This window comes from Plectropomus leopardus, chromosome 7 (assembly GCF_008729295.1).
Source record: "Plectropomus leopardus isolate mb chromosome 7, YSFRI_Pleo_2.0, whole genome shotgun sequence".
Taxonomy (NCBI): domain Eukaryota; kingdom Metazoa; phylum Chordata; class Actinopteri; order Perciformes; family Serranidae; genus Plectropomus; species Plectropomus leopardus.
This window is the reverse complement of record NC_056469.1, coordinates 14549-76172: the sequence shown is the minus strand read 5'-3', so window position 1 is coordinate 76172 and position 61624 is coordinate 14549. Positions and strand designations below refer to the sequence as shown.

The 61624-nt window shown below is 40.4% G+C and overlaps 1 protein-coding gene and 1 long non-coding RNA gene across 10 annotated transcripts; one reads left to right on the top strand and one right to left on the bottom strand.

Annotated features, from left to right (window-relative positions):
- Positions 1-1417: 1417 nt before the first annotated feature.
- On the bottom strand, positions 1418-52808 carry tcaim (T cell activation inhibitor, mitochondrial). 9 transcript variants are annotated; one of them, XM_042490865.1, is made up of 11 exons: positions 52716-52808; positions 52026-52133; positions 49995-50127; positions 44027-44177; positions 43692-43947; positions 37820-37942; positions 36466-36563; positions 25783-25874; positions 25467-25699; positions 25239-25370; positions 1418-1495 (listed from the first exon to the last, which is right to left on the bottom strand). In XM_042490865.1, the coding sequence occupies exons 2-11, from the start codon at positions 52058-52060 to the stop codon at positions 1444-1446; spliced, it is 1305 nt and encodes a 434-aa protein (XP_042346799.1). In that variant the 5' UTR covers positions 52061-52133; positions 52716-52808; the 3' UTR covers positions 1418-1443. The 9 variants fall into 9 exon arrangements, with proteins under 9 accessions (XP_042346799.1, XP_042346802.1, XP_042346794.1 ...); XM_042490868.1 differs by lacking the exon at positions 1418-1495 and adding an exon at positions 2424-2454; XM_042490860.1 differs by lacking the exon at positions 1418-1495 and adding an exon at positions 14690-17407.
- Positions 22126-22907, top strand: LOC121946337. Its single transcript, XR_006106003.1, has 2 exons — positions 22126-22279; positions 22407-22907. It is a non-coding gene; the product is annotated as an uncharacterized LOC121946337 (long non-coding RNA).
- Positions 52809-61624: the final 8816 nt, after the last annotated feature.

Here is a 61624-nt window from a genome sequence, read left to right as displayed (position 1 = left end):
TGTGTGTGTGTGTGTGTGTGTAGAAATCCCTTTATTCCTGTCTCCATACATGCTTTAAACAGCATATAGTGTTATAGTGTTTAAAGCATGAATGGATGACAGTCTGTTNCACACTCAAAGCACAAACTATATGACATAAAAACATACTACAACAGACCTGTCTCCATACATGCTTTAAACAGCATATAGTGTTATAGTGTTTAAAGCATGAATGGATGACAGTCTGTTGTAGTATGTTTTTATGTCATATAGTTTGTGCTTTGAGTGTGGTTTTTTTATTGTGCTTTTTAACATTTGCTGCAACATAAATTAACCTTTGGGACACACTATCTATTGACACATTGCCAGTATCTGATTTGTGCATTTTTAGTGGTGCTGAAGATGATAAACATTGTGCCTGCACATCCACCCAAAATTAAAAAATATTTTTCCTCATTACTCTTGTCATTATTCCATGATCAATGCCTGTTTTGCATTGTACATTTTTTGTCAGACAGAGACCATTTTCTCCAACAGCAACTGGTTGGGGGAACTCAGTGACCCCACTGCAAACTGTCCTAGCCAGATAGCGATGCACAAGTACAATGCTATTAGCAACAGTGCAAGACCAGACCATATATATGGCCACTCACTTCCTCCTTCGTACAGGGCATCTACATAGAGCTTAAAAAACACTTAAAGGCACATGTTCAAAAAACATAAAGGCACATAAATTCAAAATCTTTCAGACATCAGAGAGTGCCAGTATAGTATAAAATACCTTGTGCACAGCTGTGCCTATAGAAGTATTTTTTTAACTAGGTACAAACATAGTATTTAATACAGCCTGCAACTTATTGTGTAATTACATGGTACTTCAAGGTACTTTGGAGGAAAGATGTTTAAAGTTATCCCCAAAGTGTTTTAAATGTCCTTGCGTGTATGGTTGTCTGTCTATATGTGTTGGCCCTGCGATAGTCTGGCGACCTATCCAGGGTGTACCCCGCCTTCTGCCCGATGACAGCTAGGATTGGCTCCGGCCCCCCTTGGAACCCTTATGAGGACAAGCGGTTACAGAAAATGACTGACTGACTGACAATGTCTATGCAGGTTAGGATCTGTCTGGATGTCTGTGTTCAACCGTCTTCTCTGGAGGCATCAATACTTTAGGTACACAAACTGGAAAAAAAACAAAAAAAACATTTTCACATAAGAATAAAGTATCCCCCTGGTCTTATATAAGATTTTTGTTTATATTTACGTATGTTTAAACATTTTTATTGATTTCATTAACATTGCAGGATCACATTATAAAATCGCAGACACTGATTGTGCAAGCTTGTATGTCAAATTCAACAACGTGTACAAAGTATGTTAAATGCAAACAAAAATGCAGTGCATGAGGAGTGGTAAACTTTTCTTCTCTTCTGGGCTTTGGCATCATCGATCAAGTCAACCCTGTATTCAGCTACAAAATCCCCTTTGCAGAATGAGCCTAGGGTGAATACACCACATCCTGTAAGAAAAAATGAAGACATTTTCTATCTGAACTAGAAACCAAATCATTTTATTCACTACAATGGGTATTTCATCTGTGGCCACATGTATCAAAAAACACACAGTCCAAAGAGCATTTCATTCGACTCAATGGCAGCATGACTGAGATGAGCTGCCAACTAGTAGTAAAGTAATTTAATTTTAGTAGTTTACTTTACCCTGAAGTTTTGTAATGATAACCATGGTTCCTTAGTAGAGAATAATTCTTAGTGATTGGGCACCAAAACCGCTTACTATTGATAAGCTTCTCAGTGGAAGTTACTTCATCAAAACTTTTTATTGTTTTGGTGTAAATAATTATCACACTGCAGCTTCTCCCCTGCTTTCTGTGAGGGGCTGAGCTCTTCTATACAAACTGCATATACATCATCTTCCTTATTGCAAAGGCAAATTCCATCTGGAGAGACATAAGCATAAGCAACTTCAGGGCTGCACTGGTGTCTTTCTGGATATGCCGTTTAGCCGCACAGCTGCTGCAGCAAAAGAACAGACAGGATGGACAGGACATGTCAATTATAGGATGACTGTTACCAATGGATGTCCATGTCTCCTTTTCTTTCTATACTTCACTCAGAATTGTGATGTCATAAATAGAATTTATTTTACTGACCTTTTGATTCATCTTTACTAATATATGAGTGTTTATATAGTGATGTCGCTGTAGTAAGTTTTACTGTTGCTGCTCTAGAAACAAGAAAGTTGTATTTAATTTTTTTTTTTTAAATCCAGTCTGGTTCTAAATGTATTCTTTTAAAGAGATGAATAATTAGTTAGGTTAAAAGAATTTGAGAGGAAGTCAATTTTACCTTTTACCTTTCACTACATTAATGAACTTAATCTCCGGTTTCCACATTTTGTCAATCTTCAAACCAACATGATGATATCTTTAAGAGGACTGATCCTTAGTGACATTTTGAACTGTTGAGAAATGAATAAAAATAGCTTCAGTTCTAAGAAAAATACATTTTATGCTGTGCTATGCCAACTCAATTTCTGTTATATCCAGCCTTAACTTAGATATAAAATGTTAATGTTATCTAGGGCTGCAGCTAAAGTTATTTTGATAATCAATTAATCAATTAATCCGATTTAAAGAAATAAAAATAGAAATAATAATAAAATAAGCCTTTTTTTCTCCCATCACTGCTAAAAGTGCAGCAAATAAACAGTGCTAAAGTGCAGTAAATAAACATCCATAAAATAAATAAAAATAATATTAAATCATAAATAATGAATAACTACAACATCAAAGATGAAACAATTCAAAAACTAAATGTTGAGAGTTTTTACAACATACCCTTATGTTTCCTTACTTTACAAAAAACTGAACATCGTAAGAACATATAACAACGTCGTTTTTTGTTGAGACTTTCGCTTTCGTTTTAGATGCTGCGTCATGACCGTCTTGCTTGCGTGCCTTGCCGTGTCATCTTTGCATATTTTTCTGCTAACATACTTCCTTGTTTTGCATAACTTGAAGTGCTCCAAAACTTTTGAAGTTCATGCCATTTAGATTTTTGTCTGACTTGATCCTGACTTGCTCTAATGTAATGCACACATAGGCAACAATGATTTCAGGTGGCTGCAGTTTCTGGAGCCAGGTACTGCAGTTGCTCTCAATGACTGTAAAAGCCCGGATGTCACCTGATCGAGCTGATTGGTTTACATGTTGACTTAACAATAAAAGGCTTTTTTAAAAAAAAAATATTTTTTTGAAAATGTTTCTTTTTTTGAGAATTTATGCAAATTGAAGGATGATCCTTGAACATAAATCACAGATCACTTGGAGCACTTTAATAGGCTGCATGTCATGATTAACAACAACAACAATTGAAGATTGCGTGCAAACACACATGGGTCTGATGATATTTTAATAAATCAGATATAATGGGATTTAGGTGTTTCTGTGACTTCTTGTAGCCTACAAGGTACAAGGAACAAAGTAGGTTTATTGTCATTTTTCTTAAACGTAGTTTAAGAAGAAATTAAATTTAAAGGTGATCCTAAATCCTGCTACAAACTGATGGCTGCTGGAAAACTGTCTGACTGGACTGCAGCTTTATGTCTCTGCTCTGCTGCCGCCTGTGCTCATCCGCTTACCACTCACAGTTCATCTCCTGCCTGGCTCTTAAAGCCTGTAGCTAGTGTCATACGTAGCCCACAAAAACATGGCGTCAGAGCAAGTTCTTAAATATTGTTAAAGAGAAGTGTTAAGCGAAGGTTGAATGTAGAATCCACTTCCAGCTCACTGAATTGGAAGGGTTTGTCATTTCATTAAAATGCTTTATAAATAAAGTTTGTCTGACTTACCAGCTACAGAAATTGATCCTACAACCATATATACATATATATGTGTGTGTGTGTGTGTGTGTGTGTGTGTGTGTGTGTGTGTATAGGATGCTGCTCAAAAACATATTGTGATAAAGTTATTTTTTTCTGTACTTTAATTCAAAAACTGAAACTTTCATAGATTCTAGATTCATTACACATAAATGGAAATATTTCAAGCCTGTATTGTTTTAATTAATTATTATTACAGCTTACAACTCAAGAAAAAAATAAATATATGTATATATATATATATGCTGTATGTCTGTGTGTGTGTGTATATATCCATCCATCCATCCATTTTCTTCCGGTTATCCGGGGTCGGGTTGCGGGGGCAGCAGCCCTCAGCAGGGAAACCCAAACTTCCCTCTCCCCAGCCACTTTGTCCAGCTCTTCCCGGGGGACCCCGAGGCGTTCCCAGGCCAGCTGTGAGACATAGTCTCTCCAGCGTGTCCTGGGTCTTCCACGGGGCCTCCTACTGGTGGGACGTGCCCTGAACACCTCACCAGGGAGGCATCCTGGAGGCATCCTAATTAGATGCCCGAGCCACGCGGAGGAGCAGTGGCTCTACTCCGAGCTCCTCCCGGATGACCGAGCTTCTCACCCTATCTCTAAGGGAGAGCCCAGCCACCCCCTACGGAGGAAACTCATTTCGGCCACTTGTACCCGCGATCTTGTTCTTTCGGTCACTACCCAAAGCTTGTGACCATAGGTGAGGGTAGGAACGAAGATCGACCGGTAAATTGAGAGCTTTGCCTTTCAGCTCAGCTCCCTCTTCACCACGACAGACCGGTGCAGAGTCCGCATTACTGCAGACGCTGCACCGATCCGCCTGTCGATCTCCCGTTCCATCCTTCCCTCACTCGTGAACAAGACCCCAAGGTACTTAAACTCCTCCACTTGGGGCAGGACTTCGTCCCCGATCCGGAGGGGGCACGCCAGCCTTTTCCGGCTGAGAACCATGGTCTCGGATTTGGAGGTGCTGATTCTCATCTCAGCCGCTTCACACTCGGCTGCGAACCGATCCAGTGAGAGCTGAAGGTCACGGCCCGATGAAGCCAACAGGACCACATCATCTGCAAAGAGCAGAGACCCAATCCTGAGGTCACCAAACCAGACCCCCTCAACACCCTGACTGCACCTAGAAATTCTGTCCATAAAAGTTATGAACAGAATCGGTGACAAAGAGCAGCCCTGGCGGAGTCCAACCCTCACAGGAAACGAGTTCGACTTACTGCCGGCAATGCGGACCAAGCTCTGGCACCGGTCATACAGGGAACGGACAGCCCGTATCAGGGAGTCCGAAACCCCATATTCCCGGAGAACCTCCCACAGGACTCCCCGAGGGACACGGTCGAATGCCTTCTCCAAGTCCACAAAGCACATGTGGACTGGTTGGGCAAACTCCCACACACCCTCAAGGATCCTGCCAAGGGTCCAGAGCTGGTCCACAGTTCCACGACCGGGGGCGAAAACCGCATTGCTCCTCCTGAATCCGGGGTCCGACTATCCGGCGGACCCTCCTCTCTAGTACCCCCGAATAGACCTTACCGGGGAGGCTGAGGAGTGTGATCCCCCTGTAGTTGGAACACACCCTCCGGTCCCCCTTCTTGAAAAGAGGGACCACCACCCCAGTCTGCCAGTCCAAGGGCACTGCCCCCGATGTCCACGGAATGTTGCAGAGTCGTGTCAGCCACGACAGCCCCACAACATCCAGGGCCTTGAGGAACTCCGGGCGGACCTCGTCCACCCCCGGGGCCCTGCCACCGAGGAGCTTTTTGACCACCTCGGTAACCTCAGCCCCAGAGATAGAGGAGCCCACCCCCGAGTCCCCAGGCCCTGCTTCCCCAACGGAAGGCGTGTCGGTGGGATTGAGGAGGTCTTCAAAGTATTCCTTCCACCGATCCACAACGTCCTGAGTCGAGGTCAGCAGCGCCCCGTCGCCACCATACACAGTGTTGATGGAGCACCGCTTCCCCCTCCTGAGACGCCTGATGGTGGTCCAGAACCTCTTCGAAGCCGTCCGGAAGTCGTTTTCCATGGCCTCGCCAAACTCCTCCCACGCCCGGGTTTTCGCCTCGGCGACCGCCGCCGCCACACTTGGTGTGTGTGTGTGTATATATATATATATATATATATATATATATATATATATATATATATATATATATATATATATATATATATATATATATATATATATATATAACTGCTAACTTTAAAGAGCAACCTCTTCTTCAGATCCTACTGCTGTCAGACTGTACAACCCGCACTGCTCTCAGTAGACCAAGCACACCAACTGGACTTGTACTGAAGTGTATTTTTTTCACTAGTGCAACTAACTCAATGTGCAATTGGTGTATTAATATTTTTCTCCCCGTGTCTGCGTGGGTTCTCTCTGGGGTCTCCGGCTTCTTCCCACAGTCCAAAGACATGCAGCTCAGGTTAATTGGTGACTCTAAATTGCCCTTGGGTGAGACTGTGAGTGTGTATGGTTGTTCGTCTATATGTGTCGGCCCTGCGATGGTCTGGCGAACTGTCCAGGGTGTACCCCGCCTTCCGCTCAGTGACAGCTGGGATTGGCTCCAGCCAATTTTTTTTTTGTTTTTGTTTTTTTTTTACTATTTATATTGTTCTTTTGCTACTTATCCTGCTTACTCCTGGTTGCTGTAACTATGCAAATGTCCCCACAGTGGGACTAATAAAGGGTGATCTTACCTTACCAACCATATATATATACATATATATATATATATATGTGTGTGTGTGTGTGTGTGTGTGTGTGTGTGTGAGTGTGAAGTGACTTTGTGTGTGTGTGTGTGTGTGTGTGTGTAGTGAACAGTCAACACAAACATTGCCCCAAAACACAAAACCAAAGAAGTCTTGGGGGAAAACATCTGCAACTGGCAAAGGCAATGAAGTTACTGCTCTTCCATACATGACTGCATGACACAAATCAATGCCAGTGCTGGAAAGCCCAACATTGTTGACTTCACAGCAACCAAGAATGAAGTGACTTTCCCCCATCCCTCTTCCAGGAATATGGCAGTATGAGAACTGGTTCCAAGGCAAGCCTAGTGAAGATCCAGCAAGATGAGACCGAAGTGACTGACATCCCTGATCTGCCTCCAGATGACAAAAGACAGCAGTAGTTATTGATGCTATGTCCACTATAATACACCAGTCTTTCACACAGGTGAAAGATTTAGAACCATCACTGAGTGATACAAAAACCTACTGTTGAGTGATTACTTGCCAGCACTGACATGATTTGTCAGCAAACAAAGCAAACCTTCTGGGCTTCCTTTGTGAGAAATGTTGGGAGAATGAACAAGTGGAGCCTTTTCTTGGCCCAACTTATCTCCTCCATGTGGTGGACTCAAAGAAAAGACAAAGAGCTTGGTCTCACAGAAGGGTATGTTATGGATGTTCCTGCTCTGGAATCCACACAGCAGGAGGCTGACACTAGGATAATACTTCACAACCTCTACACTGTCCAGAATGAAGGAGCTGCCAGAGTTGTCATGCCAACATCATTATCATGTGCCTGTACTACTATACCATATAAATAAAGTTACCTTACCTTACCTTAATCTTTAGATATGACATATAACATTTAGATTGAAGATTCAACATAGAAAATTTAGATTCAACATTTAAACATTTAGATTTAACATATAACTGTGCAAGTATGTCTACGGATGCTTCTGGACACACCTTCAGTGATGTTCCTGAAATTATTGGGTTTTTGGGTCTTCCACATTATACGCCCTCCTCCAGGGCGTATAATGACCCCAGCTTGTGTCCAGATAGCAAGCTAGCTACTTTGCACCCCATGGTTCTCCTCTTCTGAGCCACAGCCATCTTGAGGCTTTCTCTGCTGCTTCGGTGGTTTTTCAGATTGCTCTTCTCCTCCTCTCCCCTTCAATGCCCAATGAGCTGAGGGCTCTGCACAGGGATCTGGCTGCAAATCCCCTGCATCCATCCTCTACCAGGTAACACTTAGCTCTCCTGCTTGTTGACAAGTGCTGATCAGTCCCTCATACTTGGCAAGTTTCCTCTCAAAGGCCCCCTTCAAGCGGTCTTTCCAAGGTACTTGCAGAACCACTTGTCTGGTGGACTCAGACATGAGAATAATGTCTGGTCTCAAGGTGGTGCTCACAAATGTGGTAATGGAATTTCAGTTGCTGTTCGAGGTCCAGCAGCAGCTTCCAGTCGCTCGCTAAGGCCAAGATGCCTGCAGATGGTTTTGCAGTGGGTCTTGCCTACTCACCAGCTCATACAAAGGTGATGGCCTGCTTGAATTGGCAGTGACGCTTGGCCTATCCTGTGCTAATGACTTCTGCAATTGCCTTCAGCCCCTGGTTGTGCCTCCATCAGTAGCATCCCTCCCCACAATGTCTTTAAACAGCTGCTCAGGATGTGTTCCAGTGTTCCATGCTTGGAGCACAGTAGGCATGCTGGTGACTCTACTTTGCCTCACAGGTAAAGGTTTGATGGACTGGGAAGCACAATGTACGCCACCTGTATAAGAAACTCGATCCGCTGGGGTTGAGCTATCCACAGCCTGGCCCACATCTCCTTCCTCCCAATCGCATTTTCCAATCTTGTCCACACCTCCTGTTGTCTCATTCCAACCATCCTGCAAGCTCCCTCTTCCTCAAAGTGCTGCTCTCACCTCCTCCTGGACTAAGCGGCACCTATCCATTTCTTTGGTGGTGTTGATGTGAGGTGTTAAAAATTATCCTAGTCGAGCTTCACCTCTTCCTCACCACTCCCACAAGCCTGTTGTGATGCAGTCTTGACTCTGCTTGCCGCACAGCGTCTGCTGCCCTTCACTTCCTCCCCATTCTGACTTCCAATATCAGCCACTTTTTGATTGCTGGAGTCTCAGTACTGCATCATCTCTTTGGCTCGCGACACTTTGAATTCTTCTTCCAAGGACTTGAGCGGCAGATGTAGTTTGTTGCGCTGCCCGTAAGTCTCCAGGGTCTCAAAGACAAGGAGTGGCAAAAAGCTCCTGGGGAAAATGCAGTGCCTTAAACTTTCCTGTGATCAGACTCTCAACCAGGTTTTCAAGACAAACTGGTGCACAGCTACCTTCTGGTAAAAAAAAAAAAAAAAAATGAATCTTGACGCAAAAGACCAATTGGCACCTACAAAAGCGACAATATTATACGCACCCAGACAATCACAACCACACCTACCAACACAAAGACTTCATTAACTGTAACACCATCCATGTGGTCCATCGCCTCACCTACCTGTGGTTGTTTCTACATGGGATGAACTAAGCGCAGACTTAAGGACCACGGTAGTGAACACCAAACAACAACAAACAAACAACATGGCATCAAAACAAATAACATTGACTACCCCATAGCACGACATTTCAACCAACATCACTCCAGCAATGAAACTCTATTAAGAGCAGAGGGAATGGAACACATCAGGCCATCCACATGAGAGGGTGATTGCATCAAAAAACTTCTTTAACAATTCCATGCAAGAGACCCCTTGCCAACTTAGTAAATCCTACACCACAGCAGAATTCCAACAGCGAAAACATTAAAAAAATGGTCCAGTTCAACAGGAGAATGCCATCACAACTATGCAAAAATCATTTACAGTTTGCTTTTGCCTATCCCTATCCCTGCTCTTTGTGCGCTGCTGCTACACCATGCAACAAGACAACCAGGCTCACCTGGCTAAAATGTTGAGCTAACTCTTTGCCATTAAGACACTGCTTGACAGTGGCCATGCAAGACAATCTAAAACTCTGGGTATAACAAACAACCAAACCAAGGATGTTCTGTATTTACTAACAATCCTGGTATTATCTGGAGATGCAGAATTGAGACCAGGACCTCACCTGCAGAATAGTGACTTTACATCTACGCGTGGCGGCCACAGCGTGATGTGCCTGCTTCGTGGCGCGTCCCCTGTGCCAGCTACCTCCTACGGCGTGGACCCAACTGACCTGCTCTTTTCACCCACGGCATCAACAATGCTCTTTCTGGCATAACACCACCAGAGCTGAGGATTGCACAGATGCAGCCAGCGACGGGCACCGGCGGCTCTGCATGGCCTTGTCGGGACGTGTGGGGCAGAGCGCCCTTGTCTGGGCTGCAGCTGCTGGAGCAGCTGGCAAGGCGGCTTCACAAAGCAGTGCAGCTCTCCAGAGCATCGAAGATTCATGTACCACCAGCCGCGGTGCCATACAGCTTTCACACGGACAATCCCAATCGAATTCCACCTTCTATGAATCGATCAAAAGACGCCAATACCGGATTATCACATTAAGTACAATACACATTAGCTCAACAGGTTACTCCGACCAACACAAACAATGGTGAGTGTGACTTTGGTGCACCCCCAGCAACAACAATAACTATGAACTTAAGCACCGCACCTAGGACTGCAGTCAATTAATCTGCTGTTAAAGAAACAACACAAAATGCACTTCTTTCAAACTCTTGACAACTCATCTGGGACTCCCGCTCCAAACCAAAGGGACTTCCACTTGGACAAATTAACATTTGTAGTATTATGAATAAAACGCAACAAATGGAACATCTACTGACTGACTCATACACTGACATTCTTGATCTATTAGAAAGTTGGCTCTCTGACTCATCACCTACAACTGCATTGAACATCTCAGGGTATAATACATTTAGAAGGGACAGAGGGGAAGGATGAGGGGGAGGTTTGTTGGTTTATGTGAACAACAGTTTTTGTGTTTTTCTGTGTGCCAACAGAAATTTATATGAATGTATTGGTCTGAATATAATCCTTTTCCTTGAAATGTCTTTCACCATCATAGGTTTATACAGCCCCCCTCTGCTAAAGAAACATTTTATGATCAATTTAATACATTCTTAAATCACTAATCTTAAAAGGGAAATTATTTTTAAAAGTGATTTTAACATAAACTGGGATAATAAAACAGACAGAAAAAAATGAAACAATTTGCAGACAGCTTCAATCTTAAGTCATATAAGTTCCAGCAGGAATAACAAAAACCTTAAAAACAATAATTGATCTTATGTTCACAAGCAAGACTGATAGGATTACCAAAACGTTTAATCTTCTATTAGGGCTGTCTGATCATAATTTTTGTGTACTAGAAAATGACACAAAAAACACCTAACTAGATCATCCAGGATTAGCAGCTTTAACATAGTACCTAAAAATGAACAACAAAATCTAAAGTATGCTATGTAACATTATGACTGGTCCAATGTATTGACAAGTAATGAAATTGAGGATGGCAGTGACATTTTCATTAACAATATCAAGGAAGTTGTCAATCTCTTCACAAAAAAGGTAGATCACAAGTAGTGTAAAAAAACACTACCTTGGCTAAATGACGGTATTTGGAAATTGATGAAAGAGAGAGAAAAAGCCTTAAAAACTTTAAAAACAGGGCTTATAAGTGGTCAACACATGTTCACCTCACCGAGAAACAAAGTGGTGAAAAAGATTGGCAAAGCCAAAGTAGACTTTTTTATTGGATTAATAGAGGGGGCAAATAGAAATGGAAAGATAATATGGGAAAACTTAAACAAACTATTAGGTCAAAACAACAACACAAAGCCCAATAATGTACAGCTCCAGGTGAATGATATGCTAACTAGCAATATGGATGTTATTGTCAATACCTTTAAAATATCTTAATAAGCTTAGTTGAGGAATTAACAAATCATTTTAAACAGCCAGTTATTTCTTTAAGTCTCTTGATGAAAGCAAGCCTGTGTTTTATATAAAAGACATAACTGTCTGTGAGGTTCTAAAAATCATTTCTTCTTTGAAAAGCTCCAAAACCAAAGATGTGTTTGGTTGTGCCAGCAGCTTCTTAAAACTTAACATAGAGGCTCATGCAAGACCAATTACACATCTGATAAATTTGTCCATAAAACAGTCAAGTGTACCAACAGTCTGAAAGACAGCCAAAGTTACCCCAGTCTTTAAGACTGGCGATAAAAACAAACCAGAAGAATATCAACCAATAAGTATTTTACCTATTGTTTCGAAGGGGGCTGAAAAATGGGTCTCCATGCAATTAATAGAACATCTTAATATACTGTATGTGATACCCCTCTCCACCCAATGCAGTTTGGATTTCACCAATATCACTTGACTGAGACAACCCCCTGCTATTCCGTTGAGAACATCGAAAGTTTATGAGACAAGGGTTGCTATGTTGGAGCCGTTTTCTTGGATTTAAAATTAACTTTTGACACAATTAATCATGATGTGCTGCTGTCAAAGCTCGATCATTTTAACTTCTCAAACAGTGCCCTCTGCTGGATGAAATCATATTTGTCTAATAGAATACAAGCTGTTCAAATTAGTGCTTCAAGTTCATCTTACCTCAGTTGCCCAGCCGGTGTCCCACAAGGCTCTATACGGGGGCCTATTTTATTAAGTCTTGATGTTAATGACTTACCAAATGTTTGTTCAACTGTGAAAGTTTAGCTATATGTGGACAACACAGTATTGTATACACATACTAAGACAAAGCAAGAAGCTGCTGTTGTACTATCTGCAGCCACGGTACCAGTGTCTCACTGGTTTCAAAGCTCATGCTGACATCTTAACACAAAAAAAATTGTATGCATGTTTTTCTCCGCATGCAATGATCTTTTCCCACATAACATATTGTTTTACAACCTTGACACATAAAACAGCAGGCACATTAAAACCCATCAAGTCTCTCTTCAAGAAGACAGTCAAATTCCTGGACAAAAAGCCTTTCCATTTCCATTACTGTAATATCATTAGTAAGTATAATATTTTAAACTTTGACAGTTACTTAATGTTCAGGGATTTGTGCCGTGTTCTTAAGGTTTTAAATGGGCTTGTCCCCCCCCACCATTAAATCTTTTTATCCGGAAAAAGCACAATAACAGGATAAATACCAAAGCTCAAACCAGACGAGACTGTAATGTGCCGAGGCACAAAACTGGACACAAGTGTGAATTTGTCTTACATTTTATGTTCTTTGTGATACCAGCCTTAGGACTACGGATGAAATTTGCTGATATGTTGATTAATGTGCATTGTTCTATATCAATAAATTTAATTTAAAAAATAAAATAAATAAAACATTCAGAATTTCAAACTGGATGACATGACTTTTCCAGGCTCGAGTAAAGAAATTGACTTTAAACCATTTTTATTAAAATAAAAAATAAAACAAATCCACTGTGTGGTATTTCCACTTATTTTTTTAAATAAGTGGAATGTTTGTGTTACACATGTCATGTGACCAGGGATGACCACTCAATGAGGAAGTAGAGGAAGTAGAGCAGTACAGCAACACCCTGAGGAAGGCCACTAGACTGATTAACGTCTGCATTTTTCTTTTTCTGTACTTTCCTTTACTACTATCCTCTCCTACACAAGAGTGCCTGTGACTGCCCAAAGACCACTCCACCACTGCTCAGAGGTAAGCTGGTCCTTGGCTCCTTGTCTGTCTTTTTTGCATACCTACCACAGTGTGCCTTGTTTTACCTAACACACAGTGAGCATTTCAGTTTCCATTTTTAAAAAAAACAATTTAAAAAGAAAAGAAAAAAAAATCATCAGCAAATCACTGAGATTCCGATTCACACAGCACAAGTATCATCCCATGACCTCTGTGTTTCATGAAATAAAGTAGGTAATTTACCATGGAACTTTACGGACATGACTGATTTGCATGGGACTAAAATCATGTGTGAATATTGCTTATTTAGTGTGTAGTTTTTAATCCATGTCTGCCACCGTTTCTTTGTGAGTTTAAAAAAAAATGTTCACCCTTACATGTCACTACTTCCAGGAATCAAAAGTAGCTCTTGTTTCTTTCCCTATTTGACTGGTTGGCACAGTAGTAAACAGCACAACAGTTTGGTTGCGGTGACGTGACGTCATGTGCAAACAACCTATTGTAACCTAAATTTCCCTCCATCACGAGCAACTCAGCATGCGCTCAGTGTACAAGCTGAGCAGGGCTAAGATGGTCACGGAGCCTGCAAATGTGTGCACCGCTGCGTCCTGCAAACCACGCCCATGCAGAAAAAAGTCCCCCTACTCAGAGTTGATTGAGTTAATTCTGATCACCTGTTCTGGAACTGAAGACTTAGTTTCCCAATTCAGGCTCAATCAACTCAGAGGTCGGGATTGGGCTCAGAGTTTTTTGAGCCTGCTTTCTGAAATAGGGCCCAGGATGTGTAACTAAGCTGCAAAACACTTGGTACAAGTTGTGAGCTGTAGTTTAGCAGTAAATAATCAGCCATGTGTGTCTGACTCTAGACCATGGAGCTGTTAAATTGATAGAATGAGTTTGTTGCAGTGGTGGCTGTTATCTGTGAGAGAAGCTATGTTGTATGTGAACAGTCTGAACTCAGAGCTGTATTTTATGACAGCTTAAAGTCTACTTTTAGACATAAACTATGTGAGAGGGCCTGAGTTTAAACCTCCTGTCTAACACACAGCAGATTTAGAAAGAATTCAGGCTCAAAATAAGTTATCTTTCTGCTTCTTCACAGTGAGATCAGTAAGCAAGGGTACAAATCCCAGTTGTCTGAAATGAGTTATTTGTCGTGTCAAGGTGTTTGAGACCATAGATAGAAAGATTTTGAGCTTTTTATAGACGATCAGTAAGTGTGCTCACAAATCCTCTCTTAAACCTGTCACTGCTGAAGAAATGCAAGTTTTTGAGAGTAGAATTTTTTTTTTTGGCTCAGAGCTGACGTGAAAGGCTTTTAATGAAAAAAAATGTTGAGTTATTGTAGAATAAAACTATTAAGGATAAAAATGACAAAATGTGACAAACTAATGAAGAAGACCTATTCTTTATTGTCACATGTACATTGTACAGCGAAATTCTAATCTGCATTTTACCTGTCCTCTATAGGACAGTCAGCAGCTGCGTGCAGCTCTCAGGAACTAAATTCAAAACTTCAACTTGGGACTTGAATCCCAGAATTTATTTGCTGTGAAGCAACAGAGCTAACCACTGCGACACCATGCAGCATTTCTGTCTAAAGACCAAGAGTAAATCTTAAATAGTATTGTTATCCTCTTTCTGACATCAGACTTTTCATTAGCGTGGTAAGACCATGATGATGTGATCTGTTTCTCTTCCTGTCTCAGTTTGGACTCTCTCCAACCTGAAAGACCTGAAAGTCCACTGTAGTCTGGTTGGACCAATCAGGGATCCACTCTGTACCTGAAAATATAGGCAGCCAATCAGGGACTGCCGTGATGACGTAGCGTTCAGGCTGCTGCTTTTAAAAAGTAAAGGCTGCTCCTGCAGCAACAAGTGTTAACTCTAACATTAGCAGAGTAAACACAGCAGTAAATGAAGTTACATCAGTAATACAATTGACAACAACAATTAAACAACAAGGGGATGCACTGGCAGAGTTTCTCACAGTATAAGACATATTTGCTGTTTTTCTGACCAGATATAACGGAAGCTTGATTTACTTACTGGCTCTGTTAGTGATTAAGATAATGTTCCCTGGTACAGATAAGCTACAATGTTTTTGTTGTTTGGCCCCTGATTGGCTGATGGAGGAGAGGCTGCAAAACTGGGGGTCACAGCCATGCAGATGTACACTGGTTCACAATGCTTCAGACAGGCAACAAGGACGCTGCCAGCTGGTATTTAGCAGTCAAGAGGCAGCTGGCTGCTGAAGGAGAAATGCTGAAATAACATCATATTTGCATTATATTTGCAACGCCAGTGTATCACATAACCCTCATAGGGTTTGTTGCCAACAGTCACCTTCACATGCAGAGTATATATAGTATAATTAACTGACAATGTATTTGTGAAGTAGAGGAGCAGACACTAATGCTAACACATCAGTATTGTCAAAGTGAGTAACTCCAGCCTACTGAAAGTGTTTGGGTTGGCAACAGAGACAGTATAAAGATGGACAACATGACAGCTCCCCCAAAGTGTAACTTTTCAATCTGGATCCCCCTCTGGTGTCTGTCTGCAGCATAGGTCTTAAAGCCTGCCCCTCCATGTTAGTAAATGGGACATAGGCCAAACTAAAAACTCAAGTACACAGCACATAAAGTTTTCCCAGACCGAAAGACAGTTTGTCACAGATGGTAGTTCACATCACCCAGATGTTTGTTCAAGTGTTTTTGTGATAAATTCGGTTTTAATTAGTTATTTAGTTCTACAAAAAGGGGATTTTCCATCATGATTGACGGCTGTGACAGCCAATCCATGTACTCACATTTAAATGGGCTGTTCGTGATTAGTCAAACAGGTGTTTTGGTGGGAACTCCCCCACTGTGGATATTGATACTGAGCAGAATCCAGCTCTCAATAACATGAACATCGCAAGATGGCAGCGCCCATATCTGGGGTATTTTAACCTCACTTAAGCATAGCTGGGGTAAGTGGGGGTCTGTCATCCATACAGTCTGTGGTTGGTGGGTCCAGACTGATATGGAGAAACACAATGTTTAGCTCATGTGATCAGGACCGTTTCGACACACTAGTTTTCATGCCTTTCAGAGTGGCCGGTCAGGACTGAGAACTAAATGTGGTCAGGCTCCAGTTTGTACATATATTTTATTGTGAGCATACTACATTTTTTCATCTGACCAGTGTCGGACTGTCAATCAGACTGATAAGTTTCAGTTCTGTAATACTTTTTGGTGGTTTGCTGACTGTTGCACATGGTGGTGCACATTCATGGCACAAATTGTGTCTTTCACAGAACTATGATTAAGATTCTTTCTCAAAACATTTAATAAAACAAAAAACCCTTGTCTGAAAAAAAAAAAAAGAAAAAAATACATATTTCACATGTGCCTTCTCAACTTCTTGGCTTCCCTTATCACAGTTCAACCAAACATTTCCTGGTTCTCAGACTTTTCATTTTCATACCTGAAGACATCAAATTCTCCAGCATTTAAGAATAAAAGCAAACATTTGATAAAAATCTGAAAAAACAACAACATAATTTTATGCAGCAGAATGGTTTTCTTCTTCTCAACCCCTGCAGTCCTCACCCTAAATTGGGAATAACTAACCTCCACTGTCAATCAAATTCCGCAATATGGCTTTTCCTGCAAGAGGATAAATTGCTTATTGGATGAGCCATCTATGGTCAGTTTGAATTAACCCCATAACAGATTATTTCTTTTTCCAAAAGTTGCCATTGAGAATCAACATATATGAAATCTGTTTTGGCCACCTGACATCTAACAAATGACCCTGTAAAATGTGTATACTTGCTGCCTGAACAACATTTAACCACTAAAAATACTTCTTTCCAACACTGGCCGTGTCCCTCTAGCTCAGCTCTTCCAGTCCCAGGGGACACACAAGTCCCCATCCTGCATGACTGAGTAGAAGTGAGAAACACAGATGTGAAGGCCCTGCATAAGGGGAGAGCGCTGCTCTACCAGCCTTTTACAACACAGGATCATCTGGCTGGAGCTGACACTAGGCTCCTTGGACAGAGTCTTCAGAGACAGATTGTGGAGACACAGCTTCACCAGAGCCTCCTCCTCTGCCTGCAGCCTGGACAAACACAAACATCAATGAGTCAGTAACAGAGCTGATGACATCTGCTTTTGTGTTCGCTGTGTTCATAGTTTGGGTTAAAAGGAAAATTTAAGAAAAAATTATATTCAGTTGAATTTTGGCAGATGTGTGAATCAATGAATAACTGAATAATTTTTAGTATGGTTAATGCAAATGAATGCAGTTTCGACTCACTGTCGTGTGTAGTAACACTGAGGTATTTGTAATTGCTAATTGAAGTCCATTGATAAGATAAGAGTAGCCTTTATTGTCTCCCTTCAGAGAAATTTGTCTTGGACACCCAAGAGACCCAGGCTACACAAATATACAGTCAGACCACACTTAACACACAGTATCTTCCTTGGATCCATACAGTAACAAGAGAACACAGGCGACACTATCCCACACAAATACAACCAAACTACAATTGACACACAGTATCCCCACCAGTCGATACACCCAAAGAGCATTTAACAGTGCCCTGAATGGCATGTATGCTCTACCTTTGATAGTTACACTAAAGTCCTATACAAGATTACTGCACAAATGCCCTACACATAATTGCACACACACTAAGCACAAGTCAATTCATCAACCTTACATCAGATATGAAACAATGCCCTATACCAAAATATTGCACATATATTAAATGCAGAACTAAAATCCATAAACACAAGTCATAAGGAATTTTCAAGATGTTTCAAAATTAGATGTGTAGTAACAGACTTGGGCATTACACGGCCCGCCTGATGTTTCTGCCCGGCCCAGGAGGAAACCACAGAATTGTGTGGGTGAAACAAATAAACTAAATAAATAAATAAAATTAAATATCATAAATTGGCTTTTATTTTGAAACGCTTGACTGTTGAGTTTGCTTCCTGTGAAGCGTCAGCTAAATTGACATCTGGCTGAGGCGGGTCAGTTTGTGTGAGCGTATACAGATGCAGGGAGCTTCAGTTTCAAGAAGCCTGCTACTAGAAATGAGTGTTAAAAAAAAGCATAAGGTCTATCCCGAACATAGTGTTTAATAAGTCATGGATTACCACGTATTTTTTCGCGGATGTTGGTAGTAAAGCAGCTTGCTTAATTTGCAGCAAACGTGTTGCCGTATTAAAAGACTATAACTTGAGCTGTTACTTTTAGACAAAACGTAGAAAAATATGGAAATATGTCGGAAGTAGCACTGATAAAAGTAAACTTTTTCAGTGCAAGTCTGTAAGAGACCAGTACAATGAAGTACACACACGTGCCCAAACTAAAGATGTCTTTAAAGATGTGTGGGATGGGGAAAATATTACTGAAAACCCAGTGCAAACAGAGTCACTTGATCCTTTATCAGGATGCATTTGAAGTGGTGAACCCATTAGGGTCTGGAAAAAAGAAGCACAAAGTACTTGCAATGTATCTCACACTGGCAGACTTATTACCACACCACAGGTCAAGTATTGACCAGATGCAACTTGTTCTGCTCTGCAAAGAACAAGATTTAGTAGTATTTTGGTCAGGATTTGGTCATGGGTCAGCTGGTCAAAGATTTGAAAGATCTTGAGAGCAATGGCGTGGCGTTACCTGATGGACAGGTCTGTAAAGGAATACTGCATGCTATTGCTGGTGACAATTTAGGGTCACATGGGATTGGAGGATTTCTTGAGAATTTCAGCTTGAGTGTTCATTTCTGCAGATACTGTGAAATAGACAGAAACACATTTCAGACAGATCCTCTCTGCAGGCACGCACAGTGCAGTCATACAGAGAACATGTACAGAGACTTGAAGGTGGTTCGGTCCAAAGTGGAGGTATCAAATATGACTCCTTGTTCAATGAACTGTCCTTCTTTCATGTATGTAAGCCTGGACTGCCTCCATGTATTGGCCATGATTTATTTGAAGGCACTGTAGCCTCTGATCTCGCGTTATACATCCAGCATCTGGTGAAGGTCAACAAAGAATTCACTTATCTTGAGTTGAACCGAAGGATTAACCAGTTTAAGTATCAAGGGAATGATGCAAATGATAGACCTTGTGAAGTCAGTCCAGGAAGTGATAAGCTGGGTGGTCATGCTGTCCAAAATTGGTGCTTGTTGAGGATGCTGCCAGTGCTAATTGGAGAGAAAATTAAATCTCCAGGTGACAATCAAACTTGGCAACTGGTTTTACAGTTAAGAGAAATTGTTTCTCTTATTTGTGCACCAGCTATTTCAGCCGGACAAATTGCATATTTGAGAGTGCTTATTGATGAGTATTTGCATCTCAGAAAGCAAGCTTTCCCTGGTCAACCACTAAAGCCCAAACATCACATTGTAAGCCACTATCCAGAGCTCATAATCCGTTTTGGGCCACTTATTGGTTTGTGGACACTCCGGTTCGAGAGTAAGCATACTTATTTCAAACAGTGTGCAAGAAAACTGCACAATTTTAAAAACTTGTGCTCAACTCTTACAGAGAGGCACCAGCTCCTCCAGGCATATCTCAATGCTGGCAATCTCCTCCCACAGGCTGTTGCAGTGAAAAAGGCAGCTGAGTTTTTCCTACAGACTTCAATCACAGCATCATGGCATCAATATCAAGCTTTGATTTTGGACCTGATAATACTTTGATTGCTCATGTAGCAACTGTGAAAGGCACAAAGTACAAAAAAAAAAAAACAGGCTAATTTTTAAAATGAAAAGTTTGGAAGGCCTTGTGATGGGAAAGATCATTGTGGTACTTATCCACAATGGTTCAGCAGTGTATTTTGTCACTAAAAAATTTCAAGCCCTGCTTCTTCATGATATAGGTGTTTATGGCTTGACACCACTGCGGGAATGCTACTGTTGTGTTAAACAAGACGACCTAGTTGATTATTACCCTTTACCAGAGTATGCATTGTGTGACATGTCAATTGTTGTTCCACACCATTCTTTCCTCTCAACAGACAGCAATGGTGACCTTGGTGGACGAGCTGAAGGAGGTAGTCCGTAGAGCCTTGCCAAATCTTTCTGAAGCTGTCCAGGAGATTTTGATCGAGAGGTTAATAAGCTCTAGTTTAGAGTCAAGAGAAGACCTCAGATATGTCAAAGAAGATGACATTGCAGATTTGCTACCTGTTATTCAACAGAGAAAACTTTTGGATGCATTCAAACTGGGTATGTTTGCTTACTTGCTATTTCATTATACATCATAATAATTCATTTAAGGAAATTAAAAACTGTGTGACCTATTTCATTTTTTTGTCAATTTTAGAGGCAGAGACAATCACCTTGGACATTGAAGTCCTGTCTTCTCCCACCACTGCTGATAGCAGTGATTCTGCATCACTTTCCAGTCATTCTGCCTCATCTGTGGCCTCCTGCTCAGCATCTAATGTAACTGAAGACAGCCAGCCCTCCTCTCAGGTAAAGAAATCATGGCCAGAATCTTTTCAGGTGCCATGGAACCTCATGCCTGCAGACATTTGTTCAGCCATATCAGATGGTAAGAGGCCTTCACCTGCTGCACGGTGGCAGATGGTAAGAGTAGTAGCAGATGAGATGAGGAAAAATGAGGCAAACCCAACACGCTCACAGTGCCTTACAGTTTGCAGAAACATTGTCCGTCAATATCCGAACAGTTTTGCTGATCAACTGGACAATGGTAAGCTTCTGGGAAGTGGATATGAATCACTCCTAATCCAAGTTAAAAATCGAATCGAAAACCTCAACCGCACAAGCAGCTTTCAGCAGCACTGGACCTCTGGCCGTGGCGAGAAGAGAGGACCAACAGACACATATGGCTGTACGAGATTCCAGCCCAGCCTACCACCAGAGGAGACTGAAACAACAGTAGAGAGCAAACATCAAAAACTCCAAGAGATGTACACTCGGGAAAGAGTAAATGGAGGTGACAGAGCTGAAATAAAGCAGCTGACGGAAGACACATATTATCTACAACGGTGCCACATTAATGTTCTGCCAGCACCAACAATCGAAGATTTAAAATCCAAATGGCCCTACCTGTTTTCCCAGAAAGGACTCTATTCTCACTTTGAGCTTCTCACAGACATCCCTGTACTGCGCACTCTGGAGCTTGCCATAGAGGAGTGTGGTAAAGCCATCATTGAATTTTTTAAGACTAAACCCACCAATGCAAAAGTGAAGGAGGTTCTCTCTGTGTGTGAAGATGTCGAGTTGCCATGTTTTGTGCTCCAGCTTCTGATGGCTCACTTTCCCGAGGACATTACAAATCTGATCCTACTTGCAGATGTAAGTTTTCTTTTTATATATACATATACTATGTCATACAATGACTCATCTTATAACAGCCCAATTTGTATTTCACTTTCTATGTCATAGGGATCTGCCACTACAGCTGACATTGAGAGGACAATCAACGTACCTGAAACTCCTCGTCTGATACTACTTGGTATGTTTAACCACTGCATATGCAAGCAACAAAATTTTCTTTTAAAGGTACCATTCCAAAACAATATTGCTTACAAAATTAGTGAGTGCAATTGGTGAGATAAACTTTATATTGCTGACTCTGTGATCAAGGCAGGTTTGTCTTCAAAAGCACCAAAAAAACACAGCTGTTTTTTTTGCTACACATCCAACCAGATGCACAATAACTACTTTGTAACAAGAAAAAAACTTAACATTTCTCCCTGTTACTGTACTATTATTGCTTTAAGATTAAGATACAGATGGGCAGAATATTCATGATGGATTAAATTCTAAGTTTCAGGTGACATGGCAGGAATTCAGCGCTGGATGGTCAGCCTTGAGGGACACATCCTGTGTGAGGGGATTCAACCCACGTTCTTGACGGGGCCTGCTGCCTTGTTTTCAACGTTCTACACCTTTAATCTACAGTACCAAGAAGAGGCAGCATGCACCCTCGAGTTCATCCAGAGGTTAGATACTTACCTGAATTTTTCTTGTGTGTTCAATCATCTATAGATTGTCTGCCTTTTATTGTGGTATTTATCAGATTGAGTTCAATAACTTGATTTTACATACTTAAACACTATCATTTTTCAGACGTTTCATTGGAATCAACCCTGAGAGAGGCAGCAAGACTGGCCGAGGCAAAGTGGTATCCAAGAAAACGGGCAAAGTTACAACCAAGAAGAGCACAACTGTCAACCCACGTGTCCACTCTGCTAAAGAGACTAATGGATTTGGAGTGGGACTTTCCCTCTTATTGTTACCCACGTTCATCCTTCATCTCTCTCCCTGTCTGAACACATCTTTTCTTGTCTCTTTCTCTGATATTTTCTATTCTCTCAATCATTCACTCATGACATCTCAGTCTTACACCTTGTATTTGTTTTGTCATTCTTTATGTGTTGTGTTCTGTTTCTGAAACTATATGATCTATTTGGATGTTAAAGGTTGGAATGTTATGGTTTGCTGAGGTGTTAGTTCATGGCTTGGGACATTTTAAAATAGGGGGAATGAGGGGCAGCAATGTTAAATTTGTATGGAAGAAGTTGCTAGTATAAGTTATTTTGGAGCTGATCCCCCCCTGTTTTTAACATGTAATTTTTATATGTAATACTGTTCACTGTTTAACATGCAATTTGTTCAGCATGTCAAGTTTTTACATGTCATGTTAACATTAAAATGAAAGTAAAGTGCAATAAGAAGCTGCTTTTTCTCTTACATTTTATTCACAGGATTGAAAAATCGAAAAGGTTAATTTTATTACGGTTTGCCTTCCATGCTTGTGGCCAGGTTTTGTAATACCTAAAGTCAGTGACAGTCTTGTAACTTGTTTTTCTTAACAAAATTGCAGCAACATAATGGCAACTCAGCTGCCACTTCTTTACTGTTTTTTTTTACAGTTCACATTGTTTTTTTTATTTACGGTACAAAACTGTAAATTTTAGTGACAGTAAATAGATGTTAATTTTACAGTAACATAATGGCAACTGAGCTGCCAGTTCTTTACTGTTTTTTTACAGGAAATGTATTACAGTGTAGGCAGGAGAAGACTGCAAGGGGTGCTAGGGCAGTGGCTTAAGCTAAGCAGGGACAATGGTTGAATTGGGAAAGTGTAGAGAGTAGGAAGTTTAGCTGGAGGGACCTGTGGAGTATGGAGGAGAGCCGCATTAGATTCCTAAAAGGAGCTTCTAATGATGTGTTGCCAACCCCCCAGAACCTGAAGCTCTGGGTAAATGGCGACCCATCATGCCCATTGTGTTCAGGTACTGCAACCTTAAGACATAATCTGTCAAGCTGCAAAATTAGTTTATCATACGTGTCGACATAATCAGGTGTTAAGAAGCTTAGCTGCAGGTATTAAAGAGAGAAGAAGACTTCAGGAGGTTTTAAAAAAGAGAGTCTATTTGTGTGTGTGTTGTGGGACTAACTAGGTGAAACACTGATGAAAGGAGGTTCCCACTAGATTACCCCAAAGATGTGTTAATTTTCACTGCTCTCTATTTAAGCCATAATATCTGATTAGTGACCTTAGGTTCTTCATTGAGAGCTTGTCCTTTTCTGGAGCACAAGTTTCTTGTGTTTTAGTTGAACTGAAGTCCTTCCTCGTTCGAGTGACGGAAAGAAGGAGGGGGTGGCAGAGCATTCAGCCTGATTGAGTCATTAGTGTAGTGCAATATGTTTTTTGCCAATTCAATATCGATTCATAAAATCCTGAAATCAATCATTTCCGTTGCAATGACCCTCGCTCCCATGGGGGCAGTGTGATTGCCGCCGGAGTGTGATTGATGTTGATCAGAGGCCCCGCTCGACCCCCAAACAACGTCTGTTATTTATTCATTAAAAGGCTGACAGTGGTATGTAGTGGTGTGTTAAAACCAGCACCAACAACATTAAAAGCCGACGTTTGGATACACAAAGTCGATAGTAGTTACATAGTGTGTGGGCCTTGTGAGTCAATGTTAAAACACTGCAACAATACGATCAACCTAGGTAACCATTTGAGTTGACAACACACAGATGTTTTGCAACCTGTTGCTAACGCTAAAGCTGTAGATCACACACACATGCAGGTTGACAAATCCTGCATAAATGTTTATTACTTTTGTTAAGTTCCGCTCAGGCAAAAATGTGCACTTTTCTGAACTTTAAATTTATTTTAGTTTTAGTTTTAATTTTTATTTAATAAGGAAATGTAATGGTAAAATACATTTTGGTGTCAGTTAGCTCTAACTCAATACAGATAATACATGCTTTATTGAACACATATCAGTGTTCTAATGAATTATCTGGGTATTTCTGACATCAACACACAAAACTGAATAAGGACAGAGGGATGTTGTATGCTGTAAAGACCTCTGATGCAATCTGTGATTTGTGATAAATAAAAGTGACTTAACTCTCCCACCATGAAGAGCTGCATGTCTTTTTGGGAGACTTTGCCGGAGGCTACATGAGGGGTTGGTCCTCATTTTACCCATGTTTTGTATTTTTCGTCCTTCAGCCAGTGCTCATTAAAAAGGTACCTTTCTGGCATGTTTTAACTTTCCACTCACTGTATCTTTAGGGGACAGAGTCACACAACAAGACAGACAAACAGATCTCAGTCACATGCAGACGCAAAGGGGCAAGCACCAATAAATTGAAACATTTACAAGGATTTCAAGCTCCTGTCAATACCCTGAGAAAACCCTTCAGTAAATCTTTTCCCCACTGCTTGTCTCCGTATCTCTTCTCTAATTCCATTAAAGTTTTGTCAATTTGGGGCAGTACTCTGTTGTAGCCTGCCACGCTATGAACAATAATGCTGCTTAAAAAAAAATAAATCAAAAAATAAAATGTGAGCTGTCTGTGGGTACTTTCAAGTAACAAATCAAATCATCTTTTGGGAGGAGGCAGCTCTAGAATAAACTATGATTTTTGACTCACTGATTTTTGCGATGGGTTCGCTGTCTGGCCTCGGGTGCGTGGCTCTGGAGGAAGACCTGCAGCTTAGGAGGATCACAGATGGTGGGGATAATGAAGTGCCCCATCTCATGAAGACTGGGGTTAGAGCAGTCACTATGATTAACACAAACAACAAATGATGTCTTACTGTGTGCTGACACAGTAGCATGTCACATGTTTGAGGTGTTCAGTGGTAATGTGAAAGCGTACTTCTCCAACAACATTGTGAGCCCCTGCAGGCTCCTGGGGTGCAGGCGAAGGTGTCGGGACATCAGACTCTTGTGGAAGGTGCTAAGGGTGCTGTAGTGCTCAATGATGGGCTGGACTGGTCCCAGCCTATCCACATGGACCACCTGAGTCCCACCCAGGAGGAAGCTGATCCTCTCTTTCAGCCAATCTGTCTGCTGTTGCAGGCTGTGATAGCTGGGCAGCTGGTCAAACATCTGAAACCACACAGGCAGAGGAGGGGTCACAAAACAAGAAGGACAAAACAGATGTGACAGCAAGAGCACTGTGGCTGCATTACTTTGGTCCACTGATGATGAACATCCATGGTTCCCAGCATAATGTCTCCAGAAGCATTCATCCCTGACTGGTCAGCAAACACCACAGTGTGTCCTGGAGGGAAGGTGGAGGGGCAGATTAATTCTACACATCTATGCAAGTGAATTTTGTTGGTCTTAAGCAGTGAAGCTAAATCAGAGAAATCAGAGGTTGAAAATGATGCTGTTTTGACACTGCATATTTAAAACACTTAAGTTTTACAACTGCCATGTCGAGTTGGGTTGAATCCCGGTCCCCGGTCTGGTCTAGTGTATAAACTTAAAACTGTTTGACTGTAAGCAAACTCACAAACAGCCATTTTCACACGTTCTGACACACTAAAACGGAGCCTAAATCAGCATGAGTTCAGACAGCGTCACAGTGCTAGGCCGAACTTTTATTGCATTAGAAACAATCAAGATTTATAGACTTTTTTACCCAAATTTTTTCAAGACTTATCCATGCCTTTAAGGTAATTTTTTATGACCATGCATTACACTACTTTTGTCTTACTTTCACCAAAATGACATCAGAAGTGTGATTAGCTACTGTAAATGTAAGATGATCATGTTTCAGAGTTGGCAATCAGAGAACAGAAGATCCAGTTTATTGCAATTCATTAACATACAAATCCAGTAGTGGGCAATGTTGTGTTTTTTTTTTTTTTTTTATGAAGGCTCACCGACAGAGAAAGTCTGAATCATTCATGCATTCATCACATGCAAAGGTTACCACTCTGTCATAAGATCATCCTCCTGTTGACAATAGTGTGATGATAAAGAACATTTCAATAGCCTTTAAAAAAATCAAATTAAATTAAAGCTACAAGCAGCAATGAATGGGCCTTTGCACCGCCACGCAAGTTGGGGTTGCTGGCAGGACTTCAAGTGTCGCAATCATTCATTTCAGTGAAAGTTGGATAAAGTAGAGAGTTCAGACCCTTGAGTGAGATATTTCACATGGTGTAGTACTTCCTGTGGCCAGTAGGCGGCACTGGAGGCCACACAAAATCTACATCATCTTGGTCTACGTGATTTGTACACCAAACCATGTAAATTTCATGTAAATCAAAGGACAGTTGTGTTACGAGGCTTACTTCCTGTTGCCAGTAGGTGGCTCAGTAATTATAATAATTAAATGAGATGTTGATATGTTCAGGGCTGCAGCCTGACAACAACTGTTAAATCTGGGGCCAATTGGTCAATGCAAACTGAAGTTAAAACAACTTCCGGTTTGGTGGTAACCACTGGGTCTCCGTGGCAACAGCGTTCACGGTAAACCTATACTTCAGAGGGAGGCACCATTAAGGTCTTAAAGCCTTTGTCACCAGATTTGAAGTGAATTGGATGAAATCTGTAGGAGCAGACCATCAAAGAAGAAAGCATGTAATTTCCATGACATGTCATGTTGCCTGTAGGGGCGCTATAAGTAATGATAATGGTTGTCATGTAGAAGTAGATACATTTCCTCCCACCCAAGCATGAGACAAGTAAAATATCAGATTTTTCACCAGATAAGTCACTCAAAGTTTCATGACTTTCATTCAGTGAAACTTGGAAAAAGTATGTAGAGACTTTGGACCCTTGAGGGAGATATTTCACATGGTGAATTACTTCCTTGGGACAAACAAAATCTACGTCATCTTGGTCTACATCATTTGTAAACCAAACAATGTAAATTTCATCTCAATGAAAGGATAATTGTAGGGGAAACCATACTTCCTGCTGGAAGTAGGTGGCGCAGTGAGTATCATAGTTCAATGACATGTTGATGTATTCAGGGCTGCAGCTTGACCACACCTGTAAAATCTGGGGCCAATCGCTCGATGTAAAGTGAAGTAAAAACAACTTCCTTTTTGGCAGTCACCACGGGGTCATCGTGGCAAAAGCATTCATGGAAAACCTATACTTCGGAGGGAGGCATCATTAGGGTATTAAAGGTTTAGTCACCAGATTTGAAGTCAACCGTATAGGATATATAGGAGCATTCCATCAAAGACGAAAGCATGTAATTTCCATGACATTTCATGTTGCCAGTAGGGACTAGTAAAAGTAATGGTAATGGCTGTCATGTAGATGTGTTCAGGGCAAGACAGTCACCAAACTTGGTGAAGATTGGACCATGTCCCTCAGAGTTATAAACTACTCCCTGGTTAATGGTGAGACATGGAAATGATTGGCCCAGTAACAACCGCACAATGTGACGAAAACTCCCTAAAGTAATAACTTTTGATGTCCCAGGCCTTCTGAGAGGATTTTTAAATTTTGAAGTCAATCGAATGAAATCTGTAGATGATCAAAAAATTGCAAGCCCTGAAAATGGCCGAAAATACGCCAAAATTACGCCAAAATTGCACATTCAATTCAAAATGGCTGACTTCCTGATGGGTTTAGGGTATGGGTCCATGAGGCTTTTTTGTAGGTCTTGAGCTGTTACACGTGCCTCCCAAGTTTTGTAGCTCTAGGTGAAATGTACTGTGGGGGCTGCTTTGTTGAAATCTGTAGGGGACCTTACAAAGCCATTTTGGCACATCAGTCCAAAAAAATCACATATGTGCAAAATCGTCATATAGATGTGTTCAGGGCTGGATTCCTATCAAACATGTGACGTTTGGGTCATATTGGACCATTTATAACAGAGTTACATACCATTTCCTGGCAGAACATGCAAATTAGATGCCTCATACAGATCACATGGTGTGATGAAAACTCATGATTTGAACAACTTTTGCTGTCAAAGGTCTTATGAAGGTAGCCATGACATTTGAAGTCAATCTGATGAAAGTTCTGGAACTAGTTCTACGACCCCTGAAAATGGCCAAAAATAAACCAAAATTACAACTTCAACTAAAAATGGCTGATTTCCTGTTGGTTTTACGATATGGCCCCAAGATACTTTTTTGTAGGTACTGGGGTGTTGCACAGGCCTCCAAAGTTTCACAACTGATACATTTCCTCCCACCCACACAGGAGACCATTAAAATATGAAATTTTTCACCAGACCTGATAAGTCTGCAAAGTTTCATGACTTTTTAATATGTTAAAGCCCTCAAAAAAGCAATTCATTCAAGAGAAAAAAATGCTAATAATAATAATAATTAAAACTGCAAGCAACGATGAACGGGCCCTCGCGTCTCCATGCACGTCGGGACTACTACTCTGTATCAAGCATGAGAAATTTTGGGAACTTCCTGTTTAATGGTGAAACATCAAAGTTGATAACCTAGCCATGCCCACATGGTGTGATGAAAACTCAGAAATTGAATAACTTTTGATGTTCCATGATCTTTCATTTCAGAGAAAGTCAGAACAAGCAGGCAGAGAGTTTTGATCCATCAGTTAGATATTACATGTGGGGTAATACTTCCTGTGGCCACTAGGTGGCCCTGGAGACCACACAATGCATGTCACCTCGGTCTATATCATTTGTAAACCAAACCATATAAATGTCATTTTAATCAAAGTATAGCTGTGTTAAGAGGCTTACTTCCTTTTGCCAACTGGTGGCGCTGTGATTATCATAACTTACTGACACGCTGATGGGTTCAGGGCTGCACCTTGATCACACCTGTAAAATTTGGGACCAATCAGTTGATGCAAAGTGAAGTTACAACAACTTCCTTTTTGGCGGCGAAGACCATGTTGCCATGGCAATTGTTCATGAAAAATCTTTGACATAGTAAGGAAGCATCGTCAAGGTCTAAAAGCTTTTTTTTTTTTACCAAGTTTGAGCAGAATATGGTCAACCAGTAAGGAGGTGCACATCAAAATATAAAACATATAGTTTCCTGTCTCCAGTAGGTGGCCCTGTCATGATAACTTGATAGAGCCATGCAGATATGTTCAGGCCTGGACTCTTATCAAGCATGAGAAGTTTTGGGCAGATCAGATATGTTTGGCTGAGTTATGACCAAAATCATGTTTCATAGCCAAACATCAAAGTTGGAAATCAAGCCACGTCCACATGGTGTGAAAAAAAAATCAAAAATTTAATAACTTTAAATGTCCCATGATAGTTCATTTTATTAAATGTCAGAAAGTGCATGCAGAGAGTTTGGACCATTGAGTGAGATATTTCACACAGTGTAGTATTATCCTATGACCACTAGGTGGTGCTGGAGACCACAAAATCTAAGTCATCCTGTTCTTCATCATTTGTAGAGCAAAGCCTGTGAATTCCACGTAAATCAAATGATAATTGTGTTACAAAGTATACTTCCTGTTGCCAGTAGGTGGTGCATTGAGTATCATGGTTAACTGACATGTTGATGTGTTCAGGGCTGTAATCTGATCACACCCGTAAAAAATCTGGGGCCAATCGGTTAATGCAAACAGAAGTTAGAGCAGCTTCCTGTTTGGTGGAGAATACTGCATTGCCACAGCAACAGCGTACATTCAGTCAGATATTTCATGTGGGGTAATACTTCCTGTGGTGTGGTGGTGGAGCTAAAGACCACACAAAATGTAAGTCATCTTGGTCTACATAATTTGTACACCAAACCATGTAAATGTCATGTAAATCAAAGTATAGTTGTGTTTTCCAGTTGGTGGTGCTGTGACTATCATGCTTAATTGACATGATGTGTTCAGGGCTGCACCTTGATCACACTTGTAAAATTTGGGGCCAATCGGTTGATGCAAAGTCAAGTCAACTTCCTGTTTGGCGGGTGACCCCATGTTGATGTTCATGAAAAGGCTCTGAAATCACAAGCAGGCATTGTCAAGGTCTCAACACTTTTCTTACCAGTTTGAGCTGAATATGGTCAGCCTGTAAGGAGGTGCACATCAAAATATAAAACATATAACTCCCTGTCTCCAGTACGTGGCGCCAAGATGATAACTCAATTGAGCCATGCAGATGTGTTCAGGCCAGGACTCGGGGCAGATCAGATGATGTTTGGCTGTGTTACGGCAACTTCCTGTTTCATGGCAAAACATCAAAGTTGGAAACCAAGCAACGCCCACATGGTATGATGACAACTCATTTTTTTTAAGTCAGTTGTTATGTCACATGTCTTAAGGTCTTAGAAACCACATTTGAAGTCCATTGGGTCAAATCTGGAGGAGATATACATCAAAGAAGAACCTTTGATTTTCATGTCATTTCCTGTGGCCAGTAGGAGTCGCTATAAGACATGGTAATACTTATCATGCAGATGTGTTCAGGGTGACTGTCATCCAACATGTGCAAGCAGCGATGAAAAGGCCCTCTCACCCCCATGCAAGTCCAAGCTACTGGCAGGACTCTGAGTAACGCAATCATCCATTTCAGTGAAAGTCAGAAAAAGTACGCCGAGAGTTTGGACCCTTGAGTCAGATATTCTACATGGTGAATTACTTCCTTTGGACACACAAATTCTATGTCATCTTGGTCTACATCATCTGTAGACCAAAACATGTAAATTTTATGAAAATCAAAGGATAGTTGTGGTATGAGACATACTTCCTGTTGTAAGTACTGTAGGTGACGCAGTGAACATCATAGTTCAATCACATGTTGATGTGTTTAGGGCTACAGCTGGATCACAACTTTGAAATTTGGGGCGAATGGGTCGATGCAAACTGAAGTTACAACAACTTCCTCTTTGGCTGCAACCACTCAATGGCAACAGTGTTCATGGTAAACCTATACATCAGAGGGAGGCATTATTAAGGTCTTAAAGGTTTTGTCACCAGATTTGAAGTCAATTGGATAAAATCTGTAGGAGCAGTCCATCAAAGAAGAAAAGCATGTAATTTCCATGACATTTCATGTTGCCAGTAGGGGGTGCTCTAAGTAATGATAACGGTTGTCATGTAGATGTGTTCAGAGCAAGACTGTAATCAAACATGTGAAGTTTGGTGCAGATTGGAGCATGTCCTTCAGAGTTATAAACTACTTCCTGGTTAATGGCAAGACATGGAAATGTGTGGCCCAGTAACGGCCACACAGTGTGACGAAAACTCATAATGTAATAACTTTTGAGTTCCAGGGCCTTCTGAGAGGATGTTTAAATTTTGAAGTCAATATGATGAAATCTGTAGGAGAAGAATGAGCAATAGCAACCCCTGAAAATGGCCAAAAATACACCAAAATTGCACATTCAATTCAAAATGGCTGACTTCCTGTTGGGTTTAGGATATAGGTCCAAGAGGCTTTTTTGTAGGTCTTGGGCTGTTACATATGCCTCTAAAGTTTTGTAGCTCTAGGTGAAATGTGCCACATGGGCAGCTTCGTTGAAATCTGTAGGGGGCGCAACAGAGCCATTTTGGCACAGAAGTGCAAAAAAAAATCATATCAAATATCACGTTTCAGGTCTTCTGATGTGTGTGCCACGTTTGGTGAGTTTTGGTGCATGCTTGCCCCTCAAAAGGTGCTTTCAGTTTTATGGCGATTAAAGGGTAACTTGTTTGATGAAAACTCAAAAGTTTAATTTTTGTGCATCATGAAGGTCTTAACAATATTCTAATCAAATGTGAGGTTAATTGAGTTAACATGCTACAGGGGAAAAATCAAAGAGTAAAAAAAGTAACTTCCTGCTACCAATTGGTGCGTTATGACTATGATTCAAAATTTACCTTGCAGATGTCTTCAGGCGTTGACATATCTGTGAAATCTTGTAAAGATCTGACCATCTGGGGCAAAGTTATAACAGTTTTTGATGTCATGTAGAAAAATCGAAATTATCCACCCCAAGCCGGTAACGCCTTTCAACAAAAACTCACAATATTCATTTTCAAGCATCATCAACATTTTTAGGATTTTTTGAGACCATTTTGAGATCAATCAAGTCAACCTATTAGGAGCTGGACATCTTACTGTAAAACTTTGCCTTTCTTTTGCCAATAGGTGGCGCTCGCATTATCGCTTAAAATTGTCATATAAATGTGTTCAGGGCGGGACTCCTATCAAACTTGTGAAGTTTAGGTCATATTGGACCACTTACAGCAGAGTTACATACCACTTCCTGTTTGCTTCCTGGTTCATAGCAGAACATGCCAATTAAATGCCTCATACAGATCCTTCAATTTCAAGACGGTCCTCACCCCATTCAGTGCTCGGGCCCTAATAATTCTTTCAGTCTGATGAAGGTCCTCGCCCGGTTCGGTGCTCAGGCACTAATAATAATTCCTTGCACTCCAAGAGGGTCCTTGCACCGTTTGGTGCTTGGGCCCTAATAATAATTCCTTGGATTTCAATAGGGTCCTCACACCCATTCAGTGCTCAAGCCCTAAAAAATCCAAGGATTTCAAGAGGGTACAGTGTTTCCTCTACACTCATTTAGGAGTGGCGGCCCGCCACTCCTAAATCCTACCCGCCCCTCCTTCAAATGTCATTTTTTTTTTGGTTGTTTTTTTTTTTTTTAAATTGCAAATACACCACCGCTGCATCACAGCACAGTCCTGCACTGCGTTGGGTGTCGCGAGTGCTGAGGCAGATAACTATCTTGCTCCGTATCTACTCTTTGGGGTAGATACCACCGCCCCCTCCCACCCCTCAACAGAACTAATTGGTGCCGACGTTAATTAGCTACTCGCATCCAGGCATCAGGTCGGAGAGTCAGAGGAGTGTCGGCTTGAAAATAGCGTGCAACTTACCGGAGAAAAGGTAGACTTATTAGCTTAAGAAAACTTATAATAGATTTTATTAGTTAAATAAACATTCGCAAAATATTGATGGCCAGCTAAGGTTACGTAGCTTAAGTTAATTGGGCCCGGTGCCAACTCAACTCAGTGTCGCTAATGTGAGTAAACTAATTGATAGCATTAAGCGATATACACGCCATGATGTAACTGCTGACTGCATTTTCAGATGAGCTTGTTCAAATATTTTTCAAAGAAGAGAAAGACACCTGATGAGGATGGCGCTAGTCAGGTATCATTAGCCTTTTTACTGACTCAAATTATGATGGTTAGGTAAAAAATTATGTTCACACTTGTAATCAAATGTGACGTGAGTGTAAATTATCTACCGTTAATGTTTTATGTAATCGTATAAGACAAGTAACAGACAGGGAGGAGCAGTGGAACAAAGTGAAGGAGAGCAGAGTACAGGAGGGGGAGTGCCGAGTGAAGGAGCAGGAGAGCAAAGTGATGGTGCAGGAGAGAGAGATGAGAGTAGAGGAGAAAAACATAAAGGGAAACACAGGCTATCAGGCTGGGACCCTAAATGGGTTGAAAAAAAAAAAAAAAAAATTTAAAAATTATTGTTTCTATTTGTAGGTGAAGACTGACTTGAGAAACAGGCTGCAGGGGGATCACCTTGCAGCATGTATGCATCAACGGGCCACCTCTTGGGGAATTTCCGTACAACAGAGCCTTAGAGCTGTTCTACAAAAAACCAAGAAAAATCCATTGTTCTGAGCCTGGGTGCAAACTTTGCCACTGATTACAGCCCCATCAAGAAATTATTATTTATTGTTTTTATTATTTTATTGTTGAATTTTTGTTATTATTTTTTATTTTTACATTCAGCCTTTAAAAAGCGTCATTTGTTTACGCCGCCACGGCTCCCCGGAGAGCCTGCCCCCGCTGCTGAAAAAAATCCTAGAGGAAACACTGGGGTACTACGCCAAATTTGGCAGCTTTCTGGCTGTTGGACCAAGACCTCAGAAAGCTTGCTTGTGTCTTCACAACTTGTAAAAATTGTGAGAATTAGCCGCCTTTATCACCCATAATACCTCCACAGTAATGGATTTGTTTGCACCCAAAATGGTCCCGTTTGTAGGTGGTAAAGAGGAAAGCACTGCAGACGGCAGTGGGTGTCACGTTCGTCAACAGGGTGAAAAAACCAATGATTGGAGTAGATTTCTGTCAAAGGCTCAAAATAAAATGCCTTGTGTCAACAACTGATGGGATTCTATTACTCGTCCTTCCACAGAAATTTCTCCAGAATAGATTATTTTAAATTAGTAACTCTCTTGTTTTCCAGACAGACAACTCTGAAATTCACCCGATAATTATCTCAGACCACAGACCAATCAGTATCAATGTAATACAAGACTAAGCCCCAACCCTTTTGTGGACAGAGAAGTTGTCAGAGTACTTTTATTTTGAAACAGAAGGAGGGAAGTTTAAGTAAAACAGACTACATATATATGTATACACGTGTAAAAATTTAAATGTGTATGAGTAGCAGGTTTACCAGAACTATCAGGGATGCTGTTAACATGCGCACTGTAGCCTATACAGTAGGAGCACAGTCTAGGAAAACGTACAATTATTAAGCAGCCTATGAAAGAACAACAGTAAAAGGGAACTTCGGGAGGAAAGTGAAACTACAACTCCAGGTGACAACAATGACAGATAACAAGCCAAAACTATCCTCCTTGTCAAGTGCTGATGCATCTTATGCAAGTGAGCTACATGATTTCTGTGCTTGTTTTAAAGCCACCTACACCCAACTCGCAAACTCAGCTATAGCAGGGATTAATGGATGGGTGGGTACACCTCTGACACCTGCCTCCCTTTTTTGAGCATGTCAGAAGGGCTTTCAAGCATCTTAACATCGAGAAAGCAGCGGCGCCATATGGCATCAGTGGGCATGTCCTCAAAATGTGTGGTGACCAACTAGCACTGCTGTTCACAATGATATTCAATAGCTCACTGGCTTCGTCTGTCATACCCACAAGTTTTAATATGTCTGCCATGAATGAGTATTGCCCAGTGGCTTTCATCTCTGTAGTTATGAAGTACAGTGAACCCTCGTTTATCGCGGGAGTTGCGTTCCAAAAATAACCCGCGATAAGTGAAATCTGTGAAGTAGTCAGCTTTATTTTTTACTATTATTTTACAATGCAATACTGTACTGTAGAATGAAACCAAAAATCAAAACCTGTTTTCAGGCCCAAAATTTGTTTAAGAAATAAAAATATTAACGTTTTCTTACAAATAACTATGATAGTTTAAAGAACGGTATTGTAAAACAATAATTTGAATACAGTACAGTATAGTAATGAATACAAGGTTGGAAACATTGTCACTCACGCGTATTTCACAGTCCCTCCAGCTGTGCCTCTCCGTCCTCACTCCGCTGCGCTGTAGCGTCTGTTTCAACTGCAGGCTGCACAGGAGTCTTTCTCCGAGAGAAGAACATCGTTATAAATGCACTGTAAAAAAAATCCGCGGAGCAGCGAAGCCGCGAAAGGTGAACCGCGTTATAGCAAGGGTTCACTGTACTTTGAATGTCTGGTTAAGGATTTCATCTGCTCCTCACTGACCAGCACATTGGACCCTCTAGAGTTTGCCTAGCCTCCCATTCGGTCTACAGAGGATGCCTCCATATGACCCTATCTATCGAGCTGTGCTGCATTTTAAGTGGACAGGAGAAAGATACTAGATAAGGACACAACTGATGGAACCAATGGGACAATTGAGACAAATAAAAAGGCACCACAGAAGATCACAAGCACATCACACGCATCAAAGAGATGAATTTTTGAATTATTCAGTTGTATGGCCTTCAAATAAAGAGAAGGAAAGAGGTAGTTGATGTTCGTCTTGATCTCTAAACTTTTTTCACCACTATCCAAATGGTTATTGAATGTTAAGATTTCACCAGCTACACAAAAGATTACCATTGTTTGGATGGTAAATTTTAAATAATATGCTATGACAAGACAGGCAGATTTGGATTACTGTCAGCTGTGAGAGCAAAGAGATGTCCTGTCCTCAGTGAGACGTTTTACCTTGGAGGTTGATCAGGGCCTCAGGGTTCTGCTGAGACAGTCGGCTCAGACTCTGAAGTTGACTGCACCTGTGGGCCACTCCCCAGCTTCTCTGCCACCTACACAACACAACTGATGTCTTTATCATGGTAATATGTATACAGGCTTACAAAAGATCAGGCACAAATCTTGAATTATAGCTGCTATGCAGCAACGGGTCAGGGCCAGGTATTTTTAGCAGCAAGCAGCAGATGAGTTGGTATACAATGAGCAACATTAGAACATGCATTCTGCATCACATGAGGCTAGATAAAATTCTGAAATGTTACACACTGGATGAACCACGAACCTTTAGGATTTACTTGGCAAGAATTTGTAAGTACTATTTACAGCACTGTTTAGTCAAACATTTTGATGCACTGTAGGCTCAATTTTTGATCAATCAAAAATCTTGATTTGATAAATCTTTGCTGTACCATTTGTGTAGGACAGTGTCAGGATGAAGCAAGTTGATGTCAATTGAGGAAAAAATGTGGGAAAAGAGAGGTTTAATTAGTTTTATCGTTTTTGATTAAAAAAAAAAAAACAGAGAGATGGACTTCATAATGTGTACCACAGTAAAGTGTACAGAAAGTTCTTCACAAATGGGCTTATATTTTAGTGTGTGTTGCAAAGCTGCAGCATGCATGAATGATTTATTACAGATTTTCAAACTTTTAAAATTTAGAGGGTTGCTGTAGCGCCACCAGCAGGACTTTTTGGCTTGTGTTTGCAGCTGAAGAAGTTTGGCATAGCACAGGAACTTATGTGCAAAATTTGATTTATTTTTAAGCATGGGAAGTTGGATTTCCTCAGAATAACAACAATAACAATAACAATAACAATAACAACAATAATAATAATAATAACTGCATTGAGGAAAACAAGAGGGACCACCAGATTTGCTGCCCAGCCCAAAATAATAATAATAATGATAATAATAATAATAACAATAATATAATAACACCTGGGAAAACAAAAGGGACCAGCAGCTTTGCTGCCCCACCCCTAATTGAAGCTCAAGAGTCCCAGTTTCTATGAGAATCTTTTTTTGTGTCATTTCAATCATGCTTTGCCATTAAGTACAATAGAGAGGAACAAGCCTTAGGGCTGACTGCTGATTCCCTAACTCTAACTAGGCTGACATTCGTTGTTACTCTGCACTGAGAGCCAAAGAGCCAGGATGTTGAACCAAGTAAGCGTTTGATTATTATGCCTAGCACAATGCTTATCAGATTGTTCAGACAGATAAGTAGACATTTTCAGGTAGACCACAGAGTTAGCAGCTCCCACAGCACTTACTAAGCATTAGGGCAAAGATTAGAGATGAGTGTACCTGATATCCACAAGGTCAAATTTCTGACACAGTTCCTTCTTCAGTCTGTCCAGCTCTTCTCTCAGAGGAAGACTGGCCCTGTGCTTCTTTGTTGCCTCAGGTTCATTGTTCCTGAGCCACAAGCTGACAAAGAAAAGATAATATGAAACCAGTTTGAGTTGAATATTAGAGGAAGACTTCTATAAAAACACAATGATCGACATCTTTAGTTGTGATAAACCCACATAGAATTATCCCCAAATATGCAGCTCCCCCCATGTCTATGGAGCTTTCAAGCATCCTCTTTTTACACCTCACAACTTTTACATTTTTACTCAGTGCACTCATTAAGCTTGTTTCCAGCAGCAGTGGCTATTTCCTGTTAAAAAAAAACTACCTGGGGTGCCATCCCAATGAGGGGCAAAACTGCATCTAGAAAAACCATTTTCACGTGAGTCATCAGTCTGAACAAGGTGCGAGTCAAATGGACATCAGAGGACCTTTTCTGACAATTTGTAGTAAAACATTGCCCACCAATCAGCCAAAAATCCATTGGAATAGATTTAAGAGCATACCTACCACATACATAGTAAAACGGCATTTTTAGGGCCCGAGAACTGACCACAGTGTCCAATTTTATCACCTTCGTGATGAAAAGTTATCAAAGGTCTGCGCAAAACTGTTGTCGAATTTTGATGTTTCACCGTAAAACAGAAACTTACTGTAGTGCGAACATTGTCCAATCTACCTGAAACTTCATAGGTTTGATAAGGGTCTCGCACTGAACACATCCATATGACAAAATTCACTCTGCATCCTGTAGCCACCTAGTGGCTACAGGATTTTTTTAAAATATACTTTTACAAACTTGACCAACATAATTAATGGGATCCAGTTGAAATCCTGCCTGATAATCTTAAGACCTCCAAGACTGGAAGTTATCAAAGCCCCAGGCAAAACTTATTGCGACTGTCTGTGGCTTAGCATCGAATGTTAATGATATTTTGCCATAGAGGGGGAAGTTATTATAACTTTACTGAACATGCTCGAATGTTCTCCAAACTTGGCAGGGTGGACAACAGTCCAGCACTGAGCAGGTCTTTAAGCTAATTTTGCTTCAACGACAGCAGGTAGACAACAGGCTCTGTAGCTCCTCAAATCCTTGCTACTTTTTTTGCTATATTTTGCTATTTTTTCGACTCCATGGCCCCTTCTGCTGGAGCATGACTTTTCTAGGATAGAGAAGGACCTATCAACATTGGGAAAAAGTTGTGTGGACTTTGGACTGAATGCAACAAATCGCAAGAGAATCCCCACCAACAGCATATACCCAGTGGCCAGTCAGACCAGACGGGAGAAACGAACCCGAAAGCACTGGACAAAGAGAGGGAGGAGAGCCAGCAAGGCTGACCCAACTTGGACCGAGAGCTGTTCCTCTACCAAGCCTTTTTCTAACTAATGTCTGGTTGCAAGACAATAAAGTGAATGAGATGTGATTAAGACTCACTTAGCAAAAATCAAAGAAATCACAGACTGCCCTGCACACATTTTCACAGAGACATGGTTGACCCCTAACATCTCGGATCAAGCTAGTGCACTAGACCAGTGGACCGTGTTGGGAGCCATAAGGGCACAAGACTCAGATGCAAATTCAAAAACTGCACTGCAGTAATTGAATGATGCCACAAGCAGCAACATGCCCAAAGACCCAGATGGAATTTTCATAGTAGCTACTGATTTTAACCAACTCATCCTTCAACTCTGAAGATGCAGCAGGATCAAGGACAAATGAAATTTCACTTTTTAAACTTTAAAAAATAACTAGTAAATCTACCTTCTATCCTCAAAAGGCTCAGTCATTCACAAGCAAAATTGGTCCCTTTGTGAAAGACTGTTGTTGGAAACCATGGATGTTGTGTCCTCCGGACTAAAGAGGAAAAGAATCATCCAGATTGTGAACAACTCAAAGGTCAAAAGCTACCATCTTTGATGGTATGGGGGTGTGTTCATGCCCATGGCATCATGGGTAACTTGCACATCTGTGAAGGCACCATAAATGTTGAAAAGGTACATTTAGGTTTTGGAGCAACATATGCTGCCATCTAGGTGACATCTTTTTCAGGGATGTCCCTGCTTATCCCAGTGAGACAGTGAGACACAATCTGCACGGGTCTCATAAATAAAACAGAGCATGGCATTCATACTTAAAGCATACCTACAGGCAAGCCAAAATCTGCATGCACCGAAAATATTCAGATATATAAAACAAGGCATAGGCCGGCTAATCTGCAGTTTTCTTTTATAAATCCCATATCAACTTGGAATTGTCCGCAAGTGGATCAGCATCATATCCCACCTCCTACATGTCCACATTCAACCATAAATGATCAATGCAAAGAACTACAGACTACAGTGGCTACAGACAACTACAGCATCAAATTGATTTTTTTTTACGCCTTGCCAGAATGATTGAGACATCAATGGTATCCCTGACTTTCAAAATGAAAGTTTGATAAATGAACACAGTTTATTTGTTTATTTGAGTTTGTTATGACAATCTTGGCCTGCATTATGATTAAAATTCATAAAGAGGATATGGAGTGCATGGAGATGACTGGCTTTATTTACAGAGTTTATTAATTCATGCAGTCCATATGTACAGGTGGTGAAGATGGGTCCTTTGAGGTGACTGGAGAGGGCAAAGTGTCTGTGACAGCAATGGAGGTGTCTCAAGTGCACTCACTGTGCACAGTCCTGTTAACTGCAGCAATTTTAAATACAAAAATAAATAAAAATAAAAGTTTTACTTTGTTTTGTTGTTTTAAGATTATTATTTTGGGGCTTTTAGCCTTTAATTGGACAAGACAGTAGAAGAGTGAGAAGGGGAGAGAGGGGATTCCACGCAGCAAAGGGCCAAGGCTGGAACCAAACCTGTGGGTGCTGCAGCGAGGAGTTAACCTCTTAACCAACTAAGCCCCTGGGTGCCCCGAAGTTGTACTTTATGATACATGAACTGAATTAGAAGATGTTATTGAACACTGTTGATGCTCTGTTTTACAGTTATTTCATGCTTTTGATGATGTGCACATTTTGCTTCACAGCTGACCACAAGTGTCGCCATACACAGTCCGGATGTCTCCTCTGTGCTCTGGGGCATGTGACAGTGAGATGGCACTGATGAAATAAACTGAAATGAACAAGTGAAATGTGCTTATGTAAAAGTTATAGTTCATGAGCACAAATAAGACTGCTGGATTGAATGTTTATGATAAAGAGGATCTACAGGTAATGTGTGAAGTGAGGCAAAATTGAATTTGTGACAGTTGTATTATATGTGTAATTATTTAGTGTGGATGCTTAAGCAGCCACACTATTTTTGTTCTTCTCTTTATTAGTGTGGATGCTCATGCAGTTCGTACAGTTTTTGAGTTTTGGCGATTTAAGTTTTATGCTCTTTTCAGACGATTTCTGCATTTATAATGGAGTCAAATGGAGACGGAATGTTCATGGCTAGAGTGGAGAGGATCTCGGCAGAGTGTAAAGGAGCTGAAAAATAATCTAAAATTTTTCCGAACAAATTGGAGCTACTCCCACAGCTAGCAGTCAATGTACACAATTTGTACATCCTAACGTAGAAAAACTTGTGGAGGTCAGATTAACGCACGTTTGAAAGCCGACAACCCAACATAGCTGGCTCATGGAACCTCAAAAATAAGGGAGACCCAAAAAATTCCCCATTTAATCCAATACAAACTGAGATGAGAAATTACTGGAAAATGGCAGAGGAGACTGTTTCTAACGCAATGATTTGGGCAATTTATCAGAATTTTTTTCAGACAAAAATGATACGTGCGTGTTCAGGAGAACCTCTTTTCTCTTCCCGTTGCAATGTTTTGACTGTTTGGTGAAAGGTATGGCTGTAAAATTGAGTAGTTTGACAGGTACATTTCCATCTAATTCAACTGCCTTCTTTGAGCTGACCTGAGAGGAGAGAGGGGAGAAGAGGTTAACTGATCCTTTATATTACCGGCATTGGCCCTTGTGGCCCCTCAGGTGGAATGGGCCCTTATTTGGCCCTTGTGGCCAATTAAATTTGCCAGTTAGTAATTAATGGTCCACTTGGCAGACCTCTGGAGGAGGGGCCACAAGTAAGCCATTGATTGGCCTTTGTGGCCCTTCAGGTGGATGGGGCCCTTAATTGGCCCTTATGGCCTCTTAAGTATCTTTGTCTTTGTCTGCCTCAAGTACTGCTCCTTGTAGTGATAGAAGTACTGCTACCTTCTCTACTTCCAGAACTACAACTACTACTTCTACAGCGAACACTCAAGCTACTAATACTACTAGTACTATTTCTCCTGTACTTTCCGGTCAACTGCTACCTCTGCCTACTTTAAGCTACAGAAACCTATTAATGTCAAAATGTTATGCTCTTCAAGGACATTTATGCCTCTCATTTTATTTTCTACATTTTATGCCTAAAATATTAAACATTGACTATTTTAATCTTTTCAGTTGACGTAAACTTCTTCCTATGACATTCTTGCAGTTCAATTTGTAGCTTCTTCACTAAAGCAGTTCAGCCTTTCATTTCTGCCAGTTTTTCAGATATTTACTTCAATTTGTCATACATCTCTGCATTTTCAGCAATAAATTTATGCATATTCAGCAATAAATTTATGCATATTCAGCAACAGATTTATGCATTTTCAAACATGCTCTGAAAACTGATTTCAGCTATTGGCATCCACACGCATGTTCTGCAGGAAATGCATTTTCTAGTTAATTTCTACAGTCTGGCTTCAGTTCATTACCTCACCATCTGCACTACCAGTTTGCCATATCTAAAATGTGTGGGTCAGGGTTTCCGTAGAGGTGTGAACATTATACCAGCCAAGTTTGTTTTTATAGATCACAACTTTTGTGGGAAGTGGCGTTTGCCCCTTTTACAGCCCGTTTTGTGCATACCTAACTGTTATAGATGAGACCCAAGAGCCGTGTCACACTGAACATATCTGATGCATTGTGAAGTGTAAAATAAGATAAAGGAGAACCTGAACTGTTGGGCAACAGAAGTCGTATATCAACCAAGAATGGAAAAGCATTCCACCTTTAAAACTTAACACTCCAAACATTTTTTAAGGACAACTTGGGTCCTCGGTTCCCAAATGCTTTCTGAGCATTGTTAGAATAAAAGGTAATTTAACACAGCTGGAAATGTGGAATGTGCTGCAGACATCAAATTCACAATGAGCATATATTCACAAAAATCAAACAAGTTATCAGTTTGAAAACTGACCATCATGTCTTTGTACTGCAATCAGTTGAATATAGGTCGAAAAGAACTTGCAAATACAGTACATTTTACAAAGTGTCCAAACTTTTTAGAATCAGGGTTGTAAAGGCCTGAATGCCGGCCAAAATTCACGTATTCACTAAAGCTCTCCTTCCCAAATACCCCTCTCTGGCATAGCTTGACATCATCAAAAGGAATATTTTGCTTTTATGATAAACTTGCTTTTTCATTGTCTCTGAGAGGGTAAAATAATAAAATGGAAGTCAATTTCACATCTGTGTGCTCTACACAGCTAGAGTCAGGAGGTGGTTTCCCTATTTTAGCATAAAGAACAGAAGCAGAGGTAACAATTAGCCTTGCTCTGTCCAAAGTGGTGGTCCAAAACCACCTACCAACATCCCTAAAGGTCACTGACACATGTTGTATCTTGGTTGTTTAATCTAAAGACAAATGTGTTATCAAAAGTTTGAGGTTTAGAAGAAGCTAAATTGTTTATGGTATCTCAGTCTGTACCAGACAGCCATGCCTTTCTTATGAACTACATGTATGGCAGTTATATTTGTGAGTTGAGATACAGAGCTGAGGTTGAGTGTTACTAACATGAGTGTAGGCTCCACTCTCCTGGCTTGCTGCAGCTCCTGCTCGGGGTCTCTGAACCCAGTGAAGGTGTAGTAGCTCTTATCCCATTTGATAGGTCTGTAGAAAGGCAGCCCCGTCTCAGGTGGACTTTTGGATGCCTCTGAACTTGCTTTCACTCCTTTCATGTGCTCTATGGACAGGCTGCAGGACTTCAAGACATTCATCACTGTGCTTAAGACATCGTTTGTGCGCAGGGTGAAACTCACTGACCGGAACCCTGACAACCAAGTGAGAGGTTTTAAATTAGCAAAGACAGAACTCACAGATATTATGAGCAATACTATTGGAGTACATACCTGAGGCGAGAAGGTCTGGCTGCACATCACTGCCATCCTTTGTGTCCCTGACATAAAAGGTGAGCTTCATTGGCTGAAGTGAGCGTGAGCCAGCCCTCTGCAGGTTTTCCAGATAGCCATTTAGCCTCTTTAATGAATTCTCATTCACTTCCTGTAAAACACAACATGAAATGTTACACACTCTTTGTATAATGTTGTACAACAGTTAGTCCCGACCGAGCATTTTGATTGGTCAAGAGGCATTCCATGAGTGCTGATATAGGAGTACAACCTCACTGGGACTGTTAACTTTTAACTCTGCATGTATCACTCAGCTTCACTCCTGTTCAAAACCTGTTAATTAGTGTAAGAATGAAAGTGGAATATGTTTTAAAAGTGGGATATGTTTACAGTGCAGTGTAAGCACAGCTTCAAACAACTAGTTGGTGCTGTTCATGTAGCTGTCAGTTAGTCAGGTTGAGGGAGGAGAAAAGAAGACAGGAGACAGTGAGGAGTGGGCACATGCTGGAGCGACAAACTGTCTGATCAGACTAACTCATCTGAATTGCACAGGCCACCAAAGTGTCTGTTAGACAGTCTTATTAAGAGAGTTATTTCACTGAAAACACAGAGAGCCTTACTTTACGTAGTTGCTTAAACACATTAGAATCAGCACTAAAAGACTCTAGTAAAGATAAAGTGATGAAGGGCTGGCTCTTGGCATAGGCGACATAGGTTGTACAAAAGGTTATCTCTGTGCATGCCCTTTTTCCTTGTTATTGTTGCCGCAACTGTAAATTACCACAGCTGTGAAGTCATTGAACGCACCATACACAGACCGCTCGGTGCAGAGTGACGATCATCTGAATTATCTGCCGTGCCTGCGTCCATTGAACTGTGAATGGTGATGTTTTACTTTACGTTGCACTCTGTTAGAGTTATTAAGAGTGTATTTAGGTCGTTAAAGAGTCGTTTTTCTCTGTTGTGAATGTTTAAATTGCATAAATAGCTGACAGCTAATTAAGCGGAGCTAACTGCAAACTAGCATCTATCAGTGAAGTTTATGTTGCTGTATTGCTAATCTCTGTTGGTTAAATATCTCATGGTGAATGTTAATTGATCAGTAAAAGTACGGCCTTCTAATTTGTATCTAAGAATGTGGAGTACTGCTGATTCATGCTTATTCCTTCTCATTCATTTAATTTCATTAGTTGATCTGAAATCATTGCTAATCTGCAGTAGCTGCATTTCAGTTGTTATCTAGCTAGAATACGTAGCTCAAGTGTATTTTGTATTTAAGTTGTATTTTAATTCTAATCAATCTGTATTGTTGTGATTGTGTTTCAGAAACCACGCACTGTAAACCACTCTGCACAAGATACTGTACATCCTCAAAATTCAGATAAACAGTTGAACTTTATTATGGACTCTGCCTCTCCTTAAAGCACACCTGAACATAAAAAGTGTCCTGACCCGACGCCCTGGGGCGGTTGCTGCCACATAGGATCCTCACACACAGTCTAACATACATAGGTGATTGCCTAGAGTGCTACACGCTTAAGGGGCGCCACTGGTTGCGCTCAGAGAGAGAAAAAAAGAAGATAATAATTTGCTGTGCCCTTTCCTCATGTTCTGACTTGAAAATAACAAATGAACACAAAAAGAAAGAAATAATAATAAACTCAGTGTCCCTGTTGTTTCTCACCATTGACCTATCCCTGACCAGCCTGCACTGACGGCACTGCATGTTGAAAGTGAAAGCCAGGGATGAGTTACTGATGCACACCTCAGGTAAGAGTGGGATAGAAGCCTGTCAACACGTCAATTGGCAGGTTATAAGTTATCAATGTTTACATTTTTTTTTTCATAGAAAAATGTGTGGTGTGTAATTTAGAAAACTAAGAATAGAGGAGGAAAAGACATCCAAATATAGAGGTATGTCTTCTTTTATAATATAAAAAAGTCAGTTTTGTATGAAGACGTTTCATTTGTACAAGCTATCTCAGTTAAAATCAAGCAAAGCTAGATAATGATACTATGATTAGCTGCGAAGAATTGGGGGATGTTTATGAATAATTTGAATGTCAAGCCAGTAGTTTATACAGTTCATTGCTGCTGCTGCTGCTGCTACTGGCTGCTTAGTGCTGCTCCTTCTACCCAGTAAGTATGTTAGACACTGTGCTGAAATTAGCTGTCCAATATGGACAAAAAATTACTCAAATTGATGGGCATGTGTTACTGTTTAATTGTGGTGCATCCTCTTTTATTTTATTAATGACTAATTACAACTAAGAAAAAACTGCAGCAGTTGTTTGTCCTACACTGTCTGCTGCAGGTACATGTTTTTGCCTGTGCAGTAATAGGCTAGTGTACTCTATAACTGTCCAGATGTACTCTGGTGACTTTTGCAGAAGCTCCCAGCAGCTGCTGGAGCAGGGCCTTTTAATATGCCATCTCTCTGAAGTGTGTAAATTCAGCCAATTATTTGTGGTCTCTGAGGAACTGCTGTTATCATTGTTGTTGTTATTACTGATTATACAACAATTAGTTCTGACCAAGCAATCTGATTGGTCGTGAGGCATTCCATGAGTGGTGATATAGGAGTACAACATCACTAGGACTGTTAACTTTTAACTCTGCATGTATCACTCCACGTCACGGCTGTTCACAATCCATTAATTAGTGTAAGAGTGAAAGTGGGATATGTTTTAAAAGTGGGATATGTTACTAAAAGTTATGAGGATACCTAGGAGGGTGCAGCTGTGACGGACGCGTTTTAGTATCCCGCCGTTCACTTCAGCACTCAGCCTGTGGCCTCCTGCCTACGACCGAATCACAGCCGTGGTGATATACGAGCACAACATCACTCCCTCTCGTGTGATATTTCTTAAATATTACTGTTAATCTTGTTACAAACTAAATGCAGGTCTTAGTCAAATTAAATAAAGTAAATTTGTATAGTGCTGCTTTACATTAAGTAGAATGAAACAATAGACTTTTACAGCCTAAATCCCGGTGTCTCTGATACACTGCAATGTTGTCAGAAATAGTATTATTACTTAATGTCCCAGTTAATCCTTGTTACTTCTTGTGATCGACAGGAGCAGTGGGTGGGGGCTCACCTATGGGCACCAACATGGCTATAGCTGGCACTGTGTCACTTATTACTGTTTACCAATAAATGACGCTTGTATAACTGTTGTATAAAAAGCAATATCACACTCGAGGTCGTAATCTTGTAATTGTATATTATCACGGCTATCTGCAGCCTCGTGCCTACGACCAAGTAACAACATCATTCCCTTTTGTGTAAATGAGAAACTGCCGATACTGAGTCCTGATCCGATACTTGTGCATGAATAATGATAACATAGCTGCACAGTGTACTTTTAGGTTATCAAACACAGTGAACTTTAAACATTGTGCTTTAAAGTTATTAAATCAATCCAGTGTATATGCTGGACAGTGCAAAATACCAAGTAAAAACAGTATGTTTTTTTAGGACAGTGCTCTCAAATTTATTTAGTGCAGCATATTTTTTAATATGATATACCAAATTAAAAAACTAAAATGCTTTAGGACAATGCTCTTAAATTTACTTAGTGCAGCATTTTTTAATATGATACACCGAGTAAACTGACGTGTCAAGAAATTGCTCTTACATCCACTAGTCCAGCATTTGTTTAATGAAAAATTACTTCACAAAATAATGAAGTAATTAAACTTAAATGTGTCTTCAGAGTGTAGCATTCTAATAAAAATACACATCATTTTAAAGGGGACCTATTTTGCTTTTTGGATTTTTCCATTTTCTTTATTGTTTCGTATAGCATTTCTGTGGTTGTAAAGGGTCTCTTAAGTAATAGGGGTGTAAATCACTGGTTTTATCACAAAACAATATTACATTGTTTCTTTGGGCAACAATTCGATATTTGCCGCTATCAAAAAATCTGCCTCGAAACGATTTTAATTCGATTTGAATTAGGGGACTGCGTTAGATTTGAGCAAATATTATCTGCCCATTTAACACAGTTGGTTACAGAGGAAGCTGACATTTCTGTCTTTGCCAAAAGAGATAAAAACATCTCAATAATTGTAAATAATTAAAACTGGTCCTTTTTGTCAGAAAACCCTGTTCTGGAAGAAAATGTTTTCATTTTACCTCAGACCATGATCTTTTTCCATCAGGAATATCTGACTTAATGCCCTGGAGACAAACTTCTAGCGTCCATAAAACATGGGCTACAAACAAGATCACCTAACAAAACTAAAAAATTCAGCCCACTAACTGTGGAGGTCAAAGACAAAACAACTCTCTTTTGTGAGTCATATTTCCCCCACATACATAACATGCTAAGGTGATTAGCATAAGCCTACAGCATTTTACATCAACATAAATTAGCTTAACGGCTAGACGACTTTTCTTGTACTCATAACTTAAATCAATTTACATGTATTACTAATGCTTTCTATTACTCACCACTGGTTTGTGTCACCACATCTCCCGACAGAACAACGCAGATGAATTTCAGCACAACATTTTTTTAAACTGAGCAGCTAATGTTGCTAGATTATGTTAGCAAAGTGTGATGCCCTCACAGAGACGTGACGTGATGTTTCTGAGTTCCTTATCAATCTATTGTACGTCTGTCCGTCCTGGAAGAGGGATCCCTCTGCCGCTGTTCCTGAGGTTTCTCCCTTTTTTACCCGTTACAGGGGTTCTTTTTCGGGAGTTTTTCCGTGGGTGATGCGAGGATCTAAGGGTGTAGGGATGTCGTACACTGTAAAGCCCTCTGAGGCAAACCATGTTTTGTGATAATGGGCTCTATAAATAAAATTGACTTGACTTGACTTTAGTTTACACATGACATGTGCTCTGATGACTCGCAGTTTCTCTGAAAACAAAATATTTCCATATTGATGATTTATTCCAGAGTAAATAACGTTACTGTCATCATCTTTCTCTTGTCTGCTTGCCATTACCTGCCTGAAGCTGTATGACTGTGACAAAGAATTTGAAAAAAATGTGGATCTGAAAGAGGATGATATAGATTGATGTTTAGACTTAGCATCGATAATAGGCGATCACTGCTCTTTGAATTGATATATTGATCCAGCTTAATGGATCATTACATCCCTACTAAGTAATACAGACCAATGTCCAAGCCAAAGGGAGCTCTCCCTCCCTCAAAAGACACTGCTCCTAAGCTGCATGAAACAGCTCCTTTGAGTTTTAGTCTTTACTTCCGTAACTTAGTGACATCAATCTAACAAATAGAACACAATGTGCATTGAGAGAGCTAGCTGACCTATCAGAGCAAACTGGGTTTCTCGGAAGGCGGGACATAAGCTCAGACAGACTGTTTCAGACAGAGGTGTTGCAGTAGAGGGCAGTATGAGATATATTATGTGTTTTTTGAACATTAAAGCATGTAAACCTATTCTATTAAACCCCCAAAATATGTATGTGTTCCAAAAATGAGCATAATGGAACCACTGGTGGTTTAATCACAATTCCACTTCAAAGTACTATTTTAGCTGAACTTATACATTCCCAATCACAATACATGACACTCGGTCACAATTCCACTTATTACAAAATTATTGTAAAACTAGTTCACTAAAAATGAACAAAAATTTAAATTCAACTTAAAATGGTGTAGCAGCATTAGCTGAACATGAAAAAAAATCAGTCTCTAACTATTGGAGTCACAGCATTACAATAAACAAATTGTGGTCTCCATCGATGACAACTCTGTGACAACTGACATAAACAAAGGATCGGGTGGGTGTTTAAAATAACCAATCCTGATCAAATGAAAAATGTGTTGATCAGACCTGATGACAATCCTTCCGGGACATCCCTACTACTGACAATCTGAACACATTAAAACACCTCATGTCAGCCCAACCACAAGTCATCAGTCCTCAGTTTTATTTACAACATATTCTATTCTACTGAGCAATTCATGAAATACACAAGACATACCCGTTCCCTGGGATATTGACCAAAGAAGTCAGGATGTACAGCAAAATAAAACGGTCTGAGTGCATTAACAGCATCTGCCCCTGACAGAGCTCTCTGCTGAACCACACATGCAGCCACATGTTTCCTCTTCAGCCTGCAGAGAAGAAGATATGAAAGTTAACTAATTTAACAGTTTTATTCCATTTTGTGGAGATGACAGGGATTAAGTATGGTGATAGTGAAACATACTCATTCCTGTGGGGGGATATTGACATATTTAATGTTTAATTAGCTTGCTTGTTTGTTTTTCAGCCAAGTGCAATTGCGTATTGCAAATCTTGAGCCCAATGTTGGTGAACAGTTTCAAACCTGAAGGATTTCAAATGTATTATTATTATTGTTATTATTGTTATTATTTTTATTATTAGTATTATTAGTGATATTATTGTCTGTGGACAGGTTTTATCACCAAAAGATACAAAACCATGCAAAACACAGTCCACAAAATGTTACATCACAGATGTGTCATTGAGACCACAATAAAGACTGAGATTAAAGACTGGTGCGGTCTGAGCTAGGGTGGGGAAAGTAGAGGAGCAGGAAGTAGGGCCGGGTGGGGGGACCTAATGCCCCTGATGCCCCTTGGCCCACATTTGTTTTAAGTCAAAGATCACTGTATCCAAGCTGGCATGATCCAATTGCACTGTCAATAAATGCATCATCTTGGCACAAATGTTTAATAAATAATCTCCTTGACTGTAAAAATCCATCAACTGTATTTCATTATAAGAAACGAAGGTGAATACAGGACTTTTTTTCAGTGGTGGTAGCAGAACTTGAGGAGCTAGGTGGGGGGATTGTCTCTGGATAAAACAAACCTTGATCAAACCAGTGAACATCCATAGAGTTTATATACTGTAGTTGCTGATCATAGAAATACCAGTGTGTTAACCTCAGTAGCAGACTGGTCTTGACTGTCCATTCTAGCTGCTAAGGACACTTAAACCCAGCTTAGACCTGGCATCAACATGCGTCTTGGGTGACCTGATCACAACTGGATAGCCCTACATAGATTATAGTAAGCAGCCACCAAGACACATGTCCGATCCAATCACTCAAACCACTTGCTATTGTGGTTGGGGGTGCATCTGACCTCTTGTCTTTTGTAGGATAAATGCTAACACTGTCCTGATGCGTCTTCATCATCAGTGCAGGAAGCAGTGGTTATTATGGTGACAGCGCATTAAGGCTCTGTAACCTATCCAGTTTTTGTCAAAACCACTAAAGTGTTCTGTAACCATCCCTCGTTTGGCCCTATGGAAGGAGGAGACATGTTTATTTCTGCTGACAGTGATATCGCCAGCTGTACTGACACAACAGCTAACGTAAGTAGCAAACATTCAACAGGGCAGCTAGTAAAAATGTGGGTGTAATAACTATGTGCAGGGCATTGATGAAATCTGCACACAAGTGGTCATCTGGAGACACACAATAGGCACAGGTATGAACTGCGATATGTCAGCTGTCCACTTGCACTTGGCTCAACAAAACACATGTTAACACACCAGGTCTAAACAGGCTCACAGGGATTTGGAGACTCCTCTGCTGCAACAAAAATCTAGATTCTATTCCCCGATGCTTAGTTTTATATTCATTTTTCATTGCAAAATCATGATGATTGCAAGTGTTCATATTTTCAGAGAACTTTGAAAAGCACTATATAAGTTCTATGATTATTTTTATTATTATTATTATTATTGCTATTATCCTTTACATGGTGATGATATGCCATCTGATTGGCTATTAAGTTAAAAAAAATTGACAGTTATTTTGTCTGCCCAACACTCCACCACAAGTATTAGATGTATTACCATAAAATTTGCTATAGACCTGTATGAATCCTTTATGGCATGACCTTCTATCTTGCATCAACACTTGATTACCACAATCATGACAGCCTGCTCTATTCTTGAGCTGAAAGCTGAAGCTGGCAAAGCTAAAGCCAATAACATTCACATAGTCCTGTCATAGAACATTTCAAAGCAGTGTTACCTGATGGTGTACCTCAGGAGGGAGTTGGCAGACATTGCCGAAGCTGCTTGTCAACAGATGACTATTAGACCATGGCCTCTGCAGCCAGTCCATCAGCAGCCCTGATATCTACGCACACAATTCCATCAGAGTCACAAAACGTTTCTAATCAGCACATCACAGCTTCCAGTAGCAAACAATCATTCAAAGCGACTTAAGGCAAACAGAAGAAAATAGATAATTCTGCACCATCATCGTAAATCAATTTAACATTTATCTGTTATGGTCTTCAGTGTTAGCAACTGATAAATACATCTTCGAAAATAAGTATCCAAGGAGTCAGCATCCCAACCTTGGGTTGCAGTTGTCTGTTGCGTTAGCATCATAGCAATGCGTGCTGCTCTTAGCGCTGTGGATGACGCACTTATCAAAACAAATGTCAAATTAAGGCTAATTAACCGCAACTATTTTACTAATCAAACTAAAACAACAGGGCCATCCCTTACAGAAGTCGACGTTATGTTAGAGGATAGTTAGGGTTACAGCTTCAACGTTGTTTGTAATATGACTCCTTGCGTTAGTCGGTGACAAGGACGTAACATGGCTCCTGATAGTGTCTCCGGCTGGCATAGAAAGTATTAGCAATGTGGCAATTTTGGCAGTCAGTTCCTACTGCCTTGCTATCAAGAGTTCGAAATGCGTTACAAGTACCTGATTGTTGAACTGAGCACTGAAAACAAGCAGTGCAATACATCTGTACCCTCACCGTTGGACTGCTAGCTTTACTGGCTTTACTGCTTTCGTTTCCACTTCCTTTCTTCCTCTTCTTCTTCTTCTTCCTCTTTTACTAACAGAGCTGCAGCACGCTGGCGCCCCCACGGACTGGAGGGACATTACGGCTGTGCGCACCACCACCTGTATCGTTGGGCTAGTCACTTTGATTGAGATTCAGCAAGAAAATTACAGGGCCACATTTTTAAAAGGTTTGATTTTGTTATTCCAAAATCATAAGTTAGTTTACCAGAATTTCATACACAAATATTATGTCCTAGCCCTTACAAAAACAATCAATGTATCTGAACTGAACCGTGAATGCAGTGCTACTTCCAGACTTGATGGGCCTGCTCATTGGTATGAAGAAATGCTAAGGATCTTATATATATATATATATATATATATGTATATGTGTGTATATATATATATATATATATATATATATATATATATATATATATATATATATATATATATATATATATATATATATATATATATATATAGTGTGTGTGTGTGTGTGTGTGTGTGTGTGTGTGTGTGTGTATTTTGTATGATATCCCGTAGGCTACACTTTTGCCAGTATGGGCTTGAAGTTTGCATGGACGTACAGGGACGTAATAAAAAAGTTGTCCCCTATGCCAGGGGTAGGAGGTCACTAGGAAAAAACATAGGCCTATGTTGCTGGATCAGTGTAAATTTACATAATTGGGACCCTTGATGGATTATGAGTGTGAGAATTAAATACAGAAGCAAATTTTCCTACACTTAGTTAAAAAAATAATTCTGACTGTGTAAAAAATGTTGTCTCTGGGTTTAATGGTCACCTGTGCATGAGCCTACAGTGCCTCTTCCTGGTGAATATAGGAACCTGTCAAAAGGAAAATTAAAAATAGTAGAAAAAGTTAGAACATTTGCACTCAAGAAAGGATGGATGGATTTCCCATTGAATTTCACTGTACTTTTTGGATTATATTGGCTCCCCTTTTCATTCAAATGACAAACCACATCTCCAAAAACTTAGTTCTCCCCAGATCTATGTATAAAACCATAATATCAGTTATATTAAAACCCAGTAAATCAAGAGAATCTCCCTCAGATTTTAGACCAATCGGTTTAATGAATTATGATAATAAAATATTAACTAAACTTATAACTAAACAGCTAGCTAATTTTCTACCAGATCTTATACATATGAATCAAACAGGGTTCATTAAAAATACCTACAAACAAATACAAGAACATGTTTTAGTATGATATAGTATGCAAAAAAAAGCACAAGATTTATCAATGATGACACCAAACCCTAACCCTAACCCTTATTTAGGGTCCTATAAATATAATTTACTAGTTGAGATCATAGACTTTGTAAGATTATCATATTAACACCCCACAGTTAAGATCTATACTAATAATTCACTGTCTAAGGAATCTCAATTAGAAAGGGGCATCAGGCAGGGTTGCCCCACCTCTTTTTGCTTTAGCAATCAAGCCACTTGCAGAGAGAATTAGACGAGACCCATAGGTTTGGTCACTAAACAATATACAAAAATATGATATAAACTGAATTTCTTAGCGAATAACATTTTGATGTACTTAACTGACTTTAAAAAATCAATATCTCCTTTGTAAAATAAATATTTCAGAGTATTCAGTGCTCTCAGATTGTAAGATCAATAAGGTAAAAACAAAAATAATGACAGCTGGGAAACACAAAAAACCACAGGATTTACGGAAATCATTTAAGTGGGCATCCAGTATTAAAAACTATAATAAGTGAAAATAAAATATATAAAGAAAATTTAATTTCACTACTCAATAACATGAAATCTGAACTGACTAAATGGATGACACGTCCCGTAAATCTTACAGGAAAAATCAGTTGTTTTAAAATGACATGGCTGCCTAAATTTCTATTCCTATTCTTAACAGCACCAATCACCCCACCAAAAATATTCTTTAAAAAAGCATATTCCATTTTTTCCAGACTTTATTTGGGGGGAAAAATCATAGAATTAAAAGGAAGGTTTTGCATATGCCAAAATCAGAAGAGGGGTTTAATCTCCCTGATTTAGAATTATATCTCACAAGTCAATCATTTTATCTACGCCACACAATCAGAAACACAGGCGAGGAGCAATGGATTAATGTTGAAAATGCACAAGTCTATCCCCCAAACTTGCCAACATATATATTTTCCAATGACAGTGGCATAAACCCTGCAAATTTTGTGGTGATAAACCTAGCAGTTAGAGAAAAATAAAGAACATGTTAAGAGAGTTAATATCACTTCCAAAGAAAACTTCTTTATGAAACAATACTTGTATAGCTCTTCAAAGCTCAACATTAAGCTGGTCAGCATGGAGGGACAGAGGTATTGAAACTGTGAATTATGTTATAAATGGAAACAAATTTCTTTCCTGGACAGATCTGAAAAAAAAATCAGTTAACCTAATGAACTTTTCAGATCCATGCAACTCAAAAGTTTTTTCAAAACTTTCTATTTAGACTAATTTGGACAGAAGAGTAGTTTGGAGAAAATAATATTTGATGCAGAAACAGATAATAAAGTACCAGGCAAAGTTTATAAAACTCATACTCTGTAGATACTTTGCTACAACCCAAAATACAGCAGCAGAACCAGGATCTGAAAAGAAATATTAGTTTCAGATGGAGAGAATGTTGGACTTTAACAAGATATATAAGATATAACGTTCAATGAAAATTTGTTTAATCCAGTATAAAATAATGTAGAGAACATACTTCTCAAGAGATAGAGTGAGTAAATATGATGGGAATATGTCAGCTAACTGTCTCAAATGTGGTAATACAGACTCACTAACACACGCTATTTGGGAATGTAGCAAAATCCAAAAGATTTGGTTTGATATTGAATGGCGGTTGTCAGAAATATTGGGGATGAAATTTAATTTTAATCCATCTGTTTGTATGTTTCAAGATGTGCTACATAATACAGACATACCCACAGAGTTGGAGAATTGTTTTTTATCAATTATATTTAAGAAACTAATACTTGGATACTTGAAATCCACATATCCTCCACTGTCATGATGCCTAGTTAAGCTTTCTATAACCTTAAGGGATGATTTATTAACACACACTTACTGATCATCATTTGAAAAGTTCAAAATCTCTCCATTTATAGTCTCAAACCCTGTAACACCACAAATAACTTATCTGAGCTTGAATTCTTTCTAAATCTGCAATATGTTAGTCTGGAGGTATAAACTCAAGTCCTCTCAAACAGTTATTGACTAAAATTAAACTTTCGGTTGTAAGAAAAGAAAATGGTGCTGACTTCAGACTGTTTAAATACAGCATAGCTACTCTCACAGACAACAGAGCCTCCTACTTTCCTGTCAATCAGCTGCAGACCATAAACCTTCTCTAGACAGTCTGGATCTGACTAAAGTCCTGCGGGGAACAGATGTGAATACCAGCAGCCACTTGCTCTGCTGCAATTCACCATCTAACAAACGGGGCTAACTGCCACTGTTGCAACTAACTCTACAAATCCATCTAAAAGCTCCATCCACAGTCAGATGCGCTGGTGTTTTGCAGGCTAATGATAACTGTTGATAAATAGATATTTATTAGTCCTTTTGTAATTTTTATTGTGTGCCGCACAGCAATCGTCAGATAAAGGGACAATTAGAATATTCCCAACACCATAGTCAACACCAAAAAACAAAATCATCAACAACAGCGCCCCTCTTTCATTATACAGATGTATTCACCACATATCATGTGTTGGCTGTACTGTTCTCCTCTCATTTTGAATGTCCAATGCTTCACCAGTAACATCTTTGTCTAATCTCTTCAAGAAAAATTAAACATAGATATTGTCATCTTTTTATTGTCAAGACCTATTTTTAGTGATTCAACATCTCATTTTTGTCATTAAAAAAAGGTTTGTTGACAAATAACTTTTGTCTGTCATGTTAGGCAACAACATGTTGTCAAGCATCCTGGCCTCATTACCACGTGTTATGAAAGATGGAGGTAAGGGCTGGAGTTAAAGGTCAAGGCAACATGGTCAAGGCAGTCATCCCATTCACCTGACCACTGAAGAAGTAACTTTGCTAAGCGAAATGTGTTCAGTGTTTAGAATTAGGAACTGTATGTTATAATGAGAGGAGAAGAGATGGTGCAAAAGTTGTAAGGCATTTTGAAAAAAAAAAACAAAACAAAAAAAACAAAATTGCGAATAACATTTATTATAGCTTCCAGGGGGGTCAAGATGAAAAAAAAAAGTCACACCCCAGCCACCCCCCTCATCTGATAAATAAAGGACAGTACCTTAGAGGGAAGAGGGCGAGGCAGATGATGTAGCTGGAGCTAGTGTTTGTAGTTTACCTGCATCAACCCAAATAACTCCACTGTGCTAGCAAACATGATTTTGGGTCTTTGCAAACGCTGTACGCAGATGAGCGTGATTCCACAGAACTTGCCGTCTTGTAAATCCTTAGTGAATTTCGTTTCCACGTCACTTGGCCCTTTCATTAGATCTTCCAACTGGACAGGAATGTGATTTACAATCAACCATAATGACGTATGGCAAGGAAACCTTGCTGATGCTAAATCAGCTGTGTGTAGCCATGTGTTATCGCAGTGTGTGTGCTGGCTGATGGGCTGGGAGCTCTGGCTGAGGATCGGACGTGAGTGTGGCAATGCTACGAGGGTTGAATTTATTTACTGATTTGTTTGTTAGTTAATAAGTGCCCGACAACGCCACCTAGGGGAATTTCACCCCCAGGAAATACATCAGAGGGAACCACCACTCTAATATTAACAAGGTCACCCAGGTTCGAGAGGCACCAGAGACTGAGGAATTCCAAAATAAGGTATCAAAAGAAAGTTTATTAACAATATGTCAAAGATTAAAAGGCTGAACAAATCTCAGTGATGATGCAAGCAATAATATAATAATAATAATAATACGTGGCAAAATATTACACAATCCTCCCGGGTACCTTAACAGGTTGGTTGAGTTGCAAATAAAGTGCATGAGCTAGGTACAGGGCTGAGGGCTCACCAGGCGAGGATGACTGAGAGGGGAAGAAAGGTCCTGATGATACGCACCACACGTGAAGAAAAAGAGAAACCACACACCATCAAATGACACCCGGGTGCACTACTGTACAGGGAGTGAGGGGACCGCCACCGCAGGGATCAGTCACTCGCCACACCAACCCAGCAGCTCCTGTCCAAGAGAGAGAAGCAGATATTAAGCAAGGCAAGAGGGCAAAAAAAACAAAACTAAACCAAAAATGCCCCGACACCACACTCTGCCAGGCCCAGGAGGTCACCACCAAGGTTGATTGTGCTTCAGTTGCCGCTCACACACAGTTAACCCAATAAACCAAACAATAAAAAAAACAGAACTTGTGCAAAAATAACTGAATAACTAAACACAAAGTCTACAGAAAACAATGATCACAAAATCCGTACACAATAAAAATGAATATCTAAGTACAATACCAAAAGAAACAATAATCAACTAATGATTAAAAAGTTAACTGGCGTGGATCAGTCCTCCTAGTGCAGCTTTAAGTCCTATGCAGCGTGTTACTCCCACAGGATCCACACCACATACAGTGCAGGCAACACTCACGGGTCATCCAGAGGGATTTACTCCAGGCGTGCGAGACCGCACGCACACGCCGAACACACAATTATATACAAAGGAAAGAACAAAACGGAAAACAGTGGACACATATGTAAAAGAGTGGAGAGCTTGCTGCGGCGAATCCGCGACAGAACGGTAGACAGAACAGCAGCAGCAGCACAGCGGCCCACGCCAGAGGAGGAGCCACCTGCTGTGATACAGACTAAAATTAATACGTGAATTGCAATTAGATGGATTAAAACAATCACGCATACATACCCGTGAGTGAGGGCGCAGCGTCACAGGCAACAGGAGCGATAGGCACCAACCAACCACCTTTATAACTGCTAACAGCAAACAGAGACCAGAATCACATAACGTGCAGCCCGACAGAGCGCATGAGACATGCCAGACACAAACGAGCCAGCCTACCTGAGGGTTCCCAACGCAGTGCACGGATTATTACGCACGGCTCCGAGGCCACGCACTCCCAACCCCCGGCCAGAGTACAGGCCAACTCTGCCGGAGAGCAGAAAGCATATCAGACACGGCACCAATACAAGCTAGAGACGCAGTAATAGTGTCCGAGCCTACCTGGCAAAGTGAGCAGAGGAGACGCGCCGACCTACGTCTCAAGACAGCCACGTGGATCAACTCGAGGATGAGGTGGGAGGACGCACATCTGAGAGGCGCAGCCCTCCCCCATATATAGCTTTGGCTGGCCTCGCCCAGTACGCTGGTGAAATTGGATGATTGCTCCCAGCCCAGTGTCACTCAATGGGCAGGGAGCAAAGGGGCAAGCCTACACAGCTATCCACCTGACCCAGCACATAACTAACATGAGTGGAGAGGGGCTGTGCCGTCCTGCCACACTAGCAGTGGCACGGAGCCGAGCTAAACAACGTTATCTACACACACTGTGATGACAAACAGCTGCTTGAATATCAACAAAGTTTCTCTGATTTCCTCCGCTGCTCCTGCAATGCCGGGCAGGTATTTATTTACTGTTATAATCACTAAAAAGCAAAAAGCAGCATCTGCAGGCTATATCTCCAGTCAGCTAGCTAGCTAGCTAAGATTAGCAGGCTAACCCTACACTTTACATGTTATGATTTTGTTTTTTTTCTCTTTCTCTTATATGAAGTACATCAGCGAAAAGGGCGACATTTTGAAACACATTCATCGAACAGACCTGACAACAGGTGAAAAAGACAATTTCCCTTGGTAAATATGCCCACAAACATCAGCTCCTGCACAAATTAAACAACACAGCAATATTTCAGCATGTTCACAATGTTTAAGCTATCAGCCAAACTTTTAAAACATGTCTTAAACATGAAAATATGGGTCAGCAATGCAGCGTGCTTCTCCCATGAAGCACAGCAGCGAAAAGGGGAGAGGCCAACGCAAGACACACATTATACAGGGGGGCCTTCAAAACTGAACGGAGAGGTACAGGAACTGAACCTCAAACGTTCCACTTATTGACTTTGGATGCCTTACACATCTGGTTATAACTATTTATACAACAATTTTGTGTAATCGTAATAAAAAAATTACAAATAAATTTCACTCCGTTACACATGTTATTGCTGTATAATTAACCCTGTCACATTTGGGGGGATACTCCTGTACTGCCCATGGCATCTCCACACACTAAAAAAAGTGTGACTTTGCAATTTGGTCTGATCACCAAAGACTCTTCATATGTGTAAAGATTGTTGTGTGCCATGTTAATAAATTGATTTGTCCCAGGTCTCTCATGACTCTATGAGTTTTAGGGTTCTGTCTTACATTTCCTTTTTAAACCCATAACTCATTTAGCTGCATATAGGTAGCCAGTGTTGTTGTATGTGCAGCTACAGTATGAGTAAGTACATGTGGTTGAATGTGTGAACGAGCGAGCATGAGTGACAGCCAGAGAGAGACAAAATGTAAGAGTCCTGATAAGAATCAGTCCTGGGCAGCGTGCTATTGAGCACTCAAACCTTTTTGTCAAAAAAGCACATTACTTTTACAAACAGTTTAGATACAGAGGATGGCCGGTGTTTTTAGAAATGGAGGGAATGTCACATGCATGCTTAAACATAGACTAGTGATATATGAAATAACAAATATTGAAAGTCATTGCCAGGGAAAACATGTAGAAAATACTACTACTATGACTACTACCACTAATAATAATAATAATAATACACTGGACTTACATAGCGCTTTTATGGACACTCACAGACAATTTAAAAAGAAACAAAGTCGTTTCTTTCTCTCCACTGTTATATGCTTTTTGCCCATGCTTCCTTCCACTTCTTTTTCTGTTAAAACACTAATAAAAATTTGATTTCAATTTTTAATTTTTTTTTAAATTTTTTTTTTTTTTTTTTTACAAAGATCAAGAACAACAGCAAAACAAGAAAACAAAGACAACAAAAGCAGAAAAACAGAAACGACAGAGCCAGGCAAGTGCTAACCTGCACTAAGATAGCTCAGGAATTACTATAACACTATACACTCACCAGAAATGTAGGTATGATAATGTTTTAGTATGCAATGCTTTGTTCCATTAAAAGAATTGAATTTAAATGTTTTTCAAAGCTTTTAGTCACAATAAATACTGAGAGGGATTTGCATAAGGGATTGTGTGTGTGCCAAGGAAAAAGGTGGTCAGCTGAAAGGATTAAGTCATTTCTGTTAAATCAGGATGAGTTTTACCCGTATGTCACTGCCTTGTCACTAATGAATTGGCTGTAAAATTATCAGTGTGTTCTCAGTAGAAAAAGACAAAGAATCCGCAAGTTCAGCGGTTCGATCCCTGGCTCTTTTGGGCAACATGTCGAAGAATCCTTGGGCAAGATACTCAACCCTGAATTGTTTCCAATGCCATGTCATTGGAGTGTGAGAGCGTGTGAATGATTACTGAGTAGCAGTTGGCACCTTGTATGGTAGCCTCGGCCACCAGTGTGTGAATGTGTGTGTGACTGGGTGAATGTGACAATGTAGTTTGAAGCGCTTTGAGTGGTCAATAAGACTAGAAAAGCGCTATACAAGTACAGTCCATTTACCATTTACATCAGGATGCTGTTTGTTGAGTTCAGCTCAGCATTCAACACAATCTCTCCCCATGAAGTTGGAAAAGTTAACACTTAAGTAAAACACTCTGCAACTGGATACTGGATTTCCTTACCGCCAGACTACAGCGCAGCTTCTTTCCCCAGGCTGT

What these genes read in the sequence shown, in the direction of transcription:
- tcaim (XM_042490860.1), bottom strand. Translation starts at nt 52,060, where the DNA reads ATGTCTGCCAACTCCCTCCTGAGGTACACCATCAG. An exon ending in GTCAATATCCCAGGGAACGG is followed by an intron (nt 44,178 to 49,994) that starts GTATGTCTTGTG and finishes TGTGTTTTACAG; the next exon opens with GAAGTGAATGAGAATTCATT. An exon ending in TTCATCATCAGTGGACCAAA is followed by an intron (nt 25,700 to 25,782) that starts GTAATGCAGCCA and finishes GTGTGGTTTCAG; the next exon opens with ATGTTTGACCAGCTGCCCAG.